This window comes from Mercenaria mercenaria, unplaced genomic scaffold (assembly GCF_021730395.1).
Source record: "Mercenaria mercenaria strain notata unplaced genomic scaffold, MADL_Memer_1 contig_4916, whole genome shotgun sequence".
NCBI lineage: Eukaryota > Metazoa > Mollusca > Bivalvia > Venerida > Veneridae > Mercenaria > Mercenaria mercenaria.
This window is the reverse complement of record NW_026463184.1, coordinates 51-72139: the sequence shown is the minus strand read 5'-3', so window position 1 is coordinate 72139 and position 72089 is coordinate 51. Positions and strand designations below refer to the sequence as shown.

Below are 72089 nucleotides of genomic sequence, written 5' to 3'. Positions count from 1 at the left end.
CTGATGCCTATACATTTGATTCAAACAACCATTTGAGATTATAATCTTGGTATACACATCAACTTCTGTAACTCTGACTTTTGGCAGATTTTTTCCTGTTTAATTAAGAACATGTGTCAAAACTGATGTTCACTTTGAATATTTCCGAATCCATACAAGATATTACATTGGAACTTCATATTAGGTTTTAAAGGATCATTAGTCAAGCCCACATAATAGGCCCAATGAGTTATGTTTTGTTAAAATCAGTTCCCATTTTCACTTTGACAATCCCTCGAAAATGCAATTTGCTATGCATATACTTGCATGTACATGTTTGCAAATAAATATCAGACTTGTTTTAGCTTTAGATAAAATGCATCCTTGATTTTTTATATTTGTCATTATCCTATCTATCATACAGTACCACAGAGCACTTCATTTTTCAGAACATGAAGTCATCAAAATTAATATGTCTAGTCCATACCTTTCTACACTTTTTAGTGGTTTAATGATGTCACGCTCTGCTCTGTGTGATTTCTCCTAAACATAAAACATTTCAATATCCCATGGAACATGAATAAATATCCAGATCCAAAAACGCAGCCTCCCCAAAACAAAACTCACAGCACGCAAACGTGCACTCTACGAACACACACACGCGCATACAAAGCAAACGCATGAGGAAACAAGAGGGCCTTGAAGGCCCTGTATCGCTCACCTGACCTATTGACCTAAAGATCATCAAGATAGTTTCTTTAATTTATGGTCACAAATGTGGCCTCTTAAGTGTTAACTAACTTTTCCTTTGATTTGACCTGGTGACCTAGTGTTTGACCCCATATGACCCAGATTCGAAATTGATTTAAAGATTATCAAGATTAACATTCTGACTAAGTTTCATGAAGATACAGAAATAAATGTGGCCTCTAGAGTGTTAACAAGCTTTTCCTTTGATTTGACCTGGCCTGCGAAAAAAGGGTCAACATACGGGAGTGTACGGTCCCGTATATTTCGCAAATACGGGAGTATACGGGATGTATATTACAAATATACGGACCTAATATACGATCCCGTATTCGGAACATCTAGTATACGGGAAGTCCGTATATGTGTCATGCATATACGGGATCCCGTATACGCCGAATATACATAAATGTATATTTCCCGTATATTGCATTCCTAGAAATGGTGTTTATTCGTGTCCTGCTTAAACATAAGTTTCATTTTCATGTATTCAAAGGGTCTTGAGACTTTTTTCCCGTATACTTTCCGTATTTTAGAATATACGGAACACGTATACGAGCCTGTATATTCCGAATATACGTAGTATACGGATCCCGTATTTTTGTCATATACGGACTGTGATTGCATCTAATATACGGGGCGTATACGGACTTGTATTTTCTAATATACGGGCTTCGGATCCCGTATTTTTGTCATATACGGGGCATATACGAAACTGTACTTTTTGATATACGGGCTACGGACTAGTCCCGTATATGCATGGTATACGCAATATACGGATCCCGTACTTGTGTCATATACGGGGAATATACGAAACTGTATTTTTTACTTCACGGGCTACGGACTAGTCCCGTATATGCATGGTATACGCAATATACGGATCCCGTACTTGTGTCATATACGGAATGTATTTGCATCTGATATACGGGGATATACGAACCTGTAGTTTTTGATATACGGGCCAGGTTTTTCCCCGTTTATGCAAGATATGTAGAGTATAGAGATTCCATATTTGTGTCACATTTGGACTGAATTTGGTTTTCGTATTCGGGGAATTCACGGACCAGTATTTCTAAAAGATACATTTACCAGACTTTTCCCGTATATGCACTATGTGTAGTATACAAATCCCGTATTTTTCTTTTATGTGAACTGATTTCGTATATGGGCACACACTGAAAGATGACAAAATGAATGTCAGTGATACCTACAGCAGAATACGGTATGTTAGAAAAAAGCAAGACAAAGACAGGGTATGAGAAAAAATTCATATTGTTAATAATTGGAGACATGTCAGATTAAACTAACATTTTATTCAACTTAAATACTTTTTAAATCAGTTTTTCAAACGATTATGAATCATTTTCATTTCTTGTCCAAACGAAATAAGCAGAATTAAAATGTGAGTAATCAATAACATCAAGCATTTCTTAATATTATTATGTTCATTTCTAATTGAAAAACTAGCAATTCGCACATTTAATTCTGCGCCGTTGACTCAACAAATCGGTTGAGTATCACTTCTTTTACTACTGTCTGTACATGTTTTCGTTATTCCCATGAATGTTGATTACCGCTATAGGCTTTTCGATTTGTCGTCTTCTAAGAAGAGCAGTACACCCCTCCTAATGTCCGAAAATGTATTCAAAACGAGCGCTTTAAAAGAGGCATGTTGGTTCTCAGCTGGAACACGATATGTAGACAGGTTACAAATGATGAACCACATGGAATATTCAGTTTCCGGATCTCAATAAGTATAAACTTTTATCTGTTGTTACGAATGTCACTGAGAACGAATGGCTCATCCTGGCTGTCTGTCTGCATCTGTTGTTCAAACTAGTAGAAACTTCACACATAAGGATATTCTTTATCGTGAAAATAAATAGTCGTCCCTTTTTCTGATTCCAGTAAACAACTCTTGTGTCAACCTGGAATAAAAGAAAATGCACGCATTAAAAGTTATAAAAAATGGACTATTGCAATTCATAGATACTGATAATTATATCTATTAAATGATTTGAAAATTATGACGAATACAATGACAATTGCATGGGCAGGGATGGCGAAAAGAAATTAGATATCATTAAATGTGCCTGTTGATATTTAATACAAGTTATCTACAGTGTTTTATTTGCATTTTATGGTTATATTACGTTAAAATCTATCTCCCAAATTATATTTAATATAAAATGTATGGTGTTCATAGTGCCGTCACACGTTGTCCGGCCAATCCTTACCTCATTTTGAAGGAATGTCTTCAAACTGACATACAGTAATAACATAAGTACGGGAGAGACTTTTTTCAAATGCACAATAAATCTTTTGTACAGTTTGGATAAAATATAGAGTGATATAACAGCATTCTCTCATACCAGAGATCTACCATGGTTCCCCGGGATTTTGATGAACATCTGATGGATGAGAATGCATAACAGTCGCGTTGTTAAGCTTTTTTTATTTAATTTTTCAAACATCTCTTTAAACTTTGTGACTGAACAAATTCTGAACGATATATTTGCCTCTAAACGTTTTAATATTTGGTAAAACAATCTGAAGAGTTTCCAGAATTTCCAATCTCGCGGTCAGTATAATATTCTTAGACAAGTAAAATATTCATCATAAAAGTCTCATCTCTTTATGTTCAAGTAAATATAATGCATCTCGGTTTTTAATTCAGCAAGCCTGTATTAAAGTATGAAAATAGAAAACTTACTGTAAATCTGGATTTAAAATTATCCAAATCTCATAGATTAACCTAACTAAAATCTAATAAATAATATCAGGGTATCAATATAATTTACACTATTTCATATTAGAGTTGCCGAAATTTCAAAAATAATTATGTAACAGTGTATACAGGTCTAATCTGTGGTAAAATGAATGAAATAGTACTAGTTTGATTGAATGTTTGAAGATCGAATTTATAGACATACTCGATTTCATTCCTAACAAATGACCACTTTGTTTTCAGAATGATTTGTTTTGCACGAGCGCATGACTATTCGTGCACGTGAACAGGCCTGGCTAGAGTAACACAAAAACGGTAGACATGCAAAGATAGACCTTCCCGCGAGATGTTTATTGTTCTCACAGTTTTTCTTTTTCGAAATATATAGACCCTAGGCAAATCGGCTTTAATATTCCTTAATCAATATTCCTTAAATGCACAGGATATACTTGAGGATAAAAATTCTACAAATGACATCTACGGAGTAAAATATTGAAAGGAGGTTCGATTAAAAAGCAGAATTATCAGTTCATCAAGGATACCTTTTAAGCTGAAATTGTCACATTATTAAACTTAAAACAGGAATTAAAATAGGAATTTTCGTTTCTATAAACTATTAAAAAATGTCATTTATAGAAAAAAAGATGGTCGCGCCGGGAAACGAACACTGACCGCAGCGGCAATAAAGAAGTTTTCTGCTGCCGTTACCAATAACGCAATGGAGGGTTTAGTGTTTAATGCGCGTTGAATATACATTTTTTATCATAAAAATTATTTAAAACATCTAATTCTCATGTGTTTTCGCAACATTATAGTCTGTCAGTATACGTAGCACATACACCATTAATTTCCACATATCTAAAAAAATATAATGCCGTGCCATGAGAAAACCAACATAGTGGGTTTGCGACCAGCATGGATCGAGACCAGCCTGCGCATCCGTGCAGTCTGGTCAGGATCCATGCTGTTCGCTTTTAGAAAGCCTGAAGAAGACCAATAAAAATAGTCGAAACGTTGAATGAAAATGGAGTTAGCTTTGTAATTCTCCTGTTATTGGAATTAGAGAAACTGTTAGCGAACAGCATGGATCCTGAGCAGACTGCGCGGATGCGCAGGTTGGTCTCGATCCATGCTGGTCGAAAACCCGCACTATGTTGGTTTTCATATGGCACAGCTCAATTATATATTTTTCTGTTCTTGTCGGACGATCTGGAGGCCAGTGCCTTTTTTAGTATTCGTTTAAAAATTGCGTTATTTCTTAAAGGGGGGTCGCAGTTAGGTGTCTGCGCAAAATGTTTTTTGATTTTCTCTATATTTTATGACAATATACCTACATGTATTAAGTTTCATTCACAAGTGTTACTGTTATCAGTTTTGACTTACTTTTATAGAAATTCACATTTAAAGTGGGTGGGGTAATTTGACATGTAACCAGCCAGGAACACAATCTCCGCCGCGTTTTTAAAAATGGTTCAAACTTTTTACCTGGAACTTTCGTGATAAAATAAGTATGCAATGGACATTTACACAACATGCTGCGTTTTAAATTGTCTTGAATACTTTTTTCAACACAGAGCCTCAAAGTGGCCTAATCAAATTTACTGATTTTCAATGGACGAACTTCACCAAAAATCTAAAACATTTTTTATTAGTTGAGATATTTAGGTGTTATTTTCAGCAGATATTGTAAGCTAAATAAACATTAAAATGACAATATATCAGCACACTCTGATTAATATTGGAAGAGTGGTACACTCTCAAACTAGGGAAAAGTGGGTGGGGTAAATAAACATACGAAGCTAAACATTCGAAGCAACACAACTATAGGAATAATAATTTTGCAGTTCAAGAAATGGCCTCAGATTATCTACTTCTATCTTAATTATGCCCGTACGAGTGGTGGGGGCATACAGATTTGGTCTTGTCCGTGCATCCGTGTGTCTGAGCGTCCGTCCGTCGCCCGAAGTTCTTGACGCACCTAGCTCAAGAAGTATTTGATATAAATTGATGAAAAATTGCATGAGTTTTTATCGTGATATGTACTTGCGTACCTTTTATTTTTTGTCTGGCTCCGCCCCTTCTTTCCAGAATTATGGCCCCTGACATAGTCAAAAACACATATTTTCACCTTGTGACACGCCTAGCTCAGAAAGTATTTGATATAGATTGATGAAACCTTGCAAGAATCTTAACCATGATATGATCTTGCACACCTTTTATTTTTCTACGGTATCTACATTCTTTTTCCAGAGTTTTGGCCCCTGAAATAGTCAAAAATGCACATTTTCACGTTGTGATGTGGATAGCGCAAAAAGTATTTCATATAAATTGATGAAAACAAAGAAAAATATCAAACAGGGAATGCCACGCACCAAAAGCGCAGCCTCCTCAAAACGAACCCCCCAGCACGCAAACGCGTGCACCACACACACACACACTCAAAGCTTACACATCAGGACAAAACGAACAACACACACACACACTCAAAGCCAACACATAAGGACAAGACGAACAATAAGCATACACAAACGCGCGCACACAAAGCCAACACATAAGGACAAGACGAACAAACAAAGGAACACAGTGGGGCACCGCCTTGGAACGGTCAGTGGCAAAAACACCACTGGGGAGCTTAAACCGGTTTATGGTGCGCACCCAACCTCACTCTTACCCCCACCATGTTCCAAAGACATGGGACAGTGTAAATAAAATTAATCCCCTCCAGGTGAATCTCTAACACACGTAATGGAAACAAAAAGGCATGGCATGTAAAACACAAAAATGCTCGTGTATAAATATATAAAAAGCAAACCTTAAGAACCAAAAACGTATGTACTCAATGCCTTTTCAGAAGACAGAGCAACAAGAGAAACACCCTTTAAAGGGGCCCGACGAAACAGGCCAGAAGACAAATATAAAAACAGTTCAGTCCTGGTAGCATTTAAAAACTGCTCATCATAGAGTCCTCCCCCTATTCCGTCAGACGCAATCAAAGAGGAAGCGTAGTGTCCACTGTAAAGGGGTTTTGAACACTAAACATGCGGTATGTCTCAAAACAGTTGGGTCGTAACCTCTTCTAATAAAACGTTTGATAATCTTTTCAAATACATTTGGAAAATTACCATGACCCCAGATCTTACGAAGTTTGTAAACCACATCCCCATAAAAAAACGGGTTTAGAAATACCTTCTCGCAGAAGTGTCTTTAAATTACTATTGAATTTTAAAACTAAATCAGAATTACGATAATAAAATTTAGTAAAATATTTACGCAATTTGTAATAACGGTAGCCTTGCTGAAGAAGTTTACTTGTAATATATTGATTACGTTCATTGAAATGCTTGACATGACTACACGCTCTGGCAAACCTTGCATGAATCATTATTGTGATATGAACTTGAGCATCTCCTATTTTTCGCCTGACTCCGCCCCCTATTTCTAGAGTTATGGCCCCTGAAATAGTCAAAAATGCACATTTTCACCTTGTTGTGCGCCTAGCTCAGAAAGTATTACATATAAATTGATGAAACCATGCATGAGTCTGCATGATATGAACTTGTGAACCTCCTATTTGTCGTCTGGCTCCTATTTCCAGAGTTATGGCCTCTGAAATGGTTCAAAATGCACATTTTACCTAATGACGTGCCTAGCTCAGAAAGTTCGATGTAAATTCATGAAGCACTGCATGAGTCTTGATTATGATGTGACCTTGCACACTTGGCATTCTTCTTCAGAACCTTAACGTTTATTACAGAGTTATTGCCCTTAAAATATCCAAAATAGTGGATGTTTTGTTTGTGATGCTCATAGTTCAAGAGGTATTTGGCCTAGATGATGAATCCTTTGTATAAAATGTTTTTTGAGGCTATATCCCCTTAAAACTGCAACATGAATCATTGAATTATTGCCCCCTTTTTTGTGACAAATGTACCATGGAGGGACACCATGTGTCCTACAGACACATTCTAAAATCAAATACTTTCTGAGCTAGGCGTGTCACAAGGTGAAAATATGTGTTTTTGACTATGTCAGGGGCCATAATTCTGGAAAGAAGGGGCGGAGCCAGACAAAAAATAAAAGGTACGCAAGTACATAGCACGATAAAAACTCATGCAATTTTTCATCAATTTATATCAAATACTTTTTGAGCTAGGTGCGTCAATAACTTCGGGCGACGGACGGACGCTCAGACACACGGATGCACGGACACGACCAAATCTATATGCCCCCACCACTCATACGGGCATAATTAAGATAGAAGTAGATAATCTGAGGCCATTTCTTGAACTGCAAAATTATTATTCCTATAGTTGTGTTGCTTCGAATGTTTAGCTTCGCATGTTTATTTACCCCACCCACTTTTCCCTAGTTTGAGAGTGTACCACTCTTCCAATATTAATCAGAGTGTACTGATATATTGTCATTTTAATGTTTTATTTAGCTTACAATATCTGCTGAAAATAACACTTAAATATCTCAACTAATAAAAAATGTTTTAGATTTTTGGTGAAGTTCGTCCATTGAAAATCAGTAAATTTGATTAGGCCACTTTGTGGCTCTGTGTTGAAAAAAGTATTCAAGACAATTTAAAACGCAACATGTTGTGTAAATGTCCATTGCATACTTATTTTATCACGAAAGTTCCAGGTAAAAAGTTTGAACCATTTTTAAAAACGCGGCGGAGATTGTGTTCCTGGCTGGTTACATGTCAAATTACCCCACCCACTTTAAATGTGAATTTCTATAAAAGTAAGTCAAAACTGATAACAGTAACACTTGTGAATGAAACTTAATACATGTAGGTATATTGTCATAAAATATAGAGAAAATCAAAAACATTTTGCGCAGACACCTAACTGCGACCCCCACTTTATTTTAACCCCAAGCTTGCATACACTTACATTAAAAATAAAATAATTTAATTGTGTCAAATGTTTAATCACCTTTTATATTTTATTATGTATCTTGAAATAGTTATTTACTATCAAAGGCTACACCATCAGAAACATTCCCCATAACTCTGATTGGAATGTTGACAGATTTATGCCCCTTTTAATGACAAAGCTCTAACTGAAAAAGCCGAGCGTGCTGGCTTGCTGTCTTACGGACAGCTCTTGTTTATTTATCAACTCTTTTAGTCAGGTTTTAGATGCATTAATAAATTAATGTGTCATGATTAGCAAACATAGCTTATTTTTAGTAGTAATGTTCCTAGAATATAATGCTATATAGCCTTATAGGTAGAACATTTTATAGTCTCTTATAATGACCACATAAAATATTAGATTGAAATTCTGTGAACATGTACATATTATGTAAATGTGGATGAGACCCTAATAAACTAATAAAATCATTACAATATTGCCTGGGGATAAGAAATATCCGGTCAGTGTTGTTTCAAGCTGGGTCATAAAAATATGTTAACCCACTTACTACAAGTGATAGGTACGTTTTACGGTTTTATACTTTTTGCATTGTAATATACATATCACTTTCCTTCTTCTGTCTTTATATCGTCTTTTTTCTTTCTATCGGGGATTTAGCTTTCAAGATTTTTGCACTCATGTCATAACTCTTATGACAGACGGAGGAATCAGTACAAACTATTACCCAGCCTTAGAATTAACAGTAATAAGTTATCGTAATGGACATGTTAATAGAGTTGCATATACTGAGTGACTATCGAACAGTAAAGATCCTGGTCCCAAATTTCACGAAAACACTTAAGGTATCATTATTTTTACTGGGGTTGGGGAAGCGCAATGGTAAATAGATCGAATTCTTAAATGGTGACCACCCCCATCATTTTTCTCCTTTTTTATTTTTGGAATCGATAGTGAATGAAATCATGTACGCTTTTTCAAAATTGTTAAAAACAATCGGGCAGTTTCAATAAATTTACGCAAAATTTTGGGTGAAACTCGACGTCAGTGTTTTGCGTTCAAAATCGTTTGCCTCCAATATGACATCTAATTAAACTTGACAAATTATATATCATCGGAGAGATAATTTTAACACAACCAATTTTTGCCGTATTTTTGTTGTATATAGAAACGCTACTTAGAAATCCTGTTAAATACATCATTTTGCGCCCTGCTGAAAAAAAGACGTTTGTGGTCATATTTGAAGATTTACAGCTGTAAAATGGAGTAAAACAGAAAACTGAAAAAATACATGTCAATCGGAAATATCGTCAACTTTAATTTGTGAAAATGTCATAATGGTCCGTTGAAAATCGATTTAAAATAACAGACTAAGCTGAGCAATTACTTATTGTTTGTACATGTATGGTTTTGAAAGTATATGTTTGTTTTAGATGTATAATATGTAACGATTTTAAATATGTTAGATACCATATTCATATTATAGCTGTTGAAAAGGGTAGATATGAAAACATTCCCAGAGAAGATAGAAAATGTATACAGTGTAATATGAATGTAATAGAAAATGAATTCCATTTTTGCTTGTATGTCCAAAGTATTACAACATACGTAAACAATTCCTCAAACCCTACTTTTGTAGATGGCCAACATCAACAAAATTTGAATTATTGATGTCTTCCAAAAATCAAAGAATTTTAAATAGTGTTGCGAAATATCTATATTTTGCGTTTAAAGAGCGTCATGTTTGAATGTCGTAATACATTGAGATATGACTACAGTGGGTTACATCATATTAATATTGTGTAATAATGTGAAATTCTCGATTGATTTTGATATACTTATATTAACATCATATACGATATACCACCTTTTACTGAGTATTCCTATTATGTTTGTTGTTCATAAAGTCTCGATGACATAATAGTCTGTGTATTAATATGAATTTCTCTGTAAAACGGTTATAGAAATTGTGAAACTTGATTATGTATTTACACATTACATGTATGAATATGAATATTGTGGCTATAAATGTGCAATTGCAGTTTTATGCCAATAAAATATATGTTATGTTATGTTATGTATATTACTAAATGTTACTTTTATTTGACAATAAATAAAGTATTATATACATATTCGATTTGTTCCGCATTTCACTTTAATATTAATTTAAACTTCATTCAAGTACATCGTTTAGTAAACCGTTCGCCTGTAAATGCATAAGATAAAAATTATAATGACCAAAGCTATTAGTTATCGATTCACCCCACCCCCAACCCCGTGTTACTACAACAACAACACTTAAAGGCCTAGATTCACTACTATATAAGTGTCCCCCCCCCCCCCCAAATCCAATATACAACTCCCATCTTATCTGCTGCTTATCAGCGATTATGTAACAGTAATTGATTAGAGGGCAATTAGCACAGCAGGGACCCCAACTAGACCATGAAGATGTGTGCAGTGGAGTTGAAAGAAATTAATTTTTCTTCAGTGAATGTGGAATGATGATAATAATAATTATTATTTTGACATTATATAGATGATAATAACTATTACTTTAATGTTATAATAATCATAATAATAATAATAATTATTATTATTATTATTATTATTACTATATTACATATAGGATGATAAAAGATAAGTAATAATATTGAAAATAATAATGATAATAAAACACAAGTATAGTGAAAACTTCACAAGTTCTTTGTGCTGACAAAAAAAATTAATATAAAATTATTGTGTTCCATCTATACTCAATTTTCATTTTCAGTATATTGCCAAAAGTGACTTTTTTCATGCTTTGCTTTGTAACTTTGAAATGCACATACTGTTTTTAATTTTAGACAAATGTTATCTAAAGTATTCTGCCAGCTTTAGATGAGTGAATGTCACATTTTTCTGAAATATCACAATTCTCCAGACAGAATTTGAAAAAAATAAAAACTTACATACTTCTTTATGAAAGTTTCTCATTATTTTATTATTGTGAAAATAAGTTTCTGATTATTTTATTATTAAGTTTCATAAACATGGCCTGATGTTCATCCGAGCTTGTCACCTCCGTCTACATTCCACTTACGTTTGGACTTGCGTCAACTGACAAAAATGTAACGATAAAACACCAAGGGTATAATAAAATTCTTTCCACTGGTTGTAGGTGCAGATGGGAATTTCCGGCCTCGAGGGTAACTGTTTAGGCGAGTTACCGCCTTAACAGTTACCCGAGAGCCGGATATTCCCATCTGCACCTATAACCTGTGACAGAAACTTTTTCTTGCATACCGATTTAAAGAAATTATAATAAAGATAAATTCAATCGAACGGCTTTCTTTTTAAAACTATTTCTTGTAGCAGCGTATTTAAACAAAGCGCGGGAAACCAACGTCCGTACACAGGAAAGACGTCATGACGTTTCAAAGACAAATAACAATGTTTAGTTCCGGCTTTGTTTTATCAGTTGCAGCGTAACGTTATGAATTTTTGATAAAATAATGTGTTTTGAATCGAGAAATATACTATCAAGAAAGAGGAGGAACTGTCAAGGTATTGGATTTTTATTCCGTTTTGTAATAAAATGTAAATTACTACATAAATCTTCTACATATATGTAGTCCGTAATACGTCATTTACAGCACGAAAGTCATCTGGATTTTTCCAGCACCGGTAAAAATACCGGAAATCCTCATCTGGTATGCAAGAAATAGCTACGCCTTCCCGTTCCTGTGTTCAGGAAGAAAATTCATATTTTCCGAGCTAGGTAGATTTTATATATTTGAAACAGTCGGGTTTCTTATCAGGTCACTCTATTGTGTATCAATTATTAGAAATTTATCATCAAGTATTTCTGTCTTGCGATAACAAAATACCTACATGTACGTTTTTTTGCAACATGTCAAAGGAGTCAAAGGAGTATAGAATGAGGGTCTAATTTTCAAATTAAAACAAAACGGGACCGATGGGAATCTTTTGCAGTAGATCGCACGTAATCTTACTAACTGTATTCAAAAAGTATTTACCGGATCTAAAGACTGTATCTTCTGGTGTCCCCCACGGCTCGGTCCTTGTCCTTTAATTTGTTTAATATATTGTGAATGGCATTACTGAAAATCTATAAGTGTAGCTCGTCTTTTTCCTTAGGATAGTTCTTATGCTGTCTCATCTTCAGACATAGAATTTATGCAGCACATCCTAAAACCCGATCTTCTGAAAACTGGTGACTGGTCTCAGCAATGGCTCGTTTAATTTAAAGCAGAAGTCATATTTTTACATTAGGATTAGAACGTAAACCTGCATTAACATTCAATAAGGTTAGTAATAAACACATTGGAGTAAGTAGGTTTTTCCCTACCGCCAATAATAAAAAAATTCAAAATAAGCTATTTATAGTAAAAAAAAAGGGAAGTAATTAAAAAAAATATTGTAAGAGAACCAAAATAAAACAAGAGCACTGCAATGCAGAGCAATATACACAAAGCAAAGTCATATATGACCTATGACCCCAAAGTGTGACCTTCACCTTGAAGCGAGTCATCCTAAACATGCGCTCTGCACGTCGCCTCAGTGTGGTGAACATTTATGCCAAGTTTCTTTGAAATCATTCGAGCAGTTCAAGAGTTACAAAGCGGACACGAAACACACTCATATGACCTTTCACTCGTAAGTGTGATCTTGACCTTGAAGCTAGTCATCCGAAACAAGTGCTCTGCACGTCGTCTCAGTGTGGTGAACATTTGTGCCAAGTTTCTTTGAAATCCTTCAAGCAGTTCAAGAGTTACAGAGCGGACACGAAACACACTCATATGACCTTTTACCCCTAAGTGTGACCTTGACCTTGAAATGACACATCCAAAACATGCGCTCTGCACGTCGTCTTTGTGTAGTGAACAATTGTGTCAAGTTTCTCTAAAATCCTTCGTGGGGTTCAAGAGTTACAGCGCGGACACGAAATTGCTAACGGACGGACGGACGGACACCGGGACCATAACATAATACGTCCCTTCGGGAGTAAAAAAAGGGCATAACTCAGTCATATTTCAAATCAGAGTCATGCGGATTGTTTCCCCTGGTGTAAACTTTAATAGTAAATAAGTATTTTAAAGGTGGTCAGTCACATTTAAACAACATTTAATGACATTTTTTACTTTTTGTATGTTCTGGTAGAGAATTATTTAAGGAACAAAAAGACCGATTACATAGAGTTAGATTCCTATTTGAAATGTATATTTTATTATTTTTATAAAATTTTGTAATTACCCCCCTTTAATATGAAAGTATATAAAAAGCTGGGTATTTCTTTTTATTTCGATACAATATCTAGTTTTACATTTGCATTTGATAGACATATCAACTATTGAACAATCTGAACCAAAATGCAAGTTTAAAAGCTGTGTGTAGCTTCTGAATTCATTTATTTCCAATCTATAGGCAAAGGGAGGTAATAATATTTTTTCAAACTTGCGTTTCTAATGAATTCCATCTAAATACATAATTTTTAATGCAAATATTTTACAAATATATTATAATATGTCTAATATTTATACATTTCCTTAGGCAAAGTATGTTTATCAACTTTATACTAATGATAAAATAACTCTATCTTGGTTGGGCAACCAGGATGGGAAAATGAAATTTTAAAAATACCTCCAGTGAAAATCTAATTTGTATTAAGTGTTAAGTGAACATAAATGAGTGTAAATGATCAGATGCTAAAGTTTCGAACAAATCCGTTACATGGCCAAAATCTGATTATTCACCTTTAAGTTTCAAGTCAACAGCTTTTTTAGTAACAGAGATATTTGACTTTTTCAAAAACTTTACCCACCGGCGACGCCGACACCAACGCTGGGGCGAGTGCAAATAGCTCTACTTTTTCTTCGAAGCTAATAATGTAGTGTATGACATTGTAATATGAACAAGAGCCATGTTACACATGGCTAATCCCCCCGCCGGGCATATTATAATTGAAGGGTAAAATTCCTTGCAAGTTAGTGTCTGAAAGTATTAATTTTGGGGAAAGCTTTGAAGAACCGTTTAGTTGTGGTCCGCATCAGGGGTTTGAAGATGTGGAAGAAAGAATAAGTCAGTAGTGAGGTGGTTTACTGCTAAATTTTATTAATTTTCATGAACAGTATAGCTATGATGTTTTTCTATATGGCTACTGTAAAAAGAAGGAATGGAAAGCTAACAGGGAACAAGAGTGCCAGAATGTCACAATATATGCCCGCAAAGCAAATTTCTTTACTCTAGCAGCTGTATTTGCAAATGAAATGTTAATTTTGTGGTTGTTTAGTAATCATTGTAAGTCTTTTGTTTTTTAAAGTCCACAAAAAACTCCTTACCAGGTAGAGTTACCTTATATATAATAAAATACACCTAAAATTGGAGAGTAACATCTATGCTGTACCACAGAAAAGTGGTCTTGTTTTTTCCCTAGGGTCAATTATAAAAATGTTACGATGTAAGTTATTTATAGTAACAACTAAGGGAAGGGAAAAAAAATTGCAAGTTCACACAAAAATCTTTATCAGGTAGAGATTGATCAAAATACACCTCAAAATTGGATTTAGCACGCTTGTTGTACTACAGAAAAGTGGTCTCAATTTTTCCCTACAACTAGTAATGAAAAAGTTACAATAAAAGCTATTTAAAGTACCAATAAAGGGAAGTAATTCTAAAGAAGGGAACTGCGCATGACACTTCGTCTCATGATGGTGTATAATTGTGCCAAGTTACATCAAAATCCTTCCATGCATGAAGAAGAAATGCTTCGGACAAAGTCATTCTTGTATCTGACCTTTGGCCTCTGTGACCTTGACCTTAGGCCTAATGACCTGGATCTTGCGCATGACACTCCGCCTCATGGTGGTGAACATTTGTGCCAAGTTATATCAAAATCCCTCTATGCATGAAGAAGAAATGCTCGGGACAAGGTTTTTATTCTTGTATCCTTTGACCTCTAAGTGTGACCTTGACCTTCGACCTAGGGACCTGGTTCTTGCGCATGACACTCCGCCTCGTGGTGGTAAACATTTGTGCCAAGATATATCAAAATCCCTCCATGCATGAAGAAGATATGCTCCGGACAAATATTTTTAAGAAAATATGATAAAGGGAAATAACTCCAAAAATAGGCAAGGTAGAGTTATTGTTCTTGCACACTGCACTTCCTCCGAATGTGTTCTATCAGTGTATGAAGTTTGAAGAAAATCCCTCCAGTACTTTTGGAGTTATCCAGTACTTTTTGGGGTTATGCTCCGGACAAAATGTTTTAAGAAAATATGATAAAGGGGAATAACTCAAAAAATAGGCAAGGTAGAGTTATTGTTCTTGCACACTGCACTTCCTCCCAATGTGTTCTATCAGTGTATGAAGTTTGAAGAAAATCCCTCCAGTACTTTTGGAGTTATGCTCCGGACAAATTTTTTTAAGAAAATATGATAAAGGGGAATAACTCAAAAAATAGGCAAGGTAGAGTTATTGTTCTTGCACAATGCACTTCCTCCCAATGTGTTCTATCAGTGTATGAAGTTTGAAGAAAATCCCTCCAGTACTTTTGGAGTTAAGATTGTTGCGGACGGACGGACGTTCTAACGAAACGGTCTTTATGTGACTCCCCCATTGTTCTCTCTATTGTTCTAACAGTCACATAAAAAGAAAAATAGTCACATAAACAGAACGGAATGAATGACATCAAAGAGAAAGTACCGTTATGCAGTCACTTAACCATCATTTCGCGGGCACGGACGCACGCACGGAGAGCATTTCTAATATCCCCTTCGCCTTTGGCGGGGGGATAATAAGAACAGGGTATGTCAACCTGAAATGAGTGAATGACACATTATCAAAATTAGGCATTATTCTTTCAGTATATTTTTTAAGGAGTAAAGGAAAAATATGGTTGTACAATGTGTTCTATTCATATTGCGCAACATCGTTTCCGTTACCGAAATCCTACACCGACGCAGTACTACAGCCGCTTTACGTCGACCGAAATGTTTGTATTCCCATAGTCAACGTTTGCGTACCATAAAAGACGGGATGTGTAGTTCTACTGCCGCATAATGTTGACCTTTACCGAAATTGTTTGTAGGTAAAACAAAAAGTATTGAAGAAAAAAATATGCATTACTATGCTAAGGTACTTCTTTTGTTAAAGTAAACAGTTGCTACAGTATGGTGTTGCTTCATTTGGAATTTCTTGTAGTTTTGTAATTTGGCATTAGGCAAACTTGGCTTTCCTATTCATTGAATTTAGAAGTTTTTCTACTTAAATGTTATAAACGTATACTGTGGAAACACAACGGACGATTGGGAATGTGTATCTCAAAGAAAATGCCCATCCTCATTGAAATTCGGCCAGTGTCTGTTTAAAGATATTCAATAAATTAAAAATTCATTAATTTTGATGAAAAAAAAAAGAATAACAATGTACAATTACCGGACAACACATTTAAATATAATGTATATAAACTGAGAAACTTGCATGTGTTTAGTACCATATACAGCACAGAATCCATTGAAAATCATATTAAACACCGTTATATCATGATTTTCATATCTGTTATGCAATATAATGAATGAGAAGAATTTATAACAAGAGCATATGAAATTTAGGGTTTTGAATTTACCACAAAGTAGATAATTAACACGTACAGATGTATTTAATTCATAACTAGATTGTGCAGACATAATATTTGTCTGAAGTAAGCCTACCAAACATGAAAAACGCTTACATCATTTACTTGTATGCATATATTTTAATATCAGACACAAAATGAGATAATCTCTCATACTTCAGAAGGCATCAAAGAAATTTAGAGGCATTCCTAACAAAAAGCTTCGATTTTTCCAAAACACAAAAATTTGGTAAATATATTCGGGAAAAAAAAGTTAAATTCCATAAAAGGAAAACATGTAAACTATTGCGAAAAGCATATAACTTGTGAGAAAATCTCCAATTATAATTAATGAACCTCTTTCAGGGAGGAAAATCATTGACCTATCATATATAGGTTGACAAATTCGGATGTGAACAGAATGTTCAATATTTCTACTGTATATTAACAAGATTTAGCTTACCAAAAGGTTCCTTCTAGCGCATATTAAATATTCATTTTAAGGGACCTTTAATAAAATAATTATGAACTATGTTTTTTGCTAGTTTACGTGCATTCTTATCTATTTATTATAAGAATACTTAGTTATTTCACACAAACATTTATTTAATAAACAAACACCTTTAGATGAGCGATCATACCTAAATATTATCAGCGGACAATATATATTTAAATACCAACACTCAGTCAAAATTTCGGGCACCAATGTCGACAGCTGTCCTAGTGGCACAGATCAGAATTTGGTCGTATGTTTGCCTAATTTTAATTAGCAATACAATGGATGAAAAGTTCTGCCATATGCCAGTAATTGCATTGCATGAATGGATACTTACAGCTCCAAAACGACCAAATCAGGAGAAAAAGGGCTTTTATAGAAGTCAGCACCAACAAACTGATGGATTTGAAAAAGTGCGTACAAAAAGTTCACAACTTGAAAATTACAAAACAATTAATCAAAAGGTATGAAATTACAAAGTTCGAAATATTTATAGCTCAGTAAAGTGAAGAAATGCATTATACAGGTCTAGATAAAAAACAAGGGAAGTAATTGAAATGTCGTAATCCGGCGACGGTACGTATCGTGCAATAGCATTCACAGACAAGTAAAAAATCTCGAATAACTTTATTAGTGCAGTATGTTTTGATGGTTATACTTAAAATGTTAAAATAATAAAGTTGGTATGAAATAAAATCGTAAAAAGAACCTCTGGAAGCAACAAAGAATGCAACCGAGAAGAATAATAGTAGACGATATTTTTGGGCGGGAGTCTATTTTTAGATGATGAATATTCATTTAGTTAATCTCGATTCTACAATATGACATGTAAGATTTAGGAGTTAGATAGTTTAAACTAAATTATTGTTTTTGTAGGTCTGTTTATTACGTAGTTGTATTTCACTAAAGACTGACTTAAAGATGCGTAAAAACACATTGGCAAAGAGGCTAATTTTAATGAATATGCACGAGTACAAAATGGCGGCGCCTACTGGAATTCGGATGCCTTTGATGATACCCTTGTATCCATTACCTGCTCAGTCAAGTGTGACATGTTCACCATAAGTGTTCCTTCTCATGAGAAGGAACAATAAATACAGATATTAAAAAATCGCCAAAATGGTTGCTGACGTGTGCTGAAAAACTTTGAAAAAGCACAGTTACAGTATAGAACAGGCCCTCTTTTTTAAGAAAACCCGTCTATGTCAAGGAAGTTCTATTCTCTAAGCATGTCTACCGGAAAAGCAACATATTTTTGTTGCGTTTATATATTTAGTGCTCCACGAAGTTACAAATAAAAAAGATACAGGTTCAAAACAGCAGTGCGTTTTCAAAGCTTTTCAGTGAAAAAAAACATAACTATATTACATTTTATGACGCCATGTACCTCAAAAGAAAAATAATAAAAATAAGAATATAAGAAATGAAATTTCTGAATGCGCCCAAATGTCTGAAATGAATAGTGTTTATAGTTTTACATGCGCTTATAGTGTACTATGTGAACTGAAAACAATATTACAGAATGCGCACGTTATATGTGCCGTGCATTCTAAACAGTTTGAAACAATAAACTACACTGAGTTACATATTAACTATATAGAGGTTATTTATCTTTTTTAGTGTAAGATCGAAATATATTTCACAGAGTGAACACTATGATGCAATATTTTCACGAGTGGCGCAGCCACGAGACTCAGCGAAAATGTAAAATATGGTGTTCACGAGTGAAATATATTTCGATCTTACACTGAAACTAACAAATTTTCTATTCATTTTATGTATTTTTAATGAATTTAAATGAATTATATCCAGTTTGTCCGCGCAACGTCACGTGCATCATGACGTCATAATGTCATGACGTCAGGATATCTTTGTAGAATATAGTTCTAAATATTACGTTTCCTGATTTCTGTTAGGCTACTCTTTGTTATGACAGAATGTATATATTTATGATCCTGTTAGTACCCCTATCCTACATCTGTATCTTTACTGAAGTATATTTTACATGGAAGTTTCTATTAGATCTATTTATAATTCATTTCTTCGCATTCAAGTGTAGTTCCGTACCAATGAAAAATATAAAAATGATCTATTTTCACTGTTTGAAACAGTGAAAATATCAATTTTATTACATTGAAAAATTGCAGTATTTCACTGAAGAACATAAAATCACATGGGTGCACATATTTGAGAGAGAAGGGCTGATAATAAGCACTGGAAGCGAAAAGATAAAAAAAAACCTGTATTGCCAAGAGAACCGTACATGTAAGTTAAAAAAGTTGTACACAATTTTCTTCAATTCTAGGAAGCCAGTCGTTCAAGTGCCTTGTCCATCTGGTCTTACGGTCACTGGAGATATAGAGAAGGGCTGATAATAAGCATGAGAAGCAAAAAGATAAAAAAAACTTTATTGCCAAGAGAAGCGTAAGTTTAAAAAAAATGTTCACAATTTTTCTTCAATTCTAGAAAGCCAGTCGTTCAAGTGCCTTGTCCATCTGGTCTCTCGGTCACTGGACGATTCTGTACTGATGAAAATGAAAAGGTTTTCAAGTAAGAAACGTCCAAGCAAAGGATGGCCAGGAGTCCATTTTATACACGACAATGCCTCTTCTCACAAGTGCGATGTTATATTTTTGGCTTCTGAAAAGATGGAAGTTGTAAACTATCCGCCTTATTTACCTGATCTGAGTCCCTATGATTTTTTTTAATTTCCGAGGCTTCAGAAAATGCTTTCTGGAAAGAAATATTAGTCCCGAAGTTTTCTTGGCAGCGCGTTTTATCAGTGTCTCAAACAGATACCACAAGAATGGCATTTCTATACTCAGCTCTAGTGGCCCCTAAAAGGAGACCGGTTGCATCTGTTTCAATTCGTTTTGAAGAAGGCTTTACATTGATGCTACAAACCATGTTTTGTGTAGACCTATTAAGCCGTTCATTAGAAAAATAATTTCAAGGTATTTCTATTTTAGCTCTAGCGGCCCCTAAATTTAATGAAGACCGATCACGAAGTCCATGAGAAGAAGTTGTTGAAAGACATTTTGATTTGTTCCTTAAAAGAGACCAAGCGCCCCCATTTGAACAAAATTGGAAGAGGGTCTATAATAAAGCAACGACACAGTTTGATGAAGACTTATTAGGTAGTTTGTGAAAAAAGACGTCAAGTTTTTCTACTTGAAGCTCTACTGGCCATTAAAAGGGACCTTGTGCCCCCATTTGAAATGACTTAGGAAAGGACTATACAATGATGCTACAGACCTACTGACCACGTTTGGTGCATTCCTGGCCAGTAGATGTAGAAGAGATTTCATCTGAAGAAAAATCCAGATGGACGGACGGATGGTCAATACGCGATCATAATATAACTCACCCAGTGGACTTGGTGCCAAGGTGAGTTAAAAACCATGGTCTCCTTGCAAGCTTCATAATTTCCAAGTTTTGTCGTGGCAATATCCGATTCCTTACTGTAGTTACTTTATGTTTTTAATAACAGTGACTTTAACCTCGACCCCATTGAACAGAACGCATACAGTACATCTGTCCCTACGAAAGCTAAATAAGTTCTAAACTAAGTCAAATTGTCCTATAGCTAAATTGAACCTTAGAATGCTTTTTACTAAGTAATACCCATATAAAGGAAATATTATACAAGTACTTAGGGCCATAAGTCATGTGTTCTTAAAGCTATTTCACTGAAACTTTCAGGGTAACATTTCCCCGTAACAGTAAACAATATTACAATGTTTTATTGCAATTCTTCATGTCTGAGGTATGACTCCGGACGGACAGAAAATGGAATAAAACAGTATTAATGTTCATTTATATAAGTGCAAAGGACCATTAAAGTATTTAGTCTGTAACTTGCTGGGTCACATTTCCTACAGCTGATAACATTTCTAACATGCTTTATTGACATCCTTCAAACCATATATGAGATATTACTCCGGGCGGATGGAAAATGTATAAAACACTGTTCATGTACTACATATATAAGTACAAAGGGCAATAAACCTCGTATTCATCCAATTTTGATGCTATATAGTAAAATAAGGCACATCTGAGGAATATGGAGCTATCTGTGTGTGAGTTTAATAGTTTTTTTATTGGGTTTAACGTTGCACCGACACAATTATAGGTTAAATGGCGACTTTCCAGCGTTAATGGTTGAGGAAGACCCCAGGTGCCCCTCCGTGCACTATTTCATCACAAGCTGGTATCTGGGTAGAACCACTGACTTTCCGTAAGCCAGCTGGACGGATTCCTTACATGAAGAATTCCACGTCCCAACTGAGGAAGAGTTTAATGACCGGTGTGGATGATGGTATTGGGTAGCAATTGGAGTCATAACAGAGATAGAGTAAAATGTATCAAAACATTAACTAAGAATAAATGGGGCATAATTCATGGAATATTTCTGGAAGAGTAATGTACCATGTGTCATATCATTTCCCTAACAATGTTTATCAACTGTTTTAAGTTTGAAATAAATCCATTTAATAATAAATAAGATTATAGTGAAAGTGCGTCAAAACTTTAACCGAAAATTCTAAGTACAAGAGGGCCTTGATGGCCCTATATCGCTCACCTGAGATTATTTGCTTAGTAAACAAATTTCTTTGCTAATGTTTCAAAAACAAACAAAATATAGTTGTGAAAGTCACGGTAAAGATTCTTCAAGATAAGTACTGAAATCTGTTAAAAATTATACAGGTGGTTCAAATCCCTTTGCTGTAGCTTCAAAAACAAGAAAGTAGGTCAGTAGGTCAGGGTTAATAATATTAAGATCAGTATTGAAATCTGTATCAAAAGTTCTACATGTGGTCCAAATTTCCATGCTGTATCTTCAAAACCAAGAAAGTGTGGTTTAAATTTCTATAGTGTTATTTCAAAAAACGAAAAAGTAGGTCAGCAGTAGGTCAAGGTCACAGTCAAGTGACCCCTAATTACTTGAGGTCATCAGGTAATTATAATTAAACAGTTTAGGAAATATGATCAGATAATTTTTAAAGCATTTTTACTATATAACTCATACAAGTGACCCCCGGGGCGGGGCCTCTTTTCACCCCAGGGGCATAGTTTGAGAACCACAAGGCAATGCTACATACCAAATATCAAAGGCTTAAGCCTTGAACTTTCCGACAAGAAGGTTTTTAAAGTTTTTTCCTATATAAGTCTATGTAAAACTTGGGACCCCCTGGGTGGGGCCTCTTTTCACCCTAGGGCCATAATTTCAATAATCTTGGTAGAGGCTTACTAGACAATGCAACATACCAAATATCAAAAGCCTAGACCTTGTAGTTTCAGACAAGAAGATTTTTAAAGTTTTTTCCTATTCAAGTCTATGTTAAAAATTGTGACCCCCGGGGTGGGGCCTCTTTTCACCCCAGGGTAATAATTTGAATAATCTTGGTAGAGGACCACTAGGCAATGCTACATGCCAAATATCAAATACCTAGATCTTGCGGTTTCAGACGAGAACATTTTTAAAGGTTTTCTTTCCCTGTATAACTCTGTGTAAAATTTGGACCCCCGGGCGGGGCCTCTTATCACCCCAGGGGCATAATTTGAAAAAAATCATCATAGAGGACCATTTGATGATGTTACATGCCAAATATCAAGGCTCTACGCCTTGTGGTTTTGGACAAGAAGATATTCAAAGTTTTCCTAGTGGTAGAGCGTCCGCTTCGAGTGCGGGAGGTCGTGGGTTCGATCCCCGGCCGCGTCATACCAAAGACGTAAAAGATGGTACTAGCAGCTTCCTCGCTTGGCGCTCAGCATTAAGGGGATAGTGATAGGACTGGTCAGCCCGGTGTCAGTATGTGACTAGGTGGGGTATCATGCCACGTGTCTGCGGCGTGATATTCCAGTGAGGCAGCACTATAAAGTTGGGCATTGTGCTCACTGCTACAAGTAGACACCGTCGTTGATATGACTGAAAAAAATGTTGAAAAAGCCCGAACGCACACACACTATATAAGTCAATGTAAACCATGTGACCCCTAGGGCGGGGCCATATTTGACCCTAGTAGGATAATTTGAAGAATCTTGGTAGAGGACCATTAGATGATGCTACATGCCAAATATAAAAACCCTATGATCTGTGGTTTTGGACCAGAAGATATTTAAAGTTTTTCCTTTCGGTTTCAATGGCAACCAGAGTTCTGTATGAAATTCAATTCTTTGAACAATTTTAAAAGAGGACCATCCAAGGAACATCCCTGTGAAGTTTCTTCGAATTTGGCTTGGTGGTTTAGCAGGAGATGCTGTTTAAAGGAAAGTGTGGACGGACGCCGGACGACGGACGCCGAACGGTGAGTGATCACAATAGCTCATCCTCAGCCTTTGGCTCAGGCCAGCTAAAAAGAGAACATTAATAATAAAATATTGGTGACAGGTATGAATCACGTGTCATATGCTATAAATAATGATGTGGAACATCCATTTAAAATCTGAGTTAGTCCATTTAGTAAAAACTCAGATAAAGTTAAAAGCACCCAAATTAAAATATATGTAAAGAAGAGACATCATTCATGGACGTGGACGGAGGGGTGATTAAGATAGCCCTCCAAATACTTTGTATCGTCGAGCTAAGAATGTTGACGCGGACTGATGGACGCCCGTTCATCCACTTATACTAATAGCTCATCCTAAACATAGCTAAGTTGAGCTAAAAAGGTTAAAGGTGTAGTGTTTGTTTATAATAGTCCCTACGGAAGAATCAGCCAGTACGAAGACACTTCGCCTTGTACATAATTTCCTCCTAAATGTTATCCTGTAACGCCAGACACTTGGCAGGTAGCACTAATAACCATTTTTCAACAAGCTGGCGACTTACCAACCAGCCACACTGGAATGGCTCCCACTAAGATTCGAATCTCCTGCTTTTGTTCCAGAGGCCGAGATGCCTTAATCACAATCTGTAGTGACTATATTGGAGCATAAAAATTAAAATCAAAAATCAACTTCTTCCTTAATCAAAAATTGCACACCTTTTCACTTATGATTTCAAAATCTGAAGTAGAAGGCAGCCTAAACCAACTAAAACTCAGTTAAACATGTCATGAACTAAAGCAGGAGGCAGTATTTTTCCTACCCATTCGAATATGTCCTGCATTTTGGCACCACCTTCGAGACGAAGGCTTCTTGGAAACTGACGTTTCATATGTTCCGGTAGATTGAAGTACAGTTCTGGTAAACCATGAGTAAGAATACCAACAACTTCAACCGACTGATTGTTATATGCTAATGCTGGGGCTCCTGATGCCCCATGTTCCATGAAGCAGTCAAATACAATTTTCGACGAACGAAAATACTTTTGGTATTCTTTGTCCACTAGACTCGGACTTAGACCCATCTTTTCCAATTCTGATCTGTGAGCTAGAGCTTCCTGTAATCTCTTTGAATTCGGAGAAACTATCGGGCATTTTGGATCTAAGCATTTGTTTGGTTCACCAGGATGACCGTATCCTATCAAGTACACATGTGTTGCATCTGTTGCAGCCTTGCGTAAGTTTAATTTCTTTGGCAAGTTGAACAACGGGTTTTGTATTTCAAGCACAGCTACATCTAAATCAACGTTATAGATGAACTCTTTCTTCAGCTTATATGCCACTACTGGAGGTGTACACGGTGATTCATTAAAATTTATAAACGTGTTATCACTTTCTAATCTTGCAGCGTCAGGTGAACCAGATTTAAAGGGATCTATAAAATATAGTATATATGTTTACAAAATATAATCGTGATATCAATGGTAAACATTTAAGTGTCTTATTAAAATTTTCAGTAGTTCATTGCATCAAACATATAATTACAATCATATGTGTTCTTAGTTCGAAAACTGAGACTTTTATTCTGCATCCTTTTGTAAATGCATTTTAGGGCATAAGCTAGTAATACGGTCCCGTACGACTAGCTTATAATTCAAGTACGACTATACAATTCTATATTTGACAGGCTATAGTCATACATGAGTTTTCAAAATAAATATTGATACACAACAAATGTACATTAGCTTAATTACTTAATTGCCTTTGTTACGACTCTCATAATCACTCGATAATTCAATCTTTCACTAAAACAAAGAAGAATGTTTCTTTTCTAAAACACGGATTTGAAATACGTACATGTCATTCTTATACTAATTTTATATGCACTGAATGAATGTTTCTAGAAATATTCTTATCTTGATGTTCAATATTTCCTTACAACATTTACGAAACTTATACTATAATACTTATAAACATTTAATAATATTGTTTTAAAATAAACAGACTGCAAACACTATTACAGCTTAGGCCTTAAAACCATTCATTTCCTAAATAAATAATTGTTACCATGATATTACAGTGATTAATTTGCGTTAAGTTTCTATTTTTAAAACTCACGTATGACAAACCTGTTCTTTAAAAGACTGGCATTTTGTACGTGATCATGAACGATCGAATTTTAGGCTAGTCGTACGGGATCGTTTTGCTACTACCATTTCCAACAGTTGAGGACGGTTTTGGACATTTTACGTTCACCAAAACAATCGAAACTATGAAAATATCTTCAGATGTTAAAAAGCAGAAAGGTCGGTTTCTATCAAAAAAGAAATGTCAATGCAATAAAAACAAATAAGTACAAGAGTTCCGTAAAGCGGGACAATGTACGTCCGGTTTTCTACATCATATCAGAGGATGAGGGGGAAGTAAAACTAAAAAGAATTCTTTTGTGATTTTTACTTAGGGAGGCATGTTATGTTGCGGCGGGGTTAAATTGTTTTTGTACGGCGGCGGAGATGGAGAACTAAGGCACAAACAATTTTAAACATTTATGCTGTTTTGTGGGGAGGAAGGTGTTAATGAGTTAGGGGAAGGTGGGGGAGTCATGAGAACTGTTTACTGCTCAAATGGTACCATTACCACCCACCTATACTCCAAGTGTAATATCGATATGTTGAACATTTTTGAAGTTTGACAGATTTGACATTTTAACTCAATGTGTGACCTTAACCTCTGAACAACCGACCAAGGTTATGCTCTGCACATAGTCTCGTCGCAACTAACCTGTATGCCGAGATTGCAGTTAATACCTGAACGGTCATTAAGTTATGCTACTAACACGAAATTTGACGGACTAATCGAACCTTTAAACTTACTTATTGACCTTGACTTTTACCTGCCAACCTGGTTCATACGCTCTGTACATCGTCTCACTGACACCTTGCTGTACGCCAAAGTTTAAAGTCTATACCCTGAATATTAATTAACGCTCCGGACACGAAATATGAGGGCAAACTTTGACTTCGACAGGACCACGCACTCTGCACATTGTTTTATCGGCACCTACCATTTTATCGACACCTACCTTTATGCCAAGGTTGAAGTCAATACCTTAAATGGTTATTACGTTATGCTCCGGACACGAACGTTCTTACAAACGAGCATTTGTTTGTTTTTTCTTTTGTTAAGAAGTAGCAAACAAGAGACAGAAAGTTCTCAATAAGAAGTGCAGAATGAATATAACACGTGAATAAAGTATTACCATGCAATATAAAATATCCTAGTGGAAGGCAACTTACTATATATGGGTGTATTGTGGTGGTGATTTAGTTCGTATTAATTCCCTCTACTATATAATAATTCCATGAATATAAGGTCATACATGTGGCCTCTAGAATGTTAACAAGCTTTTCCTTTGATTTTAGCGAGAGAACCGGTTTTGGAATCGACATCACCTAGATTCAATCATGGCCTTGGAATCATCAAGATAAACATTCTGACCAAGTTTCATGAAGAGGTTGACCTAAGAGTTAAGGGCCCGGGTATCCCATATTACACGCTGTCTAATTATCAGACATGATTTTGCAACGTAGGCAAAAAAGCTGAAAATTACGGCCGGGGGTCTGGGGGCCGCTTAAGGCCCCCAGAAGCTCTTGGGTAAATGGTGAAAAATCCTGCATTCTAGGCTTCTCCTGGCATCTAATTTCAATTTCAAAACTCATGTTTTTTAAGTGGTTCTTTTTTTTATTTCATAAAAATTCATTCATATTTATAAGAGATATAATAATAATTAATTAAATAATTATTCCTTTAGTAGTTTGCAATTTTTGAATTATCTCCCTTTAATGGGTATTTTTCACTACTTAGTTGTTTATTAAGCATTAATATTTAGTTCTTTATTTTTGACCTTTGTATTTCAAACTTAATATAAGGTCATTTATCAAAAGTAGAGTTGTGTTTTTTTATTTTATGACTTTTAAAAAAGCTTTTTAAATGCTTTTAATTGCATTATATATAAATCTCAATTCACAAACCAGACCATACATATTACTGTATAGCGAAAATACCACCTAAAGGTATGATTAGCACTTTGTTTTGAAGCACTTGGGAGGTGCTTAAAAATCCTCCCGTGTATCAATGCTTTACATTGGGCACGTGAAAGAACCAAACGAACTGCTTTAGTTCATTTGTATCTCAAACTTTCTTCACTGAAATTTAACAACGCGAGTGAAATGTTGGGCACACAGAAATGTTTACGCGCGGACTGAAATGAACGCGATTGAAATTTTCGAGTGGATTGAAATGAACGCGACGATCGCGCAAATTATTTGTGAGCCGTTCAACTTAAGTTACAATATTTCCGATTTTTTCGTTCCGCGAATCGCGAATCGGCTTATTATTATAATTCCGGAACAGAATTATAATTCCGGAACTTTCTTTGGAATGACCGACGCTAACGGTAATATCTGAGATGTTCCGATTGCGGCGTTTCTAGAAGCGGTGGTTAGCACGCATATCGTGGCCTCAACGCGAAACTAGTCTATATGTATATAGAAATAGAAGCAGATAGACTAGTTTCGCGTTGAGGCCACGATATACATTCAAAATAATAATCCATCGGCGGTGGAAATTTTCGCCGATAAAAACGACTTACAAAATTTTAGTGTAGTTGGGGATAAAAGTAGATCTATATAAAATACCGAAACGGATTCGAAAAACTCGGATTTTTCAGTGGTCATAAAAAAATCGGAAACGATCATAAAAAATCGGTCTTTGAGGGAGCAAGAAGCGGATTTCCGCTTTAAAGCGGAAAAAAATCATGTCTGAATTATGGGGAACATTTGTGCCAAGTAATATTAAAATCCCTCGATGGATGACAGTATTATAGACAAGGAAGGAAAAACATACTGACATTCGACTTCCAACTGTGACACTGACCTTCGAGTTAGGGATGAGGGTGTGCAAAAGACACATTGTCTCATTTTTATGAAAAACATTTGTGCCAAGTACTATTAAAATCCGTTTGCGGATGACAAAGTTACTAACCGTAAAGGTAAAATCCAAACTGACATTGACCTCCAAGTGTGTCCTTGATCTTTGGGCTAGGGGTCTGAAAGTTGTGCAATACACATCGTCATTTAACGGGGGTTCAATTGTGCCAAGTAATAAAAAAATCCCTTCGTGGACTATTAAATAACTGACCGAACAGGAACTAAGCCCTCTTGACTTTTGACCTCCAAGTCTCACCTTGACCTTTGAGCTAGGTTTCCTGGTTTTGCACAAGACACGTCGTCTCATCCTGGTAAATATTTGTGTTTACTAATATTTAAATGCTGTTTTGAATGACACAGGCTTGGACCTAAAAGAATAATAACTATATTGAGCTTTCATCTCCAAGTGTGACCTTGACCTTTGCGTTAGGGTTCTGGGCGTTTTGCATGACACGTCTTCTGATTATAGGGAAAATTTATGCCAAGTAATATCAAAATCCCTTGATGAATGACTGGGTTATGGACCAGACACAAAAGAGACCCTGAACATGCCATATTTACATTTGACTGCCAATTGTGACAATCTGAAAAGTGTGCATGACATATCGTCTTATTATGGGGTACATTTGTGCCAAGTAATATCAAAATCCTTTCATATATTGTCAGGTTACAGATCGGACAGGAAAAAGGCCCTGTTGACCTTTCACCGCCAATTGTGACCTTCATCTTTGAGCTAGGCTTCCGAGTTTTGTGCCTGACACGTCGTCTTATCATGGGGAGCGTTTGTGCCATGTAAAATTACAATTCCTTGATGAATGACAGAATTTCGGACCGGACACGAAATTTTGGACGGACGGACGGACTGAATGGCGGACGGGCGGATAAAAGCAGTCGTATAGTCCCCGAAACTGGTCTTGAATCAGTAGGGTATAATTACCCGTTACCTATTGCTCTCAGTTCTAAAAAAGTGTCCTCTCATTTGCTCGGACAGACAGACGGGCTGATAGACGCGACATCACATAAAACGTTTATCTTTATGCAAGTTATATGCATGTTATAATTAAAATTATTCATACTCTTGTTATATGTAAAGGGAAACGTTTTGAACAATATAACTGTTACAGGTAAGTTCAAAGAGAACAATTTGCTCTATAAATGAGTTATTTATCGTTATGTAAAAATGAGCCTAATCATATTCGACATAATGTCTGGTAACGCGGAACATTAGCTTGCTGTTATAAAAATCATTCAGTGCAAATGAAAGTTATGGAGTCGGGTCAAAGATTTACTTAACATTAAACAGTGAAAGCATAGCTTCAATGTAATGTGTTGACACATTGTCTCATCATGGGAGAACGTTTGTGTCTAGCACTAAGATAATCCATCAAAGCATATAAACTTAGGGAGCGGAAGCAATTTTTGCTTGACCTTCATGTTTGCTTTGACCTACAAGCACAAAACATGTACGTGTTTTATTCACATACCAAGTTTTTTTAACATAGCTTGAATACTTTTTTAATAATTGCTGGACCCACATATGCGGACGGAAAGACAAACAGCAAGACAGAAGGGACGAATGGAACGCATTAATATAGTCTCTTCCGGCATTCCACCAGCAGGGAAAGACAAACAGCGAGACAGAACGGACGAATGGAACAAATTAATATAGTCTCCTCCTGCATTCCACCAGCAGGGGACTAATAAGGTATGCTTGCCGAACTAGATATAATTACGGCATGAAACAGACAATACTAAAGCTCTTATTAATTCAAAGTGTTTAACGACGCTCGCTGCAGTTTCGTATTTTTTCCCAATAATAGATTTTGATGAAATGTTCTGAATTACAAAATATATTATGATGTGTTGAAAAATGAAATAAAATTACTAGGTCACCAGCACTGTTTCAGTTTTATTTGTCCCTCCCTAGAAATGATGCTATTTTGAACATTTTTTCAAAATTTCCATACTCCTACAATATATTTCAGTAAAGTACAGTAACCAGCATAAATTCAAAATCGAAGCATTTTTATAAGAGAAAACAATATTCCCAGTGGAAACATGCTCAGAAAAAATCAAAAGAAATTGAATTTGTAAAAAAAAAAAAATAGTTTTCAGCAGACCAGAGCGTTATTTTTCATATTTTCGTCGTACTTAAGTTGTTTTTCTGCTATTTTATCGAGTTTCAAATAATAGATTTTAATCAAACTCTGTACGTGTATTTGCTTATGTCTACCTAATCTACATATAAATCAAAAAGAATATTTATAGGTCATCATATTCGATTTCGCTTATATTAACTTACAACGAGGTGGGGTGGGTGGGCATTTATTGATCGCAGGGTGGTACGAAAAACGTAATCAATTTTTATTTCAAACAAGGGCATATATATTCAGCCAAAATCGTTGAAAGTATTCTGTTTTGTCCACAGCTTAAGGCAAAGATAGTTAACAAGAGGATCAAATGGCCCGAGGTCGCCCACCTGAGGAACATCTGGAATAAATTCGCTGAAAGTGTGACTGAAGAAACTGTTTTTTTTTCTGTATTTTCAAAGAAGAAACAGAGAGGAATCATTCCGGCTGCTGAATTCTTAACCTTTAACACAATGATCTTAATAGCAATAGGGGTTATCTTCTCTATTTGGCCAATCTTTGAAGGGTGCAGGCTAAAGGCTTCTCAACAAATGCTACGGAAACTCTTTTTATATTCGGGAACAATCTGTTTTGTACGGAAGCTGAAATATATTTTTAGAAATATATTTCGCGGTTGTATTATATTTTTATAAACATTTACTATTATACATGAAAGAATATAACTGTTGACACAATACTAATTTAATAATTTTAATAAATCATTAAATATAGATATACTAAATTATCAAACGGCAGATTTCTTAATACGCGGGTTTTTACGTGTTTCTGAAGTATTGTGATGTCATTGATGTAGGTTTCCGTCATTCTCCGAGTAAAACCGATAGTTCCCGAATACGGATGTACGGTACGGGGATTAGGAACACCCAAATCGGCACGGTGCTGGGGGTAAAAATCGATCCGACCGAAAAAAAAACTACTGCGAGCGCCTTTAAAAGGGTAAAATGACCATAACGGCATCGGCAACAAAGTAATAGTAGTTATCATACAAATACATGATAATTTCTATCAGAATGAGATTATATAAATGTCAGAAGGGGAATAAGCAAGACAAGCGTGGACAATGAGGCTAAGTCACTAACTTGAAGATGATCTTAGCCATTTGTCTTTGCTTCTAACCAACTCTTCCTTTAAGCAATTTATAAAAATAAATGTTCTATATTTTGCTATGACGGCTTATATGTGTAATCATTTGAATTAACTTCATTAAAAGACGTTATTTTTTTTTTCTACTCTGAAATCTAATGTCCCTTAAAAGGGACCAAACAGAAGCATTACAATCATGCTATAGACCAAAAAAGACGAGGATTTATTTAAAAAGTTTCTTTTCTAAAATTCGGAAAAGGACCTTATAATAATACTACATACCAAGTCCAATGAAAATCCAGCTAGTGGTTTATCAGAAGAAGTCATTTAAATCGTTTTTATTTTAATGTTTTACTATAGTGGTCCATAATGGGATAAACACACCATTTTAACACATTTGGGAGAGGACTTTATAATGATGATAAAACGTTGAATGAAGATCTAGTAAGCTGGTCAAGAGAAAAAAAAATCTTTTAAATTTCATTGTTTAGCAGCCCCTAAAAAGTGCCAAGCATCTGCATGTTAAACATTATGTGTTTTTATAGGGCATTAGTGCCCCCACGTCCTGCCACTGAAAATGGTTTGATGACTATGTTAGATAGTTTAAAGACATGTGCAGAACAAATATTTAAGCTCTTCTTCTGTACGGTTCATGAAGTCATGGACCATAACACTTGTCAAACTTATTAAATTCATAACACAACACTAGGTGCACAACTTCTTATGCTATGTACTAACCATCCTCTGATGTTTTATGGCTCTGTGCTTTTATTGTGACATTTGATACAAAACTGTATTATTTGCACTATTAAAAAGTTATCGGTATTTCGTTTTATAACCGGTTTGTTAAATGTTAATTTTTTACCATAATTAAGCTGACAAAATCATATCGAGCAGATTTTAAAGGGTAAACCAAACATATATGAATAAATCCTAAATGATTTTGTTGTGAAAAAAGGTATGATACTGTGTTTTAAACCAAACCATTTTCATGTTCCACTCAACTGTGTAACTGCATGGGAAGTAAACTGATAGATATCTCTGCCTGTAAGTACTGGCCAAAGACAAGAGTTGTCATTATTTACGGATCACAACTTTAGATTAAATATTAAAACTTCAATTATCTATATTAAAAAAACTATTATAAATTTCACATTTGTAAAATCAGATTACGTTATTTCAAGGACTTAGAAATCAATTTCTAGAGTTTATTTACTTATTTCTACCGCTGAAAATTTTAGGGTCTATCTCTACATGGGGCACGCACTTTTAATGCTTATCTTTTACTAAAGCGGAAGCATAGTATGCCGCCAAACAGGACAGTAGCATTCTCGATTTGACTGAGTATATTCATGAAAGGTAATGAAATATGCAACACCTCTCACGCCTCCCCAGCACCGGGTTAAGCGGAATTCTATTACACACCTATTGAATGAACTCCATGATCCTAAAAGACCAGAAAAAAAGTCAATGGCCGTAACACTGATGACTGAAATCTGTTATTCACATGCTTAGTAATAATATATGGTTTCTTTACTCGATGTCAAATATTTTAAAGACATATGCAACACAAGCCTTAAAGCACTTTACGTGTAGTTTTCACTAAATCAAGGACAATAACTCTAGCTGTTCGAAGTCTGAAATTGAAAACCAGATACATAACTTCACATGCTATATAACAATCCTCTAATGTTTTTATGGCTCTCAGCGCAAACATTAGAATATCTTACAATGATGCTTCAGACCAAGTGGGATGCCAGTGTTTCACCAGCATCAGTCGTTTAAATGTATTTTTAATATAAGACTTAAATAGTGTTACAGACCAAGTCTGATGAATATCCATCAAGAGATTCATTAGAAGTCGTTTAAAGATGTTTTTCACGATTGTTGCTAGCGGGTAGAGTGTTCTATAATTTTGCATATTCATAAATTAATGTACCAACAGTTAAATTGCTCACCTGAACAAATTTCTTTGTTAAAGCTTCAAAAACAAGAAATTAGGTCAGTACGTCATATTCATGGTCGGTGAATGTCAGTTTTAAGATTAGTGCGCAAAACTGTACATGTCATCCAAATTTCAAGGCTGTATCTTAAAAAAAATGTAGGTCAGTAGGTCACGTTCATGGTCACTGAAAGTCAGTTTTAAAGCGGCATGCCTCCAGATCGTTCAACAACAAAAAAAATAATAATTTCTTTTAGATATCTAGAAATAAATGCTAATTTCTTAAGAAGGCTTTAAAACATAATTACTGACAAACTTTATGTTACGGAAACACATGAGAATTTTATGTTTTTACTACTTTTTACGATGAAAATCGAAAAGCGTTTGTCACGCTTTTACTCCAGATAAACTGTTTCGATTATAAATATCTTAGTATATTCAGAACAGGAATCCCGTGCGATCGGAAAAAAGATTAATGGCGACATACACCAAACTGTCAGACTATGTCTGAATGTCACAAAAAGTCATGTCGCCAGTCCGAGTTCCGTGACTGGACCGATCTATGATGGCATCAAAATGGCGACCAAGTTTGAAAATATAACTTTGCGTATTTCATTATTTATTTATGTTACACAGCAAAACTTCATGTAATAACAATATTGAAGTATACACATGTATAAACAATTAAATAATGCGAAATGATAAAAATATATCTTACCCCACCCATTTTATTTCAACATATTATTTTTTTGTTGAATATAGTTGTTTGATATATGCTTTACCATCATAATATGGGAATTTCATCATATTCCAATAGTGCTGTAGTTGTTTCCATAGTCTATAGTTTGGATTGTTACCTTTAGAATATGTCGATCATTTTAGCCCAGTTTCTGAGAAGGATGGGTATCACGATTGTGTGATGAAACATTTGCCATCATCATTCTGAGAACTCGTGAAAGTTCTATGATAATTTTTCAATTGTCAAAGGTACAACATTTAATAACATTTCTGGAGAATTTTCATAACAGTTCTAAAACAGAATTCTTGCTATCAAAAATAGTCTTTCTTGAAATCACAATTGTCAACAGCAAAGAACATATCGCGACCATTCGCAAAGTTTCTTGGAATATAGACAACCTAATAAGAGAACGGTTATTATTAGCTATCTGATTTTAATGGGCTAAGAGTAGTCTACATAAATATATAACCCTTGTAAGTATTTTAGTTTTATACTTCTTGATGTTTAATGTATAATACACCTGCTGCAACCTGTAAATGTTATTAGTTATAACCACGAAAAGTTGCAGTTAGTTTGTGGATGTATGCGTACATGTAAGGGTCGAGCACATAAGATTCTGTGACGAGTTGGGAACGTGACTGTCTTTTACATGTTCATATTGTCATTCTTGCTTTCCACGGAAGAACCCAGAATCGACCAACGTAGATAACATGCAATGAAATAGGTATGGACTTCCAAATAAGATCTTGATTATCAGCAGTAACTGTTACTGTTCCTGTAAGTACCAGTCTGAGTGATGAGTATCGTGTTTCCCTAAAGAATTTAGCTGTAGAGGAAAGCTCCTGTATGTTAACCTTTCCGTCCAAAAACTGCATTGCTATGTATTCGTTTCATCGACAATATTTTGGCATATTTTGTGTTTATTGCCGATATTAGACGTTACGGTATTTGAAATATTGTAAGACTTTCTGATCGCCGTTTGTAATTTTTCACCCACAGAGCATTGGCCTCTTTCAACAACTTATATTAGCTATTGCCTGTATTGACAGAAAACAAACAATTTTTTCTATGCCCGAAGGGGGCGTATTATATTATAACGCCGGTGTCCGTCTGTCCGTCCGTAAGCAATTCCGTGTCCGCTCTGTAACTCTTGAACCCCTTGAAGGATTTCGAAGAAATTAACACAAATGTTCACAACTATGACTCTTGTTTCGTGTCCGCTCTGTAACTCTTGAACTGCTTGAAGGATTTTAAAGACACTTGGCACAAATATTCACCACATCAAGACGACATGCAGAGTGCATGTTTCGGATGGCTGGCTTCAAGGTCTAGGTCACACTTATGGGTCACATGTCATACCTTCGGGCGTATATTGCTCCGCATTGCGGTGCTCTTGTTTCCTAAAAGAATCATTATAACTCAGTGTTCCAGATAAGCTGCGTATCGGCGTATTTTACGCATAAAAATCAACTAAAAACGCGCATGATTTCATTTTGATGCGTACATTATACGTACATGACTTTGAACTTACGCACGACATTAAAACTTGAAGCGTACCTTAATTATATTTAAATGAAAACATGTTGAAAACAGCTGGTCACTACTTCCGTATAAACAATGCGACGGGTAACCACTATTAACTTCGCTAAAACGTTCTACCTGTCTTAGAAACCGTAAACTAGTCTACTTGAACATCTGCGTCGTCTAGGCGCTCTAGAAATTTTATGTATTTACTTATCAAAATCAAGCGTTTGATCGTTGTATTAAAACGAAAGTAGACACATTATTTTTTATCATGGCTTCCGAAGCAAAACAGAGAAAAATTGAGAAGTTTTTTGTGGTTAAAACACCTCTACCGACTAAGAGCTTGGTGCAACCAATAATCGAAGACATTATTTCTGCCGTTTTAAAAAATAAAAAGTCGCATGTGGCTGTCACAGAATCTACCATTGAAAGTTGGAAAAAATCGTATCCTTGGATAAAACTTACTGAGAAGGACAATGACGTGCGGCTAAAATGTCTGTCTTTGTCTCTACAGTAACGGTAAGTATTGTTAAAATTACCCTTTATCCGAGTTTGGAATTTTGAATTTACCCCCATCTTCTGAAAAGTGGGGGTAATTACCCATGGGGTCAAATAATTATCCGGAACACTGTTATAACACTTCTTGTTAGTACTAGGGGCGTTTGTTTATTTTCAGTCATATTTGACTCTATTGCTTTAGCAACAATAATCGTTTCGTATCTGATTTTAGCGTGATCCATTGTGTCCCTACTGACGCGGCTCTATCACAATCTCTTTACCAAGATGCAAAGTCAGTCTATGTCACAGAAATCATCGCGATCATCATATTAAATGCATTCTCGAATTATGGTATAAAAGACTGTTGCATAAGCGCTAGGGTACATTGTACCACCGTACGTTTAATACATCATACCCGTACACAGTTTCCAAATCATGTAAAGTTATGCTACTGGAGCTTAGTATTATTGTGATCAGACATTTTGATACATATTTACTGGTATAAACTAATACAGAGAAGATATTAACGAACATATGTTAAAACATTGTCAGGAAAATGTTAGAAGCAGATTTATTAATGTGTTTTATACAGCGGCTTAAACATATCTGAAATTATTGTAAACACATGATTAATTTGCAAATATTTCAACTAAGTAGCAAATTAAGTGACCAATAGGTATCCTTTCAGTGAGGGTAAAATAGGTAAATACATATATGATGGAAAAGTGATTTTATAGTTTAATTTGCACATTTTTGTTGTTTCCATGAAATATGATATTTTTTCAACTGACATATTGACCTCCTTTGGTGTTGTTGTCGATTTTGCAGTGGCTACGGGTCATGAAGCGGACCTGTAGAGAACCCTTATAGGGCTGTCTGGAGGCCCGGTAATCAATATGAATATTGAATATGGTATTTGATGAAAGGAGACTATAATCTGTCTATAAACAGACAGATGACGATTCAAAATTTGCAGTCGTTTTTTATGGTTTCATCTATATTGCAAGTGAAAAGGAAACAAAAGTATTTATAACCCTTTATCCCGAGAATAACACAATCGCAAATTAAATACATTATAAATATTAATTTGCACATTGTCGTAATGGAAGCTGTTATCAAATTCGTGATTTCTCGGGATTGAAGACTGAATGTACATAATAAACTTTTTTTTTCTCTAGTAAATTAAAATTTATCTGTGCTCATAAATTGTTAAACTTGTTTGACTGCTTGAATAAATAACGGTGATTAACGGACATTCCTGTTTAACTTTCATATTCAATATGTCTCCAACCGGAGTGACAGTTATTTCTCATAAAATATTTACAAAAAAAAAGCACGTAATAACGGCAGCTTAATAACAACTAGTCATACCTTTTCCCTTGCAATATACACACCGATAATACAGAAGACCTTAGTACATGTATATTGATTACCGGACATCTCGACTCCGGATCTAGAGGTCCGTTTACAGAACCCCTCGCCACTTTTTTGTTTTCGTCTGCCATTCTAGAGCGAGGTTCAAGTGGGGAACGACCCCTGGTGTCAAATTATGTAGGGAATAACTCAGTTTCGTAAAATGAACAAGTGAATGAAGTATTGTCATTCAATACAAAGTACCCTACTGGAATGCAACTAATTTTCTCTACTGCAGTATAACATAATGAACTGATATCTATCAATAATGTATAAACAATATTGTACTATATATACAGTATGTTATAACAAAACACTTTGATTAAAATTCGTATGTACAAAAACCTATAGTTTGGCCGATTATCAAAAAGGTATCATATAAGTTATTTATAGTAAAAAAAAAACAAGAGTGCCAGAATGTCACAATATATGCCCGTCATAGCAAATTTCTTTACACTAGCACCTGTATTTGCAAATGGAATTTTGATTCTGTGGTTGTGTAGTAATTATTGTAATTCTTATGTTTTCTGAATCCACAAAAAAAAACTCCTTACCAGACAGAGATACCTTAAAATACACCTAATATTACATAGTTACATCTATGTTGCACCACAGAAAACTGGTCTTGGTTTTTCCCTACGGTCAATTATAAAAAAAGTTACAATATAAGTTATTTATAGTAACAACTAAGGGAAGTAAATCTTAAAACAAACAAAAACTAGAATGTGTCTGTAGGACACAGGGTGTACATTGTAGAAAAAAATCGATCCAAACGTGCAGAACTACCTTAGATCAGTTCTGCAATGTCAACTGTGTGTATTATGAGGAGTTTAAATCATAAATATTGTTATTCATATTTGTGTTTGAGTGTTATTCTTAACGAGAGCTGTCACTAAGACAGCCAATGCTCCACTATTCAAATTGTTTTGTCAGAAGCAGGAATATTACCCTATTTTGAAATTTTAAAATATCTGTAGAGTTTCAATCATGATTTTCTAAGTCTAAAATGGGACATAATTCAGCCAAAATGCATGTCAGATTTATGGAACTTGATGCTATCACCTAGTTTTATAAGACACATGTGAAGTTCCAATTCAATACATAGACTGGAGATGGGAACGTGCACCCAATACTTTAACCAGGATCTTCTAAGTCCAAAAAGGGGCATAATTAGCCAATGCAAGTCAGAGCTATGGGACGTCACTTCAAGTACAAAAGGTGACGCAACAATAATGGTACATTGTGTGCTGCTATAATGGAAAAAAAGCAAATGCAAATGGGCCAATTTCAGAAATTAAGTATTGCCACTGCCAGTTGGTCAAGAGAATAAAACATAATATCCTTTTAGAAATTCTTATCTTGTCTTATTTGTTCGTATTTTAAAACTTTAAAGTATAGTTTCATCCATTTAATCGTTAAAAGTGAAGTTTAAAATTATTTCAGTCTTGATTATAACATCACAAATTCTCTAATAAATATGTAAGCACATTCCTGTTGTCTGAGTACTCTGACAATACAAGCTGAGGGCAGGCCATAAATCGGTAAATTAGCTGCGCTTCATTAAATGATGGTTAGCACATGAAACCCTTAGGTAACATGTCACAGTAATAGCAGCTGATTGTCACTGAACGAATGTAATTGGAATTTGTCCCAAAACTTTTGTGACACTGGTAGCCAACTTTCACCAGTCCCTATGTTTGGAGCCAGGGGCAATAAAAAATGTCAGTGTAAGAACAACCTTCTGGAGTTACTTCCCTCTTAATGAAGAAAAATGATATATGTACATTTTGTAATAAAAACAACCATGGGACTGGAGCCAGTCTAATTTCTTGCGCAAGAACGCACTTTTTATCCGAGGGCTATGCACATTTGACGGCAATTCATGAAAATTGGTAACTGTGGTTATCGCTTGTTGTACGACTTGGTTGCGCAAAAGATATTGTGATGAACTCCTTAAAAAGTATTTGTTTAGTTCTAGCAGTCCCTACAAGGGGCCTAGCAGTCCCTACAAGGGGCCAAGTGTCCCTACATGAAGACGTCAAGGACCTTATAACGATGCTACAAATCTAGTTTGTGAAGATCCATCGCGTGGTTTGTGAGAAGAATCGATTAAAAGTATTTCTATCTTTAGCTCTAGTGGCTCCTTTAAAGGTGTTAATCTCCCCTATTTGCATCAAGTTAAGAGCAGCAGAAGACATTATAATGATGGCACGTTTGATCTTTCCAGCGGTTCATTGGAAGAAGTTGTTTAAAGATATTGTTATTTCTAACTAGCACCCCAATTTGAACAAAATTGGGAGCACATTAAAATGATGCTACAGATCAAGTTTTATAAATTTGCAACTGTTATTTTAGCTCTAGACGATTCTTAAAGTTGCCAAGTGCCACCCATTTTTAAAAATTGGGAGCGGAGCTTATAATGATGCTATTGACCAAGTTTGATGAAGATCTGTTAATCAGGTCATGAGAATTTTTTTTAAATGTACATGTATTTCTATTTTTAGATTTAGCTGTTTCTTGTAGGCATCAATCGCACTATTTCATTGCATAAAATATGGATAGGACCTCATAAGGTTACAACATACTAAATAGCTTTTCTTCTTTATTCTATATAAAATTGGCATATTTCCAATGGCTGCAGCACACATCAGGACCCATTTTAAATGTACTTAGCTTACATTTTCTTAAAGAATATTGTCGGTGCTGAATAAAAGTAAAAAGAAAAGTGGGGCAAAATCAGCTAAAAAATCAGAACCCTAATTTCAGTGGTGGTGTATGATCTTATTATCCATGAAAAATTCTGTCACGTTATTATTTCATTACTTAAATGCTACCTAACTTTAAAGCATATATTTGTCATGTGATCTCAGCAAAAAAATGCAAGTAAGGAAAATAGCTCTACAGAGCAAAAAACGAGGACTATTTGAATCCGCCATTATGCGACTACCATTGTTTTGCGCCATTTTCATATTTAGTGTCTGTATGCCTAAAATGTGGTCAAGTGCCAACACCTTCCCATCGGCACCAATTAGGACAACATGATGAGCGGACCTTACAATGATGCTTCTGGCAAAGTTTAATTCAGATCCATCAAGTGGTTTATGGAAAGGACTTGTTTAGAAGTGATTTTATTTTTAGCACTGGCAGCCTCTAAAAGGGCCTAATCTGAAAAACTTTGAATAGACTTTTTGTACTAAGGTCCATGCCTGGATGCTATTATTCAAGTTTGGTGTAATTCTTACAAATTCTTTCAAAAGATAAGATCTTAAAGTAATAAGAGCTGTCAGTGGACAGCGGGCTCGACTATTCTCAGTGCCTGATAGTATAATATAAGCAATCAGTAAAACTTTAACATTACAATAAGCATATTCTAAGTCGCGAAGGGGCCATAATTCAGTCAAAATGCTTGATAGAGTTGCCTACTCCTTTTTACAGACTGGGATCATGATGGTAAACAAGTATGCAAAATATGAAAGCAATATCTCAATGGACTTTGAAAATATTTGGGGTGGTACGCAAACTTTAACATTTGTGTGACGCTCACGCTAACGCTCACGCCGACGCCGGGGCGAGTAGGATAGCTCACCTATTCTTCGAATAGTCGAGCTAATAAAAAGGGCTCCGTCAAAGCAGGACAATATACGCCAGAAGGGTTGTATCAGAGGAGGATGGAAGAAAAATGTAAAGGAAAAGCAAAATTTCAATCCTTTTTCGGAAGGCGGTGTGCGGTGGTAGGGGTGAAGGAGCAGCAGGACTTGTGTGCAACTTTATGGATTTTTAAGGGTGTTTCTTTGGGGGGGGGGGGGTGCTAATGTAGATTGTTGCAGCCTGCACATCGACTCATGGCCTTCATTCAAGTCAATACCTTTAAAAAATAGTTGTTTATGCTCTGGCCACTAAATATGATGGGCGGATTTGGCCGCGACTTGACCTACCACTTGTTCATGCACTCTGCAAATCGTCTCATCACAGCCTACCAAATTTGAAGTCTATACCTTAAATGGTTTATGAGTTATAATCCAGACACTAAATATGACAGACATATTTGAACTTTTGAACTCAAATTGTGACCTTGACCTTACACTTACAGGCCCGTTTCATTTCCTATGCAAATCGATTCACTACCTACCTACAAGTCATGTATGAAGTCAATACCCTGAATGGTTAATCAGTTATGCTCCGGATACGAAATATGATTGACAGTTTTGACCTTTGAGCTCAAATTGTGACATTGACATTTGACCAAGACAGCTAAATATTCAAGCGCTCTGCACACAGTCTCAAAGCCATCTACCTATACGCCAAGTTAAAGTCAATACCCTTAATGGTTATGAAGTAAAGATGCTCCGGACATGAATAATGACGGACGGGCAGACAGACGGATGGACGCACAGACGCATGCACCATCACATAATGAAATTGTTTATGCAGGACGACGGACGCAGAGCCATTCACCTGTACTAATACCTCACCCTTAACAAAGCATTGGTGTACAGAAATTTCGTTCATGTAAACAATTAATTCAAATGGTAAATTTGATAAAAATTCTATAAATTAAAAGTCTCTTACTGAGTAAGATTTATTTTTCGATTTCGAAAGAGTGAATGAATTTTTATGATTTACCAAATAAGCTATTTTTGATGTTACCTGTTTGTATATTTCTACTGTTAATTAAAGCGGTTTGCAATTCAGACTCTTTGTTGTTAAATCAATATGACTCTGTTAGAACATCACTTTAAACATGTACAATGTAACATGAAAATAACGTAAAATAATTTTGAAAAAATGACCCTTTTTTATCGACCCAAAATGAACTCAAATTTCTAATGAAAACTACACATTCCCTATAAAAGTACCGTTATTCTAGACATCCTCAAAGTGTAAAAAAGATCCCTCATCCACTCCTGTATAACTGTAGAATAATGTATAAATTCTACCAGGATCAGGAAAAACAAGGCGATCGGTATTACCGGTGAATGATCCCCGAAATTACTGTGGCACAAGGGGCATAAGGGGCTTTTCTGTCACGGAGGTTGTGTTTAGTACAAATGTGGTCAGCAAGAGTTGTGGTTCTTTAACACTGCACTTTCTCACACTGATCTGCAAATTATCAAGTTGATTGCTTAAATAGCATTCTAGTTATGCCAAACACAAGGTTATCAAAAAATGGAGAAAACTCTAAAACGGGACCACCTGGAGTTATGGTTCCTTGTCACTGCATTTTCTCCAACTGACGTCTATGAATACATAAAGCATCAAGTCAATAACTTATATAGTATTCAAGCTATGCCCAGCAAAATGTTTCAAAAAAGGGAGATAATTAAAAAATGAGACCACCTACAGTTAAGGTTTCTTGTCACTGCTAAACCTCTCACTAACCTCTATCAATATATAAAGTCTGTAGTAAAAACGTTACATAGTGTTCATGCTATGTCCCCGACAAGATTTTCAAAAAAGGAAAATGATTCAAAGATGGGACTGCCTAGAGTTATGGTTCCTTGTCACTGCACACTCTCAGGGACCTCCACCAGTATGTAAATATTACTTCAATACCTTTCATAATATTCTAGTTACATGTATGTTCCGGACAAGGCTTTCAAAAAAGATAATTCAAAAATGGGATCATCTGGAGTTATCGCTACGTCATTGCATTCATTCTCAATGAGCTCTATCATTGTACTGAGTTACAACGTGGTACCATTAATACCTTTTGACTTATCCTTCGGACAACAAGTGTAATGGACGGATGCTCTAACATATGGATACTTATGCAGCTTCTCTTTTGTTCTCTCTATTGTTTTAACTAGGTAAGAGCAAATAGCCACATGAAAACCTTACGGAATGAATGATATCAAAGAAAACGTAACGTTACCTAGTTACCTATTATTCCTATAGCCAACTACTAAGTATTCAAATGTGTGATCGGACAGACGGACGGACAGCTGGACAAGGCGTTCACTATATACTCCTCCTTCAGGGCTCTCTCCTTCAGGAAGCATAATAAGAAAGCGAAAAAAAGTAAATCAAACAGTATGTCTTACCTAAAACAATCTTAATGACATGAAAAGCTGTCATAACAAATGTACTACCAACTCTGAAGACCGTCCCAATCGTCTTTCCACAAAAAATCAAAACACCTACAGACTCCATTTGTTCATGTAAAGCTGACACCATTGACTGACATAGTGTGTCGTCATGTTCTTTCTTGAATGGTTGTCCAATTTGTCTTGAGCTCATAGTTGATGATGTTCTCTCTGCAACAGCTTTTGTGTCTCCTGTAAGATATTGAAATTGGTCTTTGTTATGTACTTCAAGTACAAATATTTGCTTAAATCCCATTTTTTTCTAAAAATCAGAGATTTTAGTGCATGAAATTAATGTCCGGTCGTGTGTGTGTGCGTGCGTGCGTGCGTGCGTGCGTGCGTGTGTGTGTGTGTGTGTGTGTGTGCATCATGGTTATAGATGTCCTGTTCAACTGCGCAACAATAGGTTGACTACCTACTATCTAAATAGTCTGGTAGTTTCATACAGACTTGTTTTAGTTGTTATTGTCGCCGTGTCGATTTCCGACAAGTACCGATTGCCTCCATGACGCAAATGAAAAATGTGTACCTAATAAAGATGAGGTAGTAAACAGTCGTACACAGAAGAAAATGTCGGGGTAAAAGTATTGCGAATTTGTTGTGTTTTTACGAATAACTTACGTATTTAATATATTATTACTGTTCAATGGCTATTTACCATTCTTGCATCATGATAGTTAACATCACTCCGCATAAGGGTTTGACTTATCGGACAGAGCAAAATATCTAGCTCAATCAAATCTTGTAAACAAATATACAGACGATATCATCAGTTGTTATGATAAACAAGAAACGCAGCAATGCCACGAAACCAGGTTTTCAACACTTTTCATAAGAATAAACAAGAGTGCCAGAATGTCACAATATACGCCCGTCACAGCAAATTTCTTTACTCTAGCACCTGTATTTGCAGATGTAATTTTAATTTTGTGGTTGTTTAGTAATCATTGTAATTCTTTTGTTTTTCTAAGTCCACAAAAAAACTCCTTACCAGGTAGAGATACCTTAAAATACACCTAAAATTAGAAAGTAACAACTATGTTGTACCACAGAAAAGTGGTCTTGGTTTTTCCCTACGGTCAATTATAAAAAAGTTACAATATAAGTTATTTATAGTAACAACTAAGGGAAGTTAATCTTAAAAAAAAAAAAAAAAAAAAAAAAAAAAAAAAATTGTAAGTCCACACAGAAATCCTTACCAGGTAGAGATTGGTCAAAATACACATCAAAATTGGATGTAACATGCATGTTGTACTACAGAAAAGTGGTCTCGATTTTTCCCTACGTCTAGTAATGAAAAAGTTACAATATAAGCTATTTATAGTAACAACAAAGGGAAGTAATTCTAAAGAAGGGAACTGCGCAAGACACTTCGTCTCATGATGGTGAACAATTGTGCCAAATTTCATCAAAATCCCTCCATGCATGTAGAAGATATGCTAACCCAAACTCTAACCCTATTTTTAGTAACAATGACCTTGACCTTGATCCCAGAAACCCCAAAATCAATCCCAAGCTACAACTTTATATAAGTTTTCTATACACCAAGTTTCATCATGATAGCTCATTCCTAAGTTAAGTTATTGACCGGAAACCCTTTTTCTATTTTAAGTTACAGTGACCTTGACCTTGATCCCAGAAACCCCAAAATCAATCCCAGCCTTTGTCTTGATATAAGCTACATACATACCAAGTTTTATTCAAATATCTTTACCGAAACAAAAGTTATTGACCGGAAACCCTTTTTCTATTTTAAGTAACAGTGACCTTGACCTTGACCCCAGAAACCCCAAAATCAATCCCAGCCTTTGTCTTGATATAAGCTACATACATACCAAGTTTTATTCAAATATCTTTACCGAAACAAAAGTTATTGACTGGAAACACCAGTTTGACGCCGCCGCCACCGCCGCCGCCGCCCGCCCGCCCAACCCACATCTACCCGAATCTAATAACTCAGGTTTTCGTTGAAAATCTGGTTAAAAATACTCACTCTAAAGTGGCCGAAAGAGCTAGGGCGCTGGTTCAGAAAACTGTTTTCATCAGGGCTGCGGGTTCGCTCCAGTTGTACACAATTATCTTTTTTATTTTTTTAATTATTTTCATGTTCTTTTATGATATAATGTCAAGCATAAAAAAAATCATTAAAAAAAATAAATAAATAAAACAAGAGATCACAGAGTGATCTTGGTGCCCACCATTGAGCCATTTTTGATTGTTCCAAGTTTCAAGACTAGCTCAAGGTCAAAATCAAGGTCAAATTTCATTTCAGTACACATCACTGTGCATGTGTCCATGCATGTGGTCCAAGTTTGAAAGCTGTAGCTTGAGAAATGTGAAAGTAGGTTACAAGATCAATTTCAAGGTCAGAGTTCATTTCGGTATACAAAACTATGCATGTGCTTCAAATTTGAAGCCTGTAGCTTGAGAAATGTGAAAGTAGGTCACTAGGTCAATCTCAAGATCAAATTTCATTTCGGAACACAAAACCATGCATGTGGTCCAAATTTGAAGCATGTACCTTCAAAAATGTGGAAGTAGGTCACTAGGTCAATGTCAAGGTCGAAGTTGTTTTTTTTTTTAAACAAAACTATGCATGTGGTCCAAATTTGAAGGTTGTAGCTTGAGAAATGTGAAAGTAGGTCACTAGGTCAATGTCAAGGTCAAAGATTTTTTCGGTACACAAAACTATGCATGTGGTCCAAATTTGAAGGCTGTAGCTTGAGAAATGTGAAAGTAGGTCACTAGGTGAAAATCAAGGTCAAATTTCATTTCGGAACACAAAACTATGCATGTGGTCCAAATTTGAAGCCTGTACCTTCAAAAATGTGAAAGTAGGTCACTAGGTCAATGTCAAGGTCAAAGTTTTTCCCAGTGCACAAAACTATGCATGTGGTCCAAATTTGAAGGCTGTAGCTACAGAAATGTGAAAGTAGGTCACTAGGTCAAAATCATGGTCAACTCATGTCAATGTTCATCTTGACACTCAAAACTATATATGTGGTTCAAATTTGAATGTTGTAGGTTATTGACAAGAAGATTTTAAAAGCTTTTCCCTATATAAGTCTATATGAACCATGTGACCCCCGGGGGGCCGGGCCATATTTGACCCTAGGGAGGATAATTTGAACAAACTTCGTAGAGAACCACTAGATGATGCTACATAACAAATATCAAAGCCCTAGGCTTTGCGGTTTTGGACAAGAGGTTTTTCAAAGCTTTTCCCTATATAAGTCTATATAAACCACGTGACCCCGGGCGGGGCCATATTTGACCCCAGGGATATAATTTGAGTTATCTTGGTAGAGAACCACTAGATGATGCTTCATACCAAATATCAAAGCCCTAGGCTCTGTGGTTTTGGACAAGAAGATTTTCAAAAAATTTCCCTATAAAAATCTATGTAAATTATAAAAATAAACAAAGGGCCATAACTCACTCAATAATTGTTGAACCAGTCTGATTTTCAGAGGGACAAAACTAGAGTCTCAATACATCATTCTGACAAAGTTTGGTCAAAATCCCCCCAATAGTTTCTGAGGAGATGCGATAACGAGAAATTGTTAACGGACGGACGGACGGAATGACGGACCACGGACGCAGAGTGATTGAATAGCCCACCATCTGATGATGGTGGGCTAAAAAATATTGTCCTCAGCAGGGAGCGAAAAGGCGCCCCTGATAAAAACTCTCGGCCACCGCGGCAGCTGACTTTTAGAGTATTTTTATTATAACCACTTATGATATCGTCTGGGTCCCGGATCTGTAGGTAAATTTCTGTGCGCAACATCAAGCTCGGATCTATTTGCGTATTCCTTGGACAAGCAATTTATGTTAAAACGCTTGTCTTTCGTTATTTGGTGTGTGCAGAGATTCGATCTTGAATTTTTGTGCAAATGACGTCATTCAATTACGTGTCCTTTGAGTTTTTAACATTTGTCATGATTAAATATATAAACACTGGCAGGATTTTGTCATCCATACAAAATAATAAACGGCGTTTTGCGGCGACAATTTTTCGAAGGATAAAGTATCAACATAGACTAAATATATGCTTTTACTCTACCATTTCGGGAGCTCTACAATCTAACAATGTTTCGTGGAAAATAATGTTATTTCAGAGAAATAGTGGGACTTTTTAAAAGTCATTTCGAAAGTTTGTAAAAATTACTTTCGGACATATGAGAGGTTGCCATTTCAACAACAAAAAATCAGTTAGTTTATATCATCATCGAACAGAATGTTTTGTGAATTAAAGGTACCAAATAAAGACAAATAAAAAAGCATAAATCTTAAAAAAAGACTACACATTTTGAAATATACATCTAAACATTACGATAGCTGTGCAATATTCCCTTCAAGACAAAACATGTGCAGAGAAACGGATGATTTTTCTAGTATATTCTTAGACTGACATGGGTGGTCATTTCGTCCTACTTTTGTGTTTATCGTTTTTCCGTAACCGATCGAAAATTCTTTGGGATCACGTGATTTTATAATTAATTCAAACCAATGCCCGTTTAAAGAGGCATCATAAATTAACTGTATTCTTTTGTGTTTTCATGATGGTAATTATTACATGCTTTGCAAGAAGAAAATGAGAAATAACGAGTATCTAGTTACAAACTGACAGTGACATATATTAGGCCAAGACAACATGTGTAATGTCCTAACATTTTATTGAATATCTGTAGTAATATGTACAGAAATCAGTGTATTTAGTGAAATTTCAATCACATTTTGTTTCTACAGTGTAAGATAGTTATTCATCTATGTTTTTGAAACTATGCTCAAAAGAGATTGACTGAATAAGTTTGCAAATGAAGTTGTCAAAACACATTTATTCAGGAATGGCCTAAACTGTCCACTTGAAAACTTGTAGTATAACTGTATATTACCTGTATTTCAAGAATGATTTTCATGAAGTTTTTGTGAGTGAAAAATGTAGGTCACTAGGTCGTGGTGGGTCTTTAAAGACGCGCCACAAAATAACTGTATTTTTTGTTTATTTCCATGATAGTAGTTATACATGATTTGCATGAAAAATATGAGATATACAAACTTTTAGTTTTAAATTGACAGTGACTGACACATATTTTTGCCAAGAAAATGTGCTGAATGTATAAAATTTTATTGAATTAATGTAGCAATATGTACATAAGTCAGTGTATGTAGGTACATTTCAATCACATTTTGTTTCTAGCGTGTAAAATAGCTATTCATCTATATTCTTAAAACTATTCTGAATAGAGACTGACTAAATAAGTTTGCAGATCAAGTTGTGAAAACACATTTATTCAGGTAGGGCCTAAATAGCCCAACCGAAAACTCGTAGTATAACTGTATATTACCAGTATTATAAGAATGATTTTCATGAAGTTTTTGTGAGTTACAAAAATGTTGAATTCCCTATGCTATGTTTATCGTTGGATTTATTTATAATTTATAGCCTCGTTTCGGAGCATTCTTCCGATAAAATCCGAAGATACGCGACGGGTTCGTCAGCAGTCGGAAAACATACTTTCGGTTTGAAATAGGCAAAGGTTTGTGTTTATTTGTTGGTTATTCTTGAACATATTCACGACTTTTTGGTCGGATCCGATACAGTGGGTCCTCTTTTCAGTAAATATGAAGTCTCAGCTACAAACTCTGGTTTTCATATACTATTCATCCGGGTTTTAGCTGTGGACCTTTAAGGGACTACATTTAATAAGATATTGTATTTCCAAATACACCCACAGTATGTACAAAAAGACCGAGCAGTGGTTTGATTGTTCCTATTTGTACAAAGTAGAAGAAAACCCTATATTCTAAAGTAATCTATATTTGTTTCCTTGTAGTGATCTATATTTGTCTTAAATGTCATAAATAAATTATTTTGTTTCCTGTGAATGTATGTAAAATAAAATAAGAAGGCCATGATGGCACTATGTCCCTCATCTGAATTTCCTTGCAATGGCTTTTAATGAAATGATATAATTTCTACAATATTCGTAAAGGATCACCCAAGAAACATTTGAGTAATATTATTGTGAAGTTAGGTCTGCTGTTTCTAGCAAGATTTTTCTTTAATTTTCTAATCTACACATACAGGGGAAAGTGGTCATACCCTCTGGAGGCGACGTTCTTGGTAGAGGGTCCCGGAGTGATTTTTTTAAAAATCAGACCAGCAGTTCATACAAGAATATTTTCTAGTTTTCACTATATACATATAGGGAAAGTTACCATGCCCCATGGAAGCCATTACCCGAAGGGTAATATATTTAAAGAAAAAGCATATTTTAAGATTTACTTTTGGTGGGGACATGTGAGGGGATAGGATGCGAGGTGTATATGCGCGGTGGTGGTGACATGAGAGAGGATACTAAAGGGGAAGAAAATAAATGAAAAACAAGAGGGTCATGATGACCCTGAATCGCTCACCTGAGTAATATGAGCCACATGTTTCAAATGGCAAACTGATGCAAAAATATTAGAAAGAAGGTCAGTAGGTCAAATTCATGGTCACTGAAAGTCAGTTTTAAATTCGGTATGCAAAACGGTACATGTCATCCAAATTTCAAGGCTGTATCTTAAAAAACGAAAAAAGTAGGTCAGTAGGTCAAGGTCACACTAAAGTGACCCGTAATCACTTGGGTACATCAAGTAAATATTCTTAAACAGCCTAGGAAATAATCTTTTAAGTATATTTTCCTATATAACTCATATAACAAGTGACCCCAGGGTGGGGCCTCTTTTTAACCCAGGGGCATAATTTGAACAATTCTGTTAGAGTTCCACTAGGCAATGCTACATACCAAATATCAAAAGCCTGGGCCTTTCAGTTTCAGAAAAGAAGATTTTTAAAGTTTTCTCCTATATAAGTCTATGTAAAACTTGGGAACCCCGGTGCAGGGCCTCTTTTCACCCCAGGGGCACAATTTGAACAATCTTCATAGAGAACCACAAGGCAATGCTTCATAAAATATCAAAGGCCTAGGTCTAGTAGTTTCAGACAAGAAGATTTTTGAAGTTTTTTTCCTATTTAAGTCTATGTAAAACTTGGGACCCCAGGGGTGGGGCCTCTTTTCATCCCAGGGGCACAATTTGAACAATCGTCATAGAGGACCATTTGATGATGTCACATGCCAAATATCAAGGCCCTATACCTTGCAGTTTTGGACAAGAAGATTTTTAAAGTTTTTCATTTCGATTGCCACGGCAACCTGGATTCTGCATGGAATAAAACTATTTTAACAATTACGAAAGGGGACCACCCAAGGACCATTCCTGTGCATTTTGGTGTAATTTTGCCCAGTGGTTTTCAAGAAGATCTTTTTAGAAAATGTTGACGGACACACGACGGACGACTGACACCGCACGACGGACGATGGACGACAGGCATTGACTGGTCACAAAAGCTCACCATGAGCCCTTGGCTCAGGTGAGCTAAAATGGTGAGGGTAGAGGGGACAGAAAACTTTATGGCGAGAAACTAAATGAAGAAAATATTTTTGGTGGGAGTGGAAAAGGGACTGGACAGGGGACTAAGGTCCAGTGTAGACTGCTGCAGTCTGCATCAACACCTGCCTATATTCAAAGTTTTCAAGTCAATATCTTTAATATATTTTTAATTATGCTCTGGACAGGAAATATGATGGGCATATTTCACATTGACTTTGGCCAACCGCCCTGGTTCATGCACTCTACACATCGCCTCATCACAATCTACCTAAATGTCATCTAAATGTGGACAAGTGCTGCCCCCTACACCCCAAACACCTATTTGGACAAAATTGGAAGCGGACCTCGCAATGATACTTCTTGCCAAGTTTGATGAAGATCCATCAAGTAGTTAATGGAAAGGTTTTATTCAAAGGTGATTCTATCTTTAGTTCGGTGGGGCCTTATAAAGGACAAATTGTTTCAGAGAAGAAGATATTAAAGTAACAAGAGCTCAGCCAAGCTGGGCAACATACGCCCGAATGTTTATATCAGAGAAGGATAGAAGCAAAATTTAAAGGAGCATTTAAATTATACTAACAAATTTTATTGTTGTTTTTTCTTTTTTGGATGGGGCCGAAATGTAGATTGTTGCACTCTGTACATCGTCGTCATGTCCACCTGCCTATATTCCAAGTTTCAAGTCAATACCTATAACATCTGACCTCTGGTTCATGCACTCTCTACATCGTCTCATCATCACCTAACTACATCCCAAGTTTGAAGTCAACACCTTTAGTGGTTAATAAGTTATGTTCCAGACACAAAATAAAACATATCTTTAACCTCAAATAATGTCCTTCTGGTTCATAAGTTCTGCACATTGACTCATAGCCACCTACCTACAAGCCAAGTGAAAAGTCAATAATTAGCGCGTTTTTTCAGTTATCCTCTGGACATGAAAAACGATGGCCAGATTTGACCTTTTATCTCATTTTGTGACCTTGACATTTGACCTACAGAGCCAGCTCGAGGATCTGAATATTGTCTTATTGCCATCTACCTAAATGCCAAGTTTAAAGTAAATACATTTAATGGTTATTAAGTTATGCTCCGGAAACGAATTATGATGAACAGACTGACGGAGACGCATACGCAGTCACGTAATGCGTCTCGTGTTTCCAAAACAGCCTTATAAAAATCGGACAAGAAGTTTCATAGAACAATTTAATATAGGGAAAAGTAACATAGCGTAATAATTTGAACGACCTTGACAGAAGGTTACATAAGGACCTTTTGTGGGAAATTATTTTGAAATTTAGCCGGCAGTTTCATACAAGAAGAGTTTACATATAGGAAAAATAGACAACGCCCGCTGGGGGTCATGTCTTTAAGGAATCGGAGTAACTGAACAATTTTGGTAGATGATCACACAAAGACCATATGTGTGAAATTATGTCAAAATTGGACCTGCAGTTTCATACAAGAAGATTTCTAAAGTTTCTACTATATAGGACACATTTTTCTCACCCTTTGACATTCGACGCTATTTTGATGGTTCAAATGCTTGTTAAAACAAGTAGTCTAATTAGTTCAAATTAAACTAGATTTAAGAAAATAAAAATAGCAATATCGGAAATCTACAGAAGACGAATGTGAATTGGTCATTCTCAGATCTTCGTTTAGAAGATCAAGTACTTGAGTCAGATTGGGCTACAGTTGCAACAAAAAGTGAGATGAGCAGAATGCGTTTCATTGTTGATTTGTTTCTTTTTGGTTGAGCACAATTTTCTTTTAACAATGTTTCAGTTATGTAATGTCTGGAATTTAACCAAAACAGTGTTTCAGGATTCTTTACCAGTACTAACCTATTCTCCGCAAGTAACTGCCATTTTTCCATGTAAATCAGAGATGGAGGGCGAAATATTTTAAGTTCAATGCCTTCTAGAAAATCATGGAGAACATACACCCCGTCCAGGGATTGAACTCAAGTCCAAATGGTATGTAGTATGTGATCTCCCTATTGAGCTAAGCGGGCGGACCCGACTGCATTTCTATATTTCTATCTCATTTTCAAAGCTTGGTATAATATAAACTCTTACCGTCATTTCTATCATCTGAAAACCAACAGCCTGTCAAGTCGAGGCTTGTTAACTCATAATTGTGATAATCACACAATACTGAGTTGCCTTGTTTAAGTTCATCAAGTGTATGCATTGCATTTTCCCAAGAGGGTGCAGTGGGACATTTGAAGTGACATTCAACTTCACACTTTTTGAAAACCTTTTCAAAGAATTCGTCCATACGCTTTTTAACATCGAGACATATTTCTTTTGATGGTAAATTATCACTACATCTCACAATCCAAATCTGCACAACGTTATTACGGAAATGTACATATAGAATATGAGCGCTTCGTAGCCTAAATATCCCACAACCGCAATATATGTCTACGCGTTCTTCTCCAGTCTCGCGATTCTTTTCTCTACGAATATTCCATCTTGATACGCACTCTACAAGCAGTCTGTTGAAAATGGCCAGTGGAATAAACTTTGATTTTGTTGTATAGCATAACTTGCTGGTAAAGGTCGTCCCATCAGCGGAAAAATGACACTTCCTTTTCTTGATGTCCCCGAGCTTCAGCAAATCTTCTGACGGAGCTTGCTTGAGTATACAGGGAGCAAAATATGAATCTTGTTTCTGAAAAACGTTCAATGTTTTGACTTTGAATGTATGTCTTGGCAACCCAGCTGCATATTGTCTTAGGTTTCATAACTAGAAATATTTGCTTTTCTGCAGACTAAATAATACCCCCGTTACACCGCCTTCCTGTGCGAAAGATAGACCTGTTGTATAAATCTTATGTCAAAGGGGCCATACCTTCCCCAAAAATTGGTTGATTTTAGGTCGAGTATGAAGCAAGTTTTACAACTTACATTAATCACTCTCAAAACCCGATTCTTGATGGAAATCATCGCTACAAGGGTTTGAGAGAAGAGGCCAGTTTCCCTTTTAAAGAGAATTCCTATAGTTTTTTTCCTTTCATAGAATTTTTTTTAATTCACATATATGATAGGAAAATTTGTGCTGAAAACAATGAACAAATAAAAACAATAGGTCACCAGGCTTGTTTTTGTGAAAAAATGTTTTGAACACACCCACTGTTGCTGAAACTGCCAGCGATTTTTCAACATTTCATAATTTTCTGCTTTTTTATAAATACCAACCAAAATATACATCCAGGCAGCACAATACGGTTTTTTCTTTTTACAGATTTTATTATATACTTATTTGATATCATAGTCATATTTGTAATACTCTATCCTTACAATAATGGGTACAAATGAAAAAAATATTGTTTCATATTTACTTTTGTGAACTTTTTTCAATGAAAAATACCCATGGTGAAGAATATTTTTTTTTTAAATTTTGAAAAAACTCTTTCATAGAATTTTTTCTTTTTCTTCTTGTGTATAGATAATTGTATTGTGAGCACAAAAATGGCTAAAAATGTATGGGTCACCAGGCTAAATTTTATGTTAAGACCGCTAGAATACAACACCTGTTCGGACGGAAATGGCGCGAAGATGGCCAAATTGATTACATGTATGTCTGCTAAAAGTTAAAAAAAAAAGTTTTAAAAATTCTTAATTCTTTCTATAATTGAATACTAAATAATCTGAAAGGTGATATTGTCTTATCAGTACTAAGTCAATTATCTTACATTATATGAACAACACTGTCTTTGTACTAACATGCGATGTGAAAACACAACCACAAAAATAGCAAGATACCTGTCAGGCATGATACTTGTCAATACAACATAAACCAGTATCAACATTTGATTACTGATATAACTTATCAAAAATGTTATTTCATTCAAAATTCCTCATATTTAAGATTGTCTGTAACATGTTTCAACAAATGTTGACTTCAGTTCAGTTTTCCATAGAAAGTGTCGACTGCGCAGAAAGATGCGCATAAAAAACTATAGGAATTCCCTTTAATGCTGATTGCCAAGCAAAGGAGCTACTAGTACTATTTTCACGTCTTTAGTATGACGTGGCCGGGGATCGTATCCATGACCTCCTGCACTCGAAGCGGACGCTTTACCACAAGGCTATCGGCGCGGTAAGATCTTTGCTACCAAAACATACTTAACTAGTTACATGTGAATAATTTGCTAGTAATTAGTAGCCCCTTTAGAAACAATAACCAAAGCTACAGAATAAGTAAACTTAGTAACCAATATAGTGGGCCTTAAATGGACACACATGTGTAGAAGTGCACTCTATGTGCCAAGTCTACCTTAAAGGACGGAAACATAATACGTCCAGTTTCCTTTAATAGGCTAATAAAACATGTAAATCCATAGAGGTAAGTTCCAGTCCTTCATAAAATAAGAAAAATATAGACAGACTGTACGAAACCATAACATTTTGGGATAGTTTGGACCAGTATGAGAATTTCGTCTGTACAGGCGAAGGTGAAGGCCACAGCAATTTGGAATTCTGTTTTTAGAAAATTCTAAATTGCCGCCTTACAAAAAACTGTAATTTCCCTAATTTTAGTTATTCGTTTCGTTTTCACAGGTTTTAATCAATTACTAAATATATAAGTAATACTGATGATCAGTTGTAATCTATGTGGCTTTATCTGAACTAACTTAGTTTGTCCGTCCGTACGCAAAATGAATACGTAATGGTTTTATCTGATGCAAGACGAAACGATAAACAAAGGCATTACAAAATATCTCGATAATTGATATTTTGGCATGTTAAACACTTTTAACAAATAACCATGGTCAGTATTTTGTGTATTTCTATTAACAGCATATTCAAAATGGCCGTCAGCTACTTTATAATAAATTAAACTGAAACTGCAATTCTAAGTGGTTCCTGCATTCTGGTTCTTTAACAATAATCTTATTCGTAGCTTAAAGCTTGCGACTTATGGAAGCAAACAAAAATATTGAACTTGAATGTATTATTCTTTATCATTTTCATATCTTTCGTATATCATGTATAAATGAAGCAGTCACATGGAGATGCGGCACATATAAAATAATTACAAGCTAAAAGGAAAAAAATAATAGTAATGTATTGTCAAATGTATTTAAAATAAACAACTAAAAAGGTCCTTTTGCTACACAGTTGTCAATAAACAAGTGACCGGGTATTGCAGTGGCAAGAATGAAGTTCCCTACCGGTGAAAAAAATTAACATGACCTTCAATAGTGAACATGACCTTTGACCGACAACTTTGGGCCACGTACGCGACACATAGTTTAATCATTTCTGTGTAGTGCTAAAAATCCTTGAATGAAATTAAAAGTAATGGAACAGAAAAAAATTTTTACTTGACCTTGCATAGTGACCCTGACCTTTACTCGACAAGCATAGATCATGCGTTAACACATTGTCTCATTTGGAGGTACGTTTGGGTGTAGCACTAAGACAATCCATCAATGCATATAAAAGTAATGCAGCAGAAACAATTTTACGTGACATTCAGTAATGGAGATTTTGACCTTTGACCCACAAGCATAAGTCGTGTATGTACATAATTTACATATTACCCTCTATACACATACATAATTCTATAAACCTAGTATCAATACTTTTTAGTTATCGCATGATCCAGATTTGTGGACGGACGGACATAGTGCATTTTCTACAGTTCCCTCCGGTGTTCCACTGGTAGGGGACTTATAAGAATGAGTAACCGCATAGTTGTTTCCCTTATATAACTTACGTTAAATACAGTTCGTTCTAAAGAATGCTTAATACAAACTTTTGTTGAACCTCAATGACAAAATGATGTCGAACATAATGTTCCATTTTCAAAACTGGCATGCAAGACATGTAACAATATATCGTTAAAATGTTTTTAGTGAAAACGTTGGCTGCCAATTTTGTCCGAAATGATATCCAAAATACTCAATCTTTCCAGTTGCAAGAATCGTTTGGTGATAACTACCAAAACATGTCTTAAACTATGTATCTTAAAATCATTGTTTCTATGATTCTGCATGAAATTAGATTGGATGATCAAGACAGTACAGACACGCAACCATGTTTGAAAACATGTCAAATGATTAAATAGTGTTATAGAGACTAAAAACAAAATGCAACATATGAAAAACATATTCACATTCCGCCCATAACACTATAATTTTATTGAATTGAACGTCATATTCATGCAAGAACACGATCTCAAATTTCTGGACCAGCTCTATAGACTAGATATTTGTTTGTCATGTAAGCAGATTATATCTGTCTATTGGGCAAACAGTTGTCAAATTCAGTCTGTTAATCAGTAGCAAATATAGATTTTTTTTGCCCTTCAGTTTCTTATAAAAGGTCTGCCTACTATTTAACACTGGACAGCATTGATCACAATCCGTCCGGTCAAATTACAAAGGACTATTTCCATGGTTCAGGAATTATTTTGTTCCAGAATCTCTGAAGGCAACAGCAGGTATTTTCGCTCATTATACAGACGTACCTCCAACTGAGACAGATACTGCATGAATTGCAGTGCCTGCTTCAAATACATTCGTATTGTCATTATTTTACAAAAAAGCTACCACATCTGCAATGGTGAAACACGGAGTAGCTAATCAGCAAAGGGTTTCCAATATCTTCATCCCGCGCAGTTAACCGTTCTATGCCATTGCTAAATATATTCAATGCTCATGGCCTGATAGCCATGGTGAATACAGCATGTAATTATGTTCGGAGACCTCCATATCGAAATGGCAGAATTATGCTCAGGACACGAATAAAGACGGATAGACAGACAGACGGACGGACGCACGCACGAAATCGCCGTCACAAAATATGTCCCCTTTTTTTCAAAACTGGCGTATAAATATGATAAATAGACTTATCATTCACTTTCTCAGATCAAAATAAAATAAAACCAAAAATTACATTATATTTCTATATGCGAAAAACAATTTAAAGTTTTGCCAAAAAATAAAGATTTTACACTTACATCATGTTATGTACGGTCGGACGAACAGACATACAAATGTGAAAATTGACATATCTTCAGGTAAATGAATCTCCTGGCCATAGGAAGTAAGTATAAATAATTTTTCACACATATATGCATCAAAAATGAAATGAAAACTAAATCTAATTCAAATAATATTTTTAAATGGCGGCCATTTTGAATGTTGTAAAAATAGATTTCTGTACAGGTGTGACTTCGACATTTACAGCCAAAAGTTTCTACTGTTCAAAACTACCGCTGTGCTTTTGTCCAGCCCGCCTAGATCTTTCAAATGTTAAAACACAGTAATTTTGAACTTATACTTGTTCAACAAGTTACTAGCATTAATAACTAAGCCAAGATTGTCCTTCAGTTAAATCTAAAGCAGCATTCTTTTTAACAACTAAATATTTCTGAAAATAACTGGAATACAGAATTTACAAAATAAGTAGTGATATACGAGTGACAAAAACAACCTATATGAATTCTCGAAAGTGGCTTTTAGGCGAAGTATTTAAATCGGGCACACACAAATCCACTAAAATCGTTTCATAGAATAAAACGTGTAATATCTTTATTTACGCCCGGAAAAATGTTTATATTTGACATCATCACAAAGGTATCAGTTTTGTGAAATTTGAAATAATTACAATAAAATCGTTTAGTGTTATTATGTCTACTATTCGTGCGTTGTTTATCAAAGGTTTCGCGGTTTCAGATCATAAAATTCTGGCAGCCCAATAGATCTATAGATGGGCTAACAGTTGATATGAGAAGAGAAATAAACCCAAAATCTTTTGAGGAATTGGGCATCGTAAAGAAAGGAAACGTGGTTTCCTAATAAAAAATCAAATTTACAAAATCGTCATGTCTGGGAATGAATGAATGCCAAGAAAAGCCCTTTCAGCAATTATTCCATGAAAGATATATTAAATTAACTGTAGATGTAAATATCTATTACCAAAATTAAAATAATTTCATTTACCTCTCTGTCCTTGACGATCAATCCAAACTTTTCCATATATTCTAACAGTAGTGTTCTTTCTGACATCGTCATGCCTTTCCAACATGTGTCTAAGAAAAAAACTGATGTTTTAAACTCTTTTTAATTTCTATTTAGAACAAGTTCTCTACGAATATATCACTCAGTCATGCACTTTCATACATTGACAATTCTATTTTGCTTACATAATATAAACTGGCTTTTATTTATTGGGCACCATATTTTATTGTTTTATATGGAAAAAATCCCAATACATACCAATCAAGTCTTTTTTCAGTATTGCTGTTTCATTAAACTGCTGCCATATTTCAAATGTTTCTGAATCTTCATTAGGCATAAACTCTTCTGCTGTAATTAATTCTTTGAAGGCATCAATCAACCACTGAGGGTCTAGCAGAATATAGTCTTTCAGACTGTTTTCACTGCAATGAAACAAATTCTCATCCTTAATATGGCAAATATATACACTCAACCAGTGTTAAAGACCACCTCTGAACAGAGACCACATGGCTCAAAAGACCACAGGTTTTGTTTCCAATTTTAACATGTACAGTGTATTTTAATCTGTGAATAGTGAATAAAGACCACATCCCAATAAACACCACATTCTGGTTCTCCCAAGGGCCTGACTTTACTTAAATATATGTACATTTGTATATTTAAACGACTGGGATTTATAGGACAACCTGTGTAAAGTACCAATGACATACAGTGAGCATTTTAATGTAAATCTATAATTTATCATTAAATGACTCATAGCCCTAAACCATTGTTAAGACAATGAAATATTTTTCTCAGTATACTACGGTGTTCCGTTTGGACAATCGTGACATTTTAGTGAATCCTTAACCGTGATGTACGATGGTACGATGACGAAAATGCGATGATGCGATGGCACGATGATGAAACAACGATGGTACGATGGTGAAAACGCGATGGCACAATGATGAAATCGCGATGATGCGATGGTACGATGGTGAAATGCCGATGTAATCTCGCGTTTTCGTCATCGTACCATCGCGTTTTCACCATCGTATTATCGTACCATCGTGTTTTCATCATCGTGCCATCGCGTTTTCACCATCGTGTTTTCATCATCGTATCGTCGCGTTTTCACCATCGTGTCGTCGCATTTTCACCATCGTACCATCGCGTTTTCACCATCGTACCATCGAGTTATCACCATCGTACCATCGCATTTTCACCATCGTACCATCGCCTTCCGGTGGTCATGCGCAGTGGTACATTATATGTGTCAGTAATATACAGGCTTGATACAATCTCATTTCCACATTGCACTATGCGTAGTATGCATTCTAAGAAGAATAAGCTGAGTTTGAATAATATCATGTGACTATTACACCCAGCTTTTTATTTACTTCCATGCATACATAAAATACAAAGGACGTGGCCTTGATGATTTTGCACAGGTTTAATGAACGGAGCACTGAACATTTTGTAAACTGACATTTTGCAAAACAGCAGAATCTAAATGGTAAATTTCTTCTCGCAAGATACATTGAGATACATTCATCTATTGTTGACAAAAAATACAAGTGCACGGAACTACGCATTTCAAACCGGAAGGCGTTGGTACGATGGTGAAAACGCGATGGTACGATGGTGAAACCGGCAAGGTACGATGGTGATAACGCGATGGCACGATGGTGAAAACGCGATGGTACGACGGTGATAACGCGATAGCACGATGGTGAAAACGCGATGGTACGATGGTGATAACGCGATGGCACGATGGTGAAGTACTTTAACAAGTACAGTGATGACATATTGTGAGACTTTCACAGCTTTTGATCTCAGCTAAACTGCGTTCAGGATGTGCTATTATATGTAGATAATCCGGCGTTCTACGTCATCATTTTACCTAAATGTCTTCCCTGAAACTATAGTTCAGAACTAGAAACTGCTTTTGTAAAAAAAGCGCATGTCTCCCCCAATGCAAAGTCCTATAGGCAAGAAGTCAATAGGGGTCAGGAGCGAAAGTCAAAGAGACATTGATGGTTGGCTGCAATAGGGATCATCTACTTGGCATGTCCAGTCATCCCGCTAAGTTTTAACTCTTTTGGCCTAGTTGATTGGATCAAAAATGTGGTCTCTTAAGTGTAAACAAGCATTTTCTTCAATTTGACCTAGTGACCTAGTTTTTGAGCTAAGATGACCTACATTCGAATCTGACCTAGATTTGATCAAGGCAATCATTCTGACTAAATTTCATCAATCTTGATTAAAAAATACAGCCTCTATCGCATACAAAACGTTTTTCTTTGATATATCCTAGCGACCTAGTTTTTGACCCCAGATGACCCATACTTAAACTTGTCCTTTATTTCATCAAGGCTAGCATTCTGACCAAATTTCATGAAGATCAATTGAAAAATACAGTCTCTATTGCATATACAAAGGTTTTTCTTTGATTTGACCTAGTGACCTAGTTTTTGACCACAGATGACCCATATTCTAACTTGACCTAGATTTCGTCAAGGCAATCATTCTGACTAAATTTTATGTGAACCCAGTGTAAAATGCAGCCTCTATTGCATACACAATGTTTTTCTTTAATTTGACCGGGTGACCTAGTTTTTTATCCCATATGACCCATATTCAAACTCCATCTAGATATCAAATAGACAAACATTCTGACCAAAATTCATGAAGATCAATTGAAAAATACAGCCTCTAACGCATACACAAGGTTTTTCTTTGATTTGACCTAGTGACCTAGTTTTTGACCCCAGATGACCCATTTTCAAAACTGGCCTAGATTTCATCAAGATTATCATTCTGACAAAATTTCATGAAGATCAGTTGAAAAATACAGCCTCTATCGCACACACAAGGTTTTTCTTTGATTTGATCTAGTGACCTACTTTTTAACCCCAGATAACCTATTTTCAAACTCGGCCTAGATTTCATCAAGGTAATCATTCTGACAAAATTCATGAAGATAAAATGAAAAATACAGCTTCTATCGCATACACAAAGTTTTTCCTTGATTTGACCTAGTGACCTAGTTTTTGACCCAGGGTGACCCATTTTCGAACTTGACCTAGATTTCATCAAGGTTATCATTCTGACAAAATTTCATGAAGATCAACTGAAAAATACAGCCTCTATCGCATACACAAGGTTTTTCCTTGATTTGACCTAGTGACCTACTTTTTGACCCCAGATGACCCATTTTCAAACTCGGCCTAGACTTTATCAAGGATATCATTCTGACCAAAATTCATGAAGATAAAATGAAAAATACAGCCTCTATCGCATACACAAGGTTTTTCCTTAATTTGACCTAGTGACCTAGTTTTTGACCCCGGGTGACCCATTTTCGAACTGGTCCTAGATTTTATCAAGGGAATCATTCTGACAAAATTTCATGAAGATCAATTGAAAAATACAGCCTCTATCGCATACACAAGGTTTTTCCTTGATTTGACCTAGTGACCTAGTTTTTGACCCCAGATGACCCATTTTCGAACTCGGCCTAGATTTCATCAAGGTAATCATTCTGACCAAGAGGGCCATGAAGGCCCTGTATCGCTCACCTGACCTATTGACCTAAAGATCATCAACATTAACATTCTGACCAAGTTTCATTAAAATATGGTCATAAATGTGGCCTCTAGAGTGTTAACTAGCTTTTGATTTGATTTGACCTGGTGACCTAGTTTTTGATCCCACATGACCCAGATTCGAACTTGACCTGAAGATTATCAAGGTCAACATTCTGACAAAGTGTCATTAAGATGCAGTCATAAATGTGGCCTCTATAGAGTGTTCACAAGCTTTTCCTTTGATTTGACCTGGTGACCTAGTTTTTGACCCCACATGACCCAGATTTAATTTTGACCTTAAGATCATCAACATTAACATTCTGACCAAGTTTCATTAAGATACGATCATAAATGTGGCTTATACAGTGTTAACTAGCTTTTCCTTTGATTTGACCTAGTGACCTAGTTTTTGGTCCCTTCTGACCCAGATTGAAAGCTGACCTAAAGATTGTCAAGATTAACATTCTGACCAAGTTTCATTAAGATATGATCATAATTGTGGCCTCTAAAGTGCTAACTAACTTTTCATTTGATTTGGCCCGGTGACCTAGTTTTGGACCCCACATGACCCAGATTCAAACTGGACCTAAATATCATCAAGATTAACATTCTGACTCAGTTTGATGAAGATACAGTCATAAATGTGGCCTCTAGAGTGTTAACAAGCTTTTCCTTTGATTTGACCTGATGACCTAGTTTTTGACCCCAGATGACCCAATATTAAACTCGTCCAAGTTTTTATTGAGGGTAACATTCTGACCAAGTTTCATTAAGATTGGGCTAAAACTGTGCACTCTAGAGTGTTAACAAGCTTTTCCTTTGGTTTGACCTGGTGACCTAGTTTTTGAACCCAGATGACCCAATATCAAATTCGTCCAAGATTTTATTGAGGGTAACATTCTGACCAAGTTTAATTAAGATTGGGTCAAAATTGTGACCTATAGAAATTTAACAAGCTTTTCCTTTGATTTGTCCTGGTGACCTAGTTTTTGACCCCAGATAACCCAATATCAAACTCGTCCAAGATTTTATTGAGGGTAACATTCTGTTTCATTAAGATAGGGCCAAAATTGTGACCTCTAGAGTGTTAACAGTCAAATTGTTGACGACGGACGGACGGACGGACGGACGACGGACACAGGGCGATCACAAAAGCTCGTGCTCAGGTGAGCTAAAAAGGATCTGCCAAATAAAAACAAGAGCACTGCAATGCAGTGCAATATACACAAAGCAGTCATATTTGACCTTTGACCCCTAAGTGTGACCTTGACCTTGAAGCAAGTCATCCGAAAAATGCGCTCTGCACGTTGTCTGAGTGTGGTGAACATTTGTGCCAAGTTTCTTTCAAATCCTTCAAGCAGTTCAAAATTTAGAGCGGACACAAAACAAACTGATATGACCTTTGACCCCTAAGTGTGACCTTGACCTTGAAGTAACACATCCAAAACATGCGCTCTGCACGTTGTCTCGGTCTGGTAAACATTTGTGTCAAGTTTCTTTGAAATCCTTCAAGGGGTTCAAGAGTTACAGAGCGGACACGAAATTGCTAATGGACGGACAGACAGACTGACTTCGGGACCAAAACATAATACGTCCCTTCGGGTGTATAAAAATAGACTTCGGTTTGCGTACCTTTTCGCCAATCTCCGTATCAAACCAGTTGTACCCGATTAGGAATGATTAGAAGCAACCACTTTCTACGGCTGTCAAACAACACTTTAAAACTACATTCATAATACAATCTGCAGGAAAATCTAATGGAAAAATAGCACGCAACAAAGCAAATAATAGCAAACACAGTTTGTGAAACCTTACTTGAAATATATAAAACTTCCAACTTCGTGAAAAAATTTCAAGAACACAGCCACCTCTTTTTCATCAAGTTTGAAAGGTAATTCTTCGTTGCACTTTGAGAAATCTGTTTCTTTATTTAATATCTAATGAAATATAAATTACATATAAACAAAAATAGTACAGTGAGATCAATTCTCCACATAAAATCACAATACAAAGAAAACTATCAAGGCTGTATGAATACAGGTTTATGAATTATGTTGTATGAATATATTACTTTATCAAAGAAAGAGCTATTTCCCTTATCAAAATTGTGTTTTCATAATGATTGGTCAGAAACATCAGTCTAAGAAATTTAGTTTTAAACCAAATTATCACTGAGAATTACTGAAAATAATATTATGTTTGAATATATAAATTATAAATGACATGAAATGTCTGAAAAAGAAGTTTTATATATCTGAAACAGAATAAGCAAGTAAAAAACCTTTATTCCCTGTTCTTTTTTCTTATTAAGGGCTTCCTCCAGCAGCAAAAATTTTGTAGGTATAAGGTCACCAATATAGCTTTGTTTTTTAGAAATTTCCAAAATTTCCCTTTTAAGCTCTTCAAATTGACCAGACGTGTCTACGGTAAAGGTGTTGTCAATCATGAAATGCTTTAAAATGTGGTATTTTGCTTCACCGTCACCCAATTTCGTCCTCAGTGGGCGAAAATACTTTTTCTCCAAGTCGGTTTTCCCCATCTAAAATAAACAGAAATAACTTTATCTCCCTTTTGTTACAATTTTAAAAGAAATAAATGAAAGTGTCTATTTCAGCTTGGCACTATTTTTTTTTTTTTCCAAATAGCAAATTCTAACCAAAGTTTCCCTAAGTTCTACGGAAGAGTGAATTCATATGCAGTATCTGCCCAAGCATAAAGAGATGTTTTAGGACTTGAACACTAAAACTAGAGATCGTTTTTCATCTCTGAAAATCTCTGAACCACAACATTTGAAAAATAAACACAATAAAGCATGGCATTCATCAGTCCTGTTAAGTTTCTTGGAATTCCAACCAGTGGTGTGCGAGAAGAAGCAAGCACAGACATTAATGAACTTGGCAAATCAAGGGTCATAACTGAGCTGAAAAACACTGAAGTGGAACACCCGGACAATATGCATAACTAAGCTTTGTACTGATAATACCTGTAAGCTTTAGTGAAAAATGTCCAAAGGTGTAACAGAAGTTGCCAAAACATCATAAAAGTTGACAAATAACGAGTCAAAACACACTAGGTAACCGCATATGTCCGGCGCTTGATTGATTTTACCGGGGTAAATATTCTCATTTTGGTCTATAAAAACAAATATTCGGTAAATTCGCCTCTCTTCCCTTATCTGTAAAGACTGAAGTTTCCAAAGCCTAATTTAAATCTTGAGAAGATAACATTTTATGGCAAAACGGAAAAGTTTAATGTAAAACTCTACGCTTATCTCGGCAGTTATAAAGTTTATGGCCATATTTGTTTGAAAATATTGCAAAACAAAGATTATTTCTTTATCGAATATATTTATCAATCATTCCCCTGTCATCCTTCTAAACTATAATTCAAAATCGATCGCTGTTTAAGTGTAAATTTTAAAGTTTGAAATACACCATATATACGAAACAAGAGGGTCATGATGACCCTGGATCGCGCACCTGGTAATATGATTTACATGTTTCAAATGCCAAACTGATGCTAAAATATTAAGTAGGTCAGTAGATCACATTCAAGGTCACTGAAGGTCAGTTTTAAGATCTGGTACAAATGTTCAAAAAAGCTAATTTTGGCCCTTTCAGGGGCCGTAACTCTGGAATCCGTTATGGGATCTGGTCGGTTCAAGAAAGGAATCAAGATCTTATGGTGACACAAGTTTTGTGCAAGTTTGATTAAAATCAAATCATAAATGAAGCTGCTATTGTGCAGACAAGGTCAAACAATCTAATTTTGCCTCTTTTAGGGGCCATAACTCTAGAACCCATTATGGGATCTGGTCGGTTCAAGAAATGAACCGAGATCTTACGATGACACAATCTTACGATGACACAAGTTTTCTGCAAATTTAATTAAATTCAAATCATAAATGAAGCTGCTATTGTGCAGACAAGGTCAAAATAGCTTATTTTGGCCCTTACAGGGGCCATAACTCTGGAACCCATGACGAAATCTGGCCAGTTCAAGAAAGGAACCAAGATCTTACAGTGATACAAGTTGTGTGCAAGTTTGGTAAAAATAATCAAATAATAAATGAAGCTGCTATTGTGCAGAAAAGGTCAAAATAGCTAATTTTGGCCCTTCAGGGGCCATAACTCTGGAACCCATTATGGCATCTTGCCAGTTCAAGAAAGGAACTAAGATCTTATGGTGATACAAGTTGTGTGCAAGTTTGGTTAAAATAAAATCATAAATGAAACCACTATCGTGCAGACAAGAAATTGTTGACGCACAAAAATAGCAAATTCTGACCCTTTAAGGGGCAATAACTCTAGAATCCATGATGGGATCTGGCCAGTTTTCGAAAGGAACTGAGATATCATGCCAATACAAGTTTTGTACAAGTTTGTTCAAAATAGCTTGCAAAATGTGGTCTCTATCTTGTTCACAAGAAATTATTGACGGACGGACGGACGGACGGACGGACGAAGGGTGATCACAAAAGCTCACCCTGTCACTATGTGACAGGTGAGCTAACAAAAAAAGGAACACAGTGGGGCACAGCCTTGGAACGGTCTGTGACAAAAACACCACTGGGGAACTTACACCAAGTTTAGTGAAGATTCACATGTGATTTTTGAGAAGGTCCTTTAAAGGTGTTTTTTTTTCTATTTTAGCTCTGGCAATTTCTTAAAGGGGCCAAGCTGAACCACTGGAGTAATAATGCCAGGATGCTACTGACCAAGTTCATTGTAATTCTTACCATTAGTTGCAGAGTAGGAGATGTTTAAGTAAAAATGTTGACGCGGGACGACGAACGTAACGTATTGAAAGTAAAGGACTTCAAACTTCTGACTGCATTTTACCGTTTCGATAAGTATTTGTTGATGGTTATTAACTTTAAATGCACTCTACAATTGAAAATATAATAATTGTACTGATACATCTACGTGTGGTAAATGGTAGCTTACCCGGTATTTTGTTTCATCGATTTTTTGTCTTTTTGCATACTTATCAGCAAATGTTCCAACAAGTAGAACTGGTGGCTCGCCTTTTTTCTCTGATTTACAAAACTCGTGTATAGAATTAAGCCAAAACCTTGCAAAATCTAAAATAAAAAAGAACATTAAATTTTGTTGAATTGATATCCTACACAAAATTCTATTTGACAGTAGAATGTCAGAATATAAATTACAGATTTTTTATTACTTTTTATTACTAGTAAATCATATATAATGCATGACACATTAATTTCTTTACTCTATTGCGTTTTATACAATCAACATTGTGGGTAGGGTAGCGGAGATTGAATCAAAGGCTTGAAGGGCCTGAGAGTCGGCTAATGATTGATGTACTGGTAGTATAGTCTACCAGTTTCAGTTTGGTTTTAGTTTTTTTTCCCAACTGAACAGAGATTTTGTTACAATAGATGAAATGGACATTCAATCGATGCCTAGTAAAACTTTGATTGACATTATACAAGTATTTAAACCCAATATATTTCTCTAAAATTGAAGAGTGGTTCCCAAAAATAAAAATGTTGAAAGTACAAACTACAATTTGACAGGTGACACTAAGATACTGCCCATGACTATAAATATTTTTCCAGTAAACATTTGCCTCCGGCATTACCAAAACAGGCAATTATCGGCTGGTATATATTCGCACATGATAAAATTTGAATATGAAAATTTATATATTGAAATTTTATAGCGCGGATTGCCACATACAACTTGTAACGGATGGACGAAAGAACTGTTCAGATATTTTACAGATAAGGGGCCTGGCAATAACCGTGTCACACGCTAGGTATTGTTCAATCATATTACAAGGGATGTGAATTTAAAGTATACTTACTTTTGCGTTTAAAGATATGTAAATGTTGCTGAGTGTCAATATATAGTGTCATGAATGTTTACACTGACAGGAAAATTGCGCATTCGAAACTAAGAAGTTACTTGGACTAGCTACCAATTTCGGAAAAGATAACCAATATTAATAAATGCAGTTCTTTTTTAGTTAAAACCATCATTTATTCTATTTCAGACCTGTTAACCCCTTCAAAACCATGTCAGTAGTCCCCAAGTCTAATTACTTTCAATTATCCGTTTTGATTCATGTAGACAGACAGGCCCAGACTGGGCTGAAAAAATGTTTGAGCCATTTTTACGTGGTCGGTAGCAGGGTGGGTGTGGGGAGGGGTGTTCCTTCCCGCTTTGAACTGCAGTCAGATTTTGAAATGGGCATTGTGGCAGGTGGTAAAAGGGCAAATGTATCAAACTGTAAAGTGGCAATATGGGGGTAGGGTGTGGGAGGATACCCCCTCCTGCAAGTAGGGTTTGGGGTATCACCACAAGGAAATTTTGAAAATGTAGACTCTTGATACAGCCTTTGGTGCGATTTCTAACTGAACATTTTATGTTTCAATTTCTAAATATTACCTAGATTCTTTTTAGTATTACAATATTCAAAGTATGAATGACTGTCACTTCATATTTTTACTTTCAGGTCATGCCTCAGCACTAGAATATAAGTCTGATATTGATTCTATGTATGTATTATAAAAATAAATTCTAGAATCATTTCTGTTACAATAATATCTATCATGTCTGTTACTTTAATGTTTAAATTTCATAACACAGCTCGATATTTACCCAAAATATTATATCCGGATATGATTACACTTTCTTTTATACCGCCAAAATCTCCAGTTTCAACAATATGATTTTACCTAGTGACCTAGTTTTTGACCTAGATAATCCAGTTTTGAACTTGACCTTAACTACATACAGAGACATACATTCTGATAAAGCTTTATAAATAAACCAATAACAAAATTGGACTTCTAGATTGTTTGTTTTATGATTTGACCTAGTGACTAAGTTTAACTCCTCATGTAACCTAATTTTGAATCCGACTTAGATTTGAAAAAGACAAACATTCTAACAGAGTTTCATAAATGTCAAGTAGTAAATATGGCCTCTAGAGTGTTAATAATGTTTTTTCTGACCTAATGTTTTATTTGACCTAGTCACCTAGTTTAAGACCTTCTGTCACCAAGTTTTAAACTTGATCTAGATTTTACAAAAACACACATTCTGACAAAGATTTATGATGATCTATAAGAAAATGTGGCCTCTAGTGTGTTGAGGTATTTCTATGACTTAACCTATTGACTCAGGTTTTACCCCTGGCAACCAAGTTTTAATCATTCTCAGAATGTTTCAGTAAGATCAAGCAGAAAATGTAGCCTCTATTGTGTTAACAGCCTTTATCTATGATTTGACCTAGTGATCTAATTTTAAATCTCAGGTAAACCAGTTTTACAGTTATCCTATTATACAGAGAAACTCTTCTTACAAATTCTCATGAAGATGAGGAACAAAACGTGGTATCTAGAATGTTAACAAAGTTTTCCTATAAAAATGACCCAGTGACCTAGTTTTTTACCCTAGATGACCCAGTAAAAGATTCCACCGGGACTTTATTAAGAGTAATATTCTGAAGAAGTACCACCAATATTTGGCTAGAATTGTGATTTCTAGAGTGCTAAAAGTTACATTATTAGTACAAATGATGGACAAAAGACATAGAGTGACCACAATAGCTCACAGTGAGCATATTGTGCTCAGGTGAGCTAGAAACCCTATTCTGTGACTTCCAAATGTGCCTTTAACCTTCTAGCTAGAAGTTTGGTTGTTGCATATGACCACATTACAAATGATATCATTTTGGGAAACATTAGAATCCCTTGATGGTTGGCAAAGTTATTGACCGGACAGGAAAAAAAGCTTTTGAACTCTGACCTCTGAATGTCATCTTGACCTTTGAGCTAGGGGTTTGTGTGTTGCAAACAACCAGGTGTCTCATTATTGGGAAATTTTGTGCCAAGTAATACTGAAATCCTTTCAAGGACGACAAAGCTATGGACCTGAAAGGAAAAAAACTATTGACATTTGACCTCTCAGTGTGACCTTGACTTTTTAGCTAGTGGTCAAGATTGTTAAGATTGATACCTTGTCTGATTTTGGTAAAAATGTGTGTGCAAAAAATTATTTTATAATCCCTCGATGGTTGGCTAAATTCTGGACCAGACACGAAACAGACCATGTTTATACCATGTTAACATTTGACCTCCAACTGTGACCTTGCCCTTTAGGCTAAGTTGTGCATGACTCGTTATCTAATTATAGGAAACACTTGTACAAAGTATTTAAAATATCTTGGTGAATTGTTGAATTCAGAAAAGAAGTCCTGTTGGCATTTGACTTTCAAGTGTGCCTAGACCTTAGAGTTTTGCGCCTCATTCTTGAGAGCGTTTGTGCCAAGCAATATTAAAATCCCTTGACGGATGATAAAAGTGTGGACCGGACACGATATGCTGACACACGGAAAGACGGTCGGGCGCAAATCATATAGTGTTTCCACTAAAGTACGTTGTGATAAGTTGAAATTAAAGAACTCACCTACAAACTGTAACTTCCGTCCACCCGTTGAGTCCTCGAAACATGTATCATCAACTTCATCACTTATATCTTTGGACATATCTGTGACAATGAGGTATATTGCCCTTCTTGTGAGGAACACCTGATGGGTGTTATAGAAAGCATACTGCCCAGCAAAGTCCCACACTGAAATGTTTGTTTTGTTTGTGTTGCCTTCTAGGTCTTTTGGCGTGTTTTGCACCAGCCTCTTTAAACAGAAATTATATCTTTTGTTGTGGTCAACATTTTAAAGATAAAAGGAAAGTTATATAAATTGCAAACATACCTAAAGGGTTTCTGTGGTTGTGTGATAGGTGTCAATGACTTGTGTCACTTGCTCTTCACCTCTGATGGTTTCAGCCCTGCTCAGTTCAAGCTGGTCAGTTTATCACAAGAGGATTTAATCTATAATTAAATGTCACAATCAAACACACGGGCCTCAATTTATTTATAGTAGAAAAACATCATCTTTCTGTAAATGCTGAGATATTGAGGTAAATG

At 35.6% G+C, this 72089-nt stretch overlaps 1 protein-coding gene across 1 annotated transcript; it reads right to left on the bottom strand.

Annotated features, from left to right (window-relative positions):
* Positions 1–13986: 13986 nt before the first annotated feature.
* LOC128554301 (uncharacterized) lies at positions 13987–71815 on the bottom strand (the record flags this gene model as incomplete). Its single annotated transcript, XM_053535559.1, has 9 exons — positions 13987–25151; positions 44095–44328; positions 53661–54258; positions 59543–59631; positions 59819–59982; positions 64945–65066; positions 65411–65668; positions 68076–68212; positions 71571–71815. Coding segments are annotated over 9 exons (2506 nt in total), but the record flags the coding sequence as incomplete, so codon positions are not given.
* Between the last annotated feature and the right edge of the window lie 274 nt (positions 71816–72089).